Below are 72089 nucleotides of genomic sequence, written 5' to 3'. Positions count from 1 at the left end.
TTGCGGGTTTTGCGTTTAAATAGGTATAAGGGGGAGGTAATTTAAATATACTAACATTAATAATTCTTTTTAAATACATTTCAGTTTTACATTTATAGTGTTCTTTTTGGGTATTAAGCTATAATTAATTTATCTATAATTGTTTAATTTGTATTTATTATTTAATTTAACTGTTAAATATGTTTTTTGTCTAATTTTAATAAGAGCGGGTTGTGTGTTTGCAGGGGAATATGGTGCTAATTAATTTAATTTTAAATAATTCAATACCAATTTTGAATTAGGATTGCTAATAGTGGTAATTTGTTTATTAACTTTTTTGTTATTTTGTTATTTTGTTTTTACTTATTATTATTTAATTAGCAATTATTATATTTGTGTCATTTTTTTTAAGAGCGGTTTGAGTGTTGATAGGGGAGTAGGGTGGAAAATAATGTATTTATTAAACCAATTATTAATATTTAAAAAGTAACATTAATTTCATTTTATTTTACTTTCTCTAATGTATAAATTAATGTATTAATAATTAGTTATATTTGAAATGCTAATTGTTATTTAATTATGCAAATTGTTCCATGTTTTACAAAATTGGTGGTAAAATTTTTTTTGGGCATATTGTGATAGTTTTATTATTAATCAATAATTATTTAATTATTTATATATTTATTAATTAGGGGGCCATTAGGATGGCGGGAGGACTTTTTCCGCCCATCATCCTATCATGAAATGGGTCCGCACGCCATAAGGGTGGGGGTCCCGTGTGAGCCATTCGGATACGCCCGCTCCACAGTGGTGGGCGCATCCTGCATTCCTGACATTGTGATGGGCGGTGCACTCAGCACCGTCCGCCACAATGCCAGGAAGGCATGTCGTGCACTTCCATGCACAACATGGCAGACACCGCGCGGTGCCTGCCATGTTGTGCATGGAACTGCAGTGGGGTACCATAGGTACCCCCATGTGCACCCCCCACCACCCAGAGTCCCTTGGGGCTCGCAACAGGCCCCTACAAGCAATTCCTGCATGCCTTTCCGTGGTGGCAATGCCGCCATGGAAAGGCATGTTTCCGCCCCATGGTAATATGGCTGGCGGTGTCTAACAGACACTGCCACCATATTAAACTCTGCCCGGTTGACTTGTTGACTGGGCGGAAAAGCAGCGGACGGTCTTTTCCTCTGCTGCAGTCCCCCCTGCTATAGTAATATGGCAGAGGGGGATATGGGTAGCAGGCGGGGATGGTTCTCGGGAGGATCGCCACCGCCATGCGGGTGGTGGCGATCCACCTGAGATCCTAATGGGCCCCTTTATGTTAAAAATATATTTAAAAAAATGAAGATGTCAATGCTTAAAAATTTGTGATGTGTGAGATGTGTGGCTAACAGTTGTAAATGGTGTGAAGAAAAATTGATTACATTATATAATGATTTGTTGCTAATTTATATTACTTCTTCAATGTAAAAGTATTTCTTAAAATTGTGAAAATATTTTATTGTGGTAGATGGGGGAAAGTAATTCAGTTTTCAAATATTCATTGTTTGTTCATAAATTGTCATTTAATTTTTGTTTCATATTTTTGTCAATTGTTTAATTATTATTTTGTTTGTGGATTTAGGTCATAAAGCCGAAACGTTTGGTTAGTACAGTAACTTAGTTCTTTTCAATTTTTAAAAAAAATATTATTATTTGTTTGATTGATATCTAATTATGTGAATTATGGAGGTTTACTTTTTGTATTTAATTTAAATCTGTGTTGCAAATTGGCTGGTAAATGCCAGGCTGGTGTGATTAACCTGATGCAGATCCATGTTGATTTTCAGGTCCCATTGCTGACCCTAAATCTGCCATTTGGCATGATCCACAAGATGGGTGCAGGAGGCCGAACTGCTTCAGATTCATTATCTCCGAAATCCTGTATAGAGGTTCAAACATCAGTATTGTAGACTTAATATCATTGAATTGCTGCTATGGATGACAAACCTTAAACTTCAGTGTTCAGAACTGATACAATGAAAGTAAGCGTTGAGTGTGAACCAGGTGTGACTTCATGCAAGTTTAAAATGTACCCTTGCAAATGCAGGTGGTTTGCTGTAGTCTGGGCGGTTGAAGACTGATATGGATGAGAACACATTCAACTATCAATCATCAAGTTGAGGCAAGAATTGAATACTTGTCTACACAATTGTGCTGTGATCACCACTATCTCCATAGTGCATTTTGTTAAACAAACTTCCATTTCTCTATGGGAGTTTGTGAGACAGACTGTTTCATGCCTTAGCTTAAGCTCAGATACATAATTGGGAGTTGGCAAACGCAGCATGTGTGGTCACATCCTAAATCAGTGTGTGGAATCACAGGCCTATGGAAGGCCGATTCACAAACTCACACGGTTTTGGTTGTAGGCAATTCAGACCAACAGTGAAATCCGGGCTCTAAGTTTGTTTTGCTGTAAGAGAATCTTGTGGGAAGGTATTTATTTGTGTAATAAGAAATTATCACAATTTTTAATGTTATATTTATTAAGTAATGTTTTTTTATTTGTATGTTTTTGCTTAAAAATTCATCTTAATATAGTGTTGGATTAATTTGGGATATTAATAAAACAAACATGATTATTAAACATATTCAATACGAAGTATAATTGTTTACATTACTTCTCAAAGATCTCCACTCAATTTTTAAATGAAGAATCTTACATTGTTGCCAATTAAATTGAGTTTCTAAGATGTGTCAGTTTCTTTTTATTTACTCTATCAGCAATGTTGCACAGAGAAAGGATGAGAATATTATTCATTATACCCCAGTGATTCAATGTTGTTCCTACTCAATACATCCTAGTTTTTGTAGTATCTGTCATATTCACAGATATCACTACATTTTTCTAAATATTAAGATATGTTTAAAAATTATTTTTGTATATTTAAAAATGTTGTTGTCTAAATAATATTAGTTTTAGTTCGTATTTTAGTTGCCTTAATTTTTTTTTGTCTGTATTTTTCAATGTTAATGTTATTATGCTTGAAGGTTTATTTGTTCACATAAAGTTATACTTCATTCATTTTTAATTTTTTTCTTTTTGTATTTGTTTATAAACCATCTTAAAGTATCTAAATATGTGTGATCGTAATATTATGTCACTTATCCAAAATAATTTAAACATGTAGATCTTTGACAAAGTGATCAACGACATTCAAGATAAGTTTAGCAATAACTTAACTCACCCCCCCATCCATTACAAGGCTCTAGCCCCATTGTGATCACCATACAACAACCACTACTTCCCTCACCTACCTTCACCACCCTTCTGTGCAATGTAGTCTTGCTATCACCCGTGGCAGCACTACAACCCTGTCTGCTTTAGCCACCACCCCAAATGAATATTGGCAATATTCCAATGAGCCGCATTTACACAGTACAGAATATAAAATCTCCTACACAAGCTAACATCTCCTTGACTACTCCGATCCAAAATTAGAAATGGAAAATATTTTTCAAATCTGCATGAAAATTAACAACTCAAACGATTTTCTGACATCATGAATCAGTTTGCCATGCCAACCGATGATAAACTTCCCACAACTTCATTTAGTACACTTTGCTTCCACGACAATTCTCACGCCAGTCAGAATTAAATCCAGACCACCCTCATTTCACATGGTGCAGAGATTTACACAAACTTCTATTCCTATATATGAGGTAGTGCTGCGGTCTGGTCCCAACTGCAGCACAAGCTCCCATATGGGAAATGGTCGTTTGCAATCACACCATGTGCACTCGCATCCATATAACAGTGTTGTGACCAACAAATGCCGATCAGTCCATATTGCGCTCAGGTCCACCCGACATTGTAATATTCACCTGAGTAAGAAACAAAGACTAATAGTAATCACCTATTGTTTAAATATGGGTAACATATTATTATTCAAACATACCATTTTTTGAAATAGTAAATAGAAGACATTATAATCACAAAATCAAAATAATGTTATTAAACTTAGTAGTGACAAAGAAGTTAAAAAAAATCACCTCACAAAAGTATGTCTTTTTTAATATAATTTTTTTTCACTTTAAGTCAAAAAATGTAATAATAAAAAATGTAGTATTGACGATAATAAACATAAAATACTGTACCTTGGTTTCTTATTTGAAAAAAAAATATTTTTTAATATAATATTTGAACAACCTGTCATATATAAAATCTGAATGTCAACTATTCAGACCTATTAATGTAACAACTATCTCCAAAACGTAACTATGTACATTTTTTAATATTAGTATTTTGCAACAACATAAAATAAAAAAAATTCTATTACATTTTAATAAAAATCTAAAAGCAAAAACATCTTTAGCACAACAACTCAAACATTTTTTTTCCCAAAAATATATAAAAAAATGAATAAATGTACCAACAAATTTTAATTGTGCGCAACAAATATCACTGCTTCAATATAATGAAACAACATCCCACTCTGTTATTTCAACAAAATCTATATACTTGTAAAAATGTTCAATGAAATGTGTGTTCATCTTTACACAAATTTTACACCATGCAAAGTGACCTTATAGGAGCCCCGTAAGTCAGTTTCCATCAGCCTTTTTATGTGTTGGACAGAGTAAGAAAGACTGTCAGAATACAAAATCGGAATGGGTCAGTTGGAAAACGTATCTGCAGAACTGCATAGATCCCCTCCGACCAACTTGGTGTCTTCGATTGCCATTTGTGACTAACTACACATGACCAAACAGTTACCCTTCAGACCGCGATCATTGTAATTGGTCTGTCTGATTTGATCACAACTGACTCCGGCAGATGGGTTAGGACTCAGGTGATGGGAACCCGACTAGGCCAGAGGCTTTCGGACCTACATAGTAATGAGGCACTTAATTTTGATTATTTTTACATTCATATTTTATACCACAATATTTGAACATTGCGATATATCACACAATATTTTTTCAGTAAAGTTTGTTAACATACCAATTTCAGGCTCAACTCGTATGAAAAGACTGATTCACATTGACTTGCACTGTGAAGCTAATTTTGTTTGGAAAAATTGCATCCGTGCGGCCTATTGCCACTGGAAGTAAACTGATGTTGCTGCCATGGAACTAGCCCATATTAAACTTAAAGAAAGCGGATTCTGTTGTAAGTTACATCAAAGCCCTTATATGCCATATCTGTTTCTCCTCCCATAGGACAACTTTGCAGAATATGTAAACCGCATTCTCGACATTGTAAACGTAAAAATGGTTATCTTGCAAACCATACTTAACTGATCCTATTGATTCTTGGGCAAAAATATATATAAAGGTACATGTCTTTGTATACATTCGTATAGATCTCCTTGAGTCTTGTAAATCAATTATTGAATAGTGTGTGTGTTTGCAGTTGTCTAACACTCCTTGGTCATAAGCATTAGGATACTCAACAACACTACCATGTAAAAGAAACCTTTGCATTGGTAAAGCAACCCATGCCTTTTAATAAGGGAATACTAGGACTCTTTGTTCAGGATATCTTTTCTAAAAGGAAGGCGCAAGGCAATCCGTCGCCTAAGCCAAGAGCAAGGCAAGAAGCACACCAAGTACCCTTCTGCTGAGAGTGGCCTGGACACGGGCCAGCATGTAATTCCCAACATCTGTTTGGCAAACTATTTTATAAAGAGCCTTAGTAGACATTTAGACAGGCCACCCTTAACCATGTCGATAAAAAATGTTTAAAGCATTTGTGAGTACCTTGAAACGTGAAGGCCTCTTCTTGGGGGCACCAGCTATTGTATCCAAACAGCATGTTGAGCGCCTAGGGGCTCTGAGGACAGTTGTAGACCGCAGCTGGAGCCGCTTGGCTTGTTAACTGGCAATCCCCCTCTGAAACAACATGTAAGGGAACTGCAGGAATAAGGTTTACCCCTCTTCAGCCACCACACGTTGCATTGCCCTAAAGGTCTTGCAGATTTGATAAGAGATAAAAAAATAATAAAACATAATAAAAGATTAAAATAATAATACAAAAAAATAAGTATTAATATTTAAAAAAATATAAATCCCATATTTTTTACAACTCTAAAATCAATGGGGCGAATTATAATATCGGTAGGAGCGGTGGTGTCTTTAGTACTGAGATCTGAACAAGCGGTTAGCCAGATGCATATTAGGCTGCAGTAGGTTTGCTGGAATTGCAAAAAGGATAAACCGAGCAACATCTTCCAATATCCTCAAGGAGCACGATGTTCGGTCCGATTCGGCATCTGCACGAATAGTGCAGATGCCGTATGACCCGACAAATACAAATCCGGACCGGGGTAGGAGGACGCAATTCGTACGGTCCACGTCAGGTAAGGGCGAATCGTACAGACAAACACACAATCATACACACACGGTACAGTGCGTACACCCTGCGATCATGGGGTATGGTGCGTACACCATATGATCGCAGGGATACGGAGCGTACCCCTACGATCATGGGGTGTAGGTATCGTACCCCTGCGATCATGGGGTGTACGCACCGTACCCAGAGGGGGGGCGTTCCGTACCTGTTTCGAGGGGAACTCTGCATCTCCGGATGGTTTTGGCTCCCGTAGGAAAAGCGTTGTACGGTGCGTACCCGACTCGAATCGTACTTGCTGGGTCGGGAATCCCTGCTTTGAACCGAACGGATGCCGCGTACAGCGGGTCCCAATGGTGAATTGTGTGGAGATCGTGTTGTACGGTCTTTGTACGATTCGTACGGAGTCCGGCTCTTGGTACGAATCGTATTTGATCGTACATACTGGGATTTTGAAGGTGTACGGGAAAAACGCTCGGTACAGCTAGTCGGAGTGGTTTTTCCCGAATCGAAATCGACCCCTTTATACCCAATAAAATACGATAACATATTTAAAAAGAAAGAACCAATTTAACTAGAATATTCTTAACTGTGATATTTCTGTAAAATATATTAATACATTCATTATTACTAACAACTGTATTACTTACATCAAAATCGATATTCTTGATTCGGATAATGTTGCACACTTTATATCTGTGTGAGAATATTTCATACACAATATGTATGGATGGCAGTATTTAATATAACAATTTTTTTTCTGAAAAAAAAGATCTACTGACTGCCCCGTTTGTCCTGTAGCATACATCTGACAAAGTCAGCGTGTTGCTATACCTTGACCTCTGTCTCCTGCAACACCACCAGGAGCCCTGGCTTATGAACAGAACACAGTACAAGGTCCCTGAGGAGAAGCATCGGTTGTGCCACTAACTGTAATGCAATTTGTATGAGAATGCTGTATCAGTTTCCTCTGAACAGGTACTCTGGACAGACCAATGAGAGGAACGTGTCTGAGAAAATCAGTAGCCTTTAAGCACTGTTGGGTGAAACAATGCAAGTGGTTAAAGGGCATGATCATTTGCCTGACTCATGCACATAACACTTCACCAACACCCCGCACATATATATTACTTTTCCTCACCATGATCAATATAATCCCTTATTACAAGGAGAAATATAGCAAAGACAGTTAAAGAATAGATAAAGGCTGGGTGCTGATTTGATGCGCAGTTGCGTTAGGCACAGTCACATGCAATAATAACGACAATCAAATCCGCATGTGATGTGCCACTCACTGGCCAGCACAACATATTGCAGGATAATGGACATTTTAACAAGGCACTTGCCTGCTTAACCCCTTGGCGGCTGGGGTAATTCCCCCATGGCATGGGGCGGAAGAGGGGACCGCGGTGCTCGTGAGCTGTTGTCATGATGAGCTGGGCTCGTCACGACTCCGCCCACTAATTGATTCTCCCGCACAGGCGGGGAATCAATTACCATGGGAGTGCCACAGCTGTTATGACGAGCCCAGCTCGTAGTGAGCACAGCTCCACTGTGCCTCATGACAAGCTGGGCTCGTCATAAGCAGGCAATGGGTTAAATATGCCGGAACATTATTCCACAAAACAGGTGATTCAATAAATTGCACAGGTCATTTACAAGATGACAACTGTGCAGTTTTTCAATTGAATTCAACAAAATCACTTAACATGATAATGGCTTTATTTAATCTAACTGATATGTGCATATCCAGCATCATAGCTCCTCTCGTGTTATTCAGTAGGGGGCTTATTTTCATTATTTTGACGACTGTCAAAATATTGATTTAAAAAATACATATGGAAATAATATAGTTATAAAAATGTTGAATGCAAAAATTATAATTACCAATACTTTAACTGGTCAGTACCAAAAAATTGAGAATAAAAGTAATCAAAGTTAAAAAGAGAGTTATACAAAATATATATAATAAAATATATATATGTGTGTGTGTATAAAATAAATTGTTAAAATAAATATACCAAATTAACTCAATGAAAAAGTTAAACAAACATACATAATAAATAAATATATAGGTCTATACTTAAAAAAAAAAGATTGCTTTTATACTTTTAAAATTATTAAAAAAATATAAACACACACATATATGTGTATATCTATTTATATATATATGTATATATATGTATATATATATGTATATATATATATAGCATTAACCTAAAAGATAATAAAATGAAACATTTTATTAAAAATCAAAAAAGTAGGTAAAATGTTGAATAGCGATGGAGTTAAAATTACTTTTCCCACTCCTGTGAATGCAAAAATAGTGAAAGTGTTCTAAAGCCTAGGTATAAAAATTACTGTTCCCACTCCAGTAGGTGTAACAGTAGGGAAATCATTGGATAGCGTACAGGTAAAAAAAAACAATTCACAATTCAATGAGTGCAAAATTTGGCAAAGTGATGGATATTGGAATTGAACAAATTACTTTCCCCACTACAGTTAGTGCAACAGTGGTGGAAGTGTTGGAAAGTGGTGGAGTACAATTTACAATTTAACACTAGAATGAGTGCAACCGTAGTTTAAATGTTGTATAGGCTAGGGATAAAATGCACTATTCCGACTCCAGTAATTGTAACGGTAGGGAAGGTGTTGTATAGCGGAGGGCTAAAAATTAATATTACAAATCCAAAGAGTGAAACAGATGGGAAAGTGTTGGATAGTGGACAGGTAAAAATGAATATTCCTACTGCAAAAGATCTAAAAGTGTTTGTTAGCAGACGAGAAAAATGATTGTTCCAACTACAGTGAGTGCAACAGTAGGGAAAGTGTTGGATAGTAGAGGGGTAAAACATACTATTCCAACTTAAATCAATTATTAGAATTAAGATTCTCGCTACAGTCAGTACAAAAATAAAAAATTACAAAATATTAACAACATAAAACTAAATTTAAAAAAGAGGGTATGTAAAAAAAAATGATACAAATTAAATTAAAAATATATTTAATATAATATATTGAACAATAAAGATCCTAATGATAAATGCATATGACCCATAACTACAAATATTATATTAAATGTTGTTTGTTAATTTTGCTTTCCAATTGTTTAAAAAAAAATGCATTAATTATGACATATATTTACTTATTTTTATTTCCTACATTACAACACCACGAAATTCAAAACCTACATCTAAATTAAAGAAAAGATGTACTTACCAAATGACATAGGTAATTAACAATTAAAGAAATATTATGAATTACAAAATTATTAAAGAATTATAAAAATTATGAAAATTCCCACACTTTACACACTTATAAACGCGAAAAATCTAAGCTAAAATTAAAATGTAAAAAAAAGTAACAGAATTAAAAATTATTGTAAATACTAAAGCGAATAGAATTCAAATAGTGATTGTGAGGTAAGTAAAAGTCATATACTTCAAAGCCCATATAAACACCACAACCAACGCCTAAAAAAACCTACACAATTTACAAATGTAATTTGAAATTAATTAGTGAATATTCATTAAGAACTTATTATTAATGAATTAAAAATAAATTGCTTCACACACTGTCCCCCTAGAAACCACACAATCATGCATCTAAAAAATTTAGACATTTACAACAAGCACTCTGAAAATCAAAATTAAGTAATAATACGAAATAATACATAATCATGAATTTATAAACATTAAATTAATTCCAAAACTACTCAACTAGAAACCCACTAGGCACTAAGGAAAATAAAATTGCAAAATGTATTTAAAAAACAATTCATATCTACTAAACATGTAACACATATGTTAGAAAACGTAAAAAATTATTATAGAAATGGCAAAAAGATACTTTTAAAACAAGTTCATTTAAGAAAAAAAACTAATATTTAAAATGCTATTTCTTGTTTTATAACCGATATTCTTAAACACAATATTCTTAACATCATGATTTCCTAGTCACGATATTTAGAAATAAATATTTCGGTGGGGCGACATTTAAAAACACATATGTCTGTCTGAAAACACCTTAATTTAACAAACCTGGCTGTGACCCGCGTCAATTAGCAAAATACGAACCAATATTGATCATAAATGCAGATATAAAGATCATGGTGAAGGTTTTACACAATAAACTTATGGTCTATATTACATAATTATTTAACCACCAAAGGTAGGGTTAATACATGATCACACTTCAGCGAATCATGTTAGGACAAACTCCCATCTACAGTTAGAGACGCAGAACGATGAGGATAAGAAGGTGGTTGTCTCTCTTGAAAGCAAGAAGGGGTTCAAACGTATAAAGCGGACATACCTTTATGGATGATAGAGATCATGGACCTAAGGGACGTGTGCTTTGATTAAAGAACAGTGAATATAAAGTGCAACTACGGCCTGAGTGACCAGTGGGTGCTTCTCATCCACCTTTTTTGCTCTCCTTTGTACCACAAGGCAGGGGTTCCCAAAGTTTCCGCTGTTTTATTTTGTAATCTGCAAAAAGAAAAGGGTAAATACATCTGAGAAAAATTTAAAGCTAAATATCTAATCATCCATAGCGTGTAAAGAAAAAAAATATTACAAATAGATCAACTGAAAGAAAAGCTTCAGGATAGCAAAAAATACAAGAAAATGTAAAATATTTAGTAATTTATAAAAAAAACACATTTAATTAAAAAAATGGTAACCACATTGTCCCTGGAACTGAAGATCAGGAAGAATTACACCAGTTGAAAATAAAATACCTCCCCCACATAAATATATTAATAACATTAGAGGGCTTGTTATGGTGTACGGCACCATAGCGGAAACATGACCAGCCAACCCCCAAACGGCGGTCCCGAACAACTGATTAAAATAAGACCACGCATGGTGTGGTGCAGTCGCATTCTCAAATTCCAATATAGGAACATCTTCTACAGCCGTAAACTGGCCTTAGCTCAAACTCACATAGGGAAATAGGAGGTGGAGTTTATCCATGCACCGTGTGCCAGGGAATTCAGGGTGTTGCCACACGGTGCAGGGATCAACAAGTGGGCATGCTAGGTATCACATTAGGCACCAACCGTAGGCCGCAGGGTGAAGTATGTTTTAAACATGCTTTCCGTGTGTGAAAGCAGGATATTAAAAAACACTACCATAAATAGTGCATCGTAATCCAGACAGCGTAAATTGCCATACATATAAATTACATGTCAATTGAGACTGGACAGCAGTATCCTGGAGCCCGTTGGAAGCCAGCGTGAATAACCGACCAGTTTCACTTCAGACAGGCAGTATAATGATCAGCCAGTCGTAAGTGAAAATGACGGTTTGAGTGAGAAAGCCTCCAACCTAAGGTCGGAGACTTTCATAAAAAGATCATAATGAAGGCCTATATATTAGACTTAAAACAAATGAAATAATTCTACATATACTAATGTGAACATAACTTAGGTGGCTGATTACGATGATGGGTGGACTTTGTCCGCCCACCACTGTAGCAGTGATTGGTACCGGCCGCCAGACATTCAGGGGTCCCATCACTGCCATCTGGATGCGCCCGCCAAACTGGCACGCGCATCCTGGGCCTTTAACATAGGCAGTGCTGGGGGCTAAAGCGCCGTACCCAATGTTAAAGGTGCTTGCACCGCATTACCCTGCACCACATGGCAGGCACCACAAAATGCCTGACAGTCGGTGCATGGAAATGCAGGGGGGTACCATGGGTAGCCCCACTAAAGCTACCCCCCCCCCACAAGAGGGGCCCGCAACTAGCCACCAAGTTCAATTCCCGACAGCCTTTCCATGGCGGCACCGCCACCATGGAAAGGCTTCTTACAGGACACAAACTAATATGGCGGACGCTGCCTGCTAGGCACCGCCAACATATTAGTGGACTTTTGCCGTCCACCAGGCAATAGGTGCGATTGCCACCAGTGGAAAAGTGGAGGACGAACTTTGCATCCGCCACAATACCCTCTGCCATGCTAATAAGGCGGTGGGTAAATCTGTATGCGATGGATATCATAATGAGCACCTAATATACTACATATTGCTAAGCCTTAAAGGTTATCATGGTAGTAAATATATAGCTGTACCTATCTATTACACAACATATCAAAATCATCAAAAAGACAATACAAATGATATACAAAACTTAACTAACTCCCCTCTAATGTTAAAGCAACTGAAATTAATTTTGTCAAATAAACTTACCTTAACCGATAACCGTAGCTAACAAATTCAAGCTTCTCTCCCCAAAAGCTTCCAAACAATAACAGGGCTAGATGAAAAAATCGACTTGGACACCAAATGAAAATTGGAAAAAATAATGTGTACCTTTTGAAGTCAATATAACACAATATTATTGTAAAAATATGTGTCAAAAATATATTCAATTCTAAAAAAAATTATGAAATAGTCTAACGAAATTATACAATATATAGTAATTAATATTATAATATACACACATTTTTAACTATATATTCAAACTAGTTTGGTTAATTTGTTGTTGATTATTTGTAACAAAAGAAATACACAACAGTTCAAAAATGTAGGAAAAATAATTGAAAATATAAAAAGATAATGTATAAAAAAAATATTATGTATAAAACTTGATTTCAGGTTGAAGTTGTAAATTAAATAATAATATTTTAAAATATAAGATTATTAAGGGGATTATTAAGATGCAGCTGTACAAGTCTCCGACCCTTCATCAGAGCATTTACAGCGGCATCATAATATGCCTGCAAGATTACTTTACGAGTGTCTCATTTTCATGATACCAGTCGTAAAGGAATTCAAACGGTCATTCCGTCTGGCTTTGAGGCGGCAAAAAAAAATTTGAGCCAAATATGTATTGGGCGCTAAACAAAGTGAAGGATCATTCTCTTCCGGAGACTTAGGAGGATGGTGTGCGGTAGGATCACAAACAAAATATATGGAAAAAGTGATTTATAAAACTAAAAATGAAGTTTGCACAGAATTCTGGGTAGGAAAGTTTTTGGGGGATAGACGCAAGCCAGACCTCCATGTACTGTTTACAGAAATGTGTAGGTTTGGTAGGTTTCCATAGATGGCCCCTGAGCAAGGGGCCAAAAACCCTGGTGACACTCTTTAAAAAGCAGGCCATTTTGTGATAGGTCATTTTGATGTTTCCTCTATACAATTTTGGGCCTTTGCATGACACGGTTAATTGGCACACCCACATGAGTGAGGTAGCACTTTTAATATGAGAGTTTGGAGAATGAGGGGTGGGTGGAAGTTTGTGGAACAACACAGATTGCAGAACTTTCCATCACAGGAATGTGATGGAAATAGTTTTTTGTTTTTTTAAGCTTGAGGTTAAAAGGGGATTCTGGGTAACAGAACATGGTAAATGACATACAAGTCACCCCATCATGGAATTGCCTGGGTGTCGTGTTGTCAAAAATGTATATGTTTGCTAGGTTACGCTAGGTGCCAGCAGAGCTAGGATTCTACATACAAAGATATGTACTTTGAAAAACAAGGGTCAGTTTTCACTGTAAAAATTTGCTGGGTCCTCGTTAAATTTTGGGACTTTTCCTGGTGCAGGCACTTGGCCTACCCACACAAGTGAGCTACCGATTTTATCAGGAGACTTGTGTAATACGGGGTGGGTAGAATTTTGTAGATACTGGCAGATTTCCATCACAGAAATTAGAGGAAAATGTGTAGATTTTTTTTGAAGTTTGAGGTTTGCAAGGAATTCTGGAACACAAAACCTGAAGAGAGCCACACAAGTGACCCAATACTGGAGTTCACGTGGAGGCTCATTAGGATGTCGTGACGTTCACCACACCACATCGTAACGATTGAAACCCCCCTTCATATTACAATGGCGAGGGGTTTCACAGCGGACGCAAATTGCGTTTGCCACTTTTCAGACGGCAATCATTCCGATTGCCATCCGGACAGAACTAGTATGGTGGCGGTGCCAGGCACCACCCTCCATATTAGGAAGGTGTGATGTGAAGGCCTTTCCATGGCGGCTTCGCTGCCATGGAAATGATGGCAGGAATTGCTTTGGTGGACTGTTGCGAGCCCCCAAGTGGGTTGGAGGAGTGGAGGGCTGCACCCATTGCCATCCAGAAGGTGGCAGGCACTGCGCCGTGCCTGCCACTTGTTCCATGGCAATGCACGACATGCCTCTTAGGCTTTGCGGCGGGTGCTGCTAACAGAAGCGCTCAAAGCAAAGTCAAAGATGCAGGATACGACCGCCACGGTAGTGGTCACTACTAATTGGCAGTGTGGGACCTCCCCTAGCTGGCAGATGGTAACAACACTGCTAGGGTTGTCCGCCCACCATCCTCATGGGTCCCTTAGTGTATAATTTTCAAAAATGTATAGGTTGGCAAGGTTGCTTGGGGGCCGGAAGAGCGAGGATTCAAAATCCATAGCGAGGCAAAAAAAAAGGGGCAGTTTTCATTTTAGAAATGTGGTGGGTCCACGTTGCGCTTTGGGCCAATTCCTGTCGCGGGCACTAAGCCTACACACATAAGTAAGGTAGCATTTTTATAGAGAGAATTAGGGGAAAACAGATTAGTAGAAGAACTGTTATTAACAATTAACTTTCCTTGCAGTTAAGCCTTCCTAATGTAAAAAATGGGAAATAATAAGTAATTTAAGAAAATTGCATCTAAATTACATGCTTGCATGGGTAGCCACAATTTTGGAGATATGCAAAACACACTGCTTATAATCTCTATATTTTGTTTAAGAAATATATTGCTTTCCTTTGTACCTATTTTACTCTGTTTATATTTACCAAAAGAATTGCGAGAAACACAGTACACAATGAAAACCCAGTGCAAGACGCAGCTCAGTTTTTGGATCTGGGTTGCTCGGGTTCTTGGTGAACCTATGAGTCCTATATATTCCAAAAAAAGAAGGATCATGCTGATTCAATGTTATATTGTTAGGCAAAATTACAAAAATTACAGGTGAAAACGTTAACACAAACTGCTATTTTTTTATACTTTACTGCAATATTTACTATAGTCAAATGTACATTTGTATAGGAACTCGTTAAAGGATAGAGACAAATGCCTCTATTACTGAATTCTAATTTTTGTCTAGTTTTTAAAAATGTATAGTTTTATTGGATCCATTTTTGTTTTGAAACCAATTCCTAAAACTAACTGGAAGGAGGTTGAAAGAAAAAAAAATGCAACAATAGACTATGTCACAGTAAAAAATAAAAACTGCATAGAAAATGTTGGTTTACTGTCAAAAGTCTACTTTCCCCAGAAATCTGAGATGATGGTAATTTCATCACCACAAGCCATTTACGAGAAACAAACCAGACACTTTCTACTGCAGCAATTTAGAACAAGTGTTTTTAGAAAAAGGCACATTTTTTAAAGTATTTTTGAAAATTTCTGGGTCTTTTCCAGGGGATTACACAAACCCTGAGTACCTTTAAAATCATCAGGGTGTTGGGAATAAGGGCACACATTTAACATTAAAACCTTAAGTGGAGAATCGAGGGGGCGTGGCCTGAGGTGTCAAGATGGCAAACGCACTCTAGGAGTGCCCAGGAAACCCCATCCATCATCTGCCTTGCATCCACCACCAACAGCCTCTACTCACCTCTTCTATTTTCCCAGGGTGCATTCTGAGTTCACTGGCTCAGCTCCTGTCCCTTTCCCGGGAGGTTTGGTGCTTCGGCAGCCTGGGGAGGCTCTTCGAAAGCCGGCAGACTCAGCTCCACAAAATGGCAAACCCAGAGTTGCCCCGATCCCGGGCCTGACAATATCCCTGTGCGGACCGGTCCTCCGCCTACGTGTGGGGCTCCGTAGATCGGGGCTAGACTGGTCTGCTAAATTGATCTGCTGGCCCCCCTGGAGTTGCTGCGGAGCACCTCAGACCTCGGCTGCCGTTGTCGAGCGGCCTCCCCAGGTGTGTTTCCCCCCCTCTCTGCAAGCCAGTGGCGGACGCCCTCTGGACCCGGGGAGGGGTGCCGCTTATAGGCCTTCTTGGGGCCGCTTGGGGAGCGGTAGGCCCCGCGACGCTGTGACCTCTGGCGGCGCCTCTCCTGGTCCGGATGCGTGGACCGCCCTGGGCCTGGTCATCCTGGGTCCCGCCCTACCCGCTAGCTTGTGCCGATATGGGATCGGTGGCAGCCTGACTTGGGGGAGCCTGAGACTTTCAAGCAGAGTGGCTGTACTGGTGAGTGGGGCCTGGGATGGGTGTCCAGCCATCTTGTCGGGTGGCAGGGTGGAGGGGTGGCTAGGTGCCCTGCCCCACCAAACTCCATCATTCTCCTTACTCCCCCCACGATTTGGGCCTATTCCTCCAGGTTCCCTTCACTGTCGGCCACTGGCCTGTAGTTACTGGACCGCTTGGAGTTAGGCGTTGCATTGGGCTGTAGCCTCCCCATCTTTGCGGCCTCTGGCGGACTCCCCCTGGTAGCCGATGCTTGGGCTGCTTTGGGCATGAACCATCACACCTCCTAACCCCACGATTACACAACGGCTTCACTATTGCTGTCGGGCGACTGGGCCCTGGGACGGGTGAGAGCCACCAGTGGGTGGGGTTGGGGAGTGGGAACCGGCCACCAAGTCGGGTGGCGGTGCAGGGGGCTACAGTTGGTGCCTCCGCCACCTCTACTGCTCCCTCGTTGCCTACTCTCCCTCCTTCATACGCCATGCTCCTCGTCAGAGAGTGCCTCCCTGAGAACAGCTGGGGCCCTTCTGTTCCGGCTGACCGGTGTCGGCGGCGGACCCACCACAGAACTTGGCTCCTCCCTAACCCCTATTCATTTCAAGCTACCCTCTCTGGAGAGAGGCCATCTCTGCCGGACAGGGGGTCCGAGCGTGGGATTTGTCTTTGTAGATACAAATTGACCCGGCCCAGCAGCCTTCCACTGGTGTGCTCCATGCGGACCCGGCCCTGGGGCACTAAATGCATCTCGCTGCTCATAGTGGACTCGGGGGTGGACCTGGGTGCCTGGACCTGACCCCCTCCTCATCTGCAGGACCGCTGTTCTCTCCCCCTGCCCAGGCCGAGGTCAGATCCCATCCTTGGAGGCGATGGGAAGGACTCGCACCTTACAGAACACTGCCCCTACTGCCCACACCACAATGGATCAATTTACCACGTCGGACCAGGATCCTGAAGGTGGGGCATCCAAGGCCCCTGCCCCCTATGTGGATGATCTCTCCACCATCCTTCAGGTGATAAGCGCCTCGCAGGCCTCCGCCGAGAATAAGATTGGCGAGGTGAGGGTGGATGTGGCTCTTATCCACCAAGACCTGCGCAATGCCATGGCACGAATCATGGAGGCAGAATCCCGCATTTCCACGGCGGAGGATGACATTGGCCAACTTAAGACACAGGTGGCCCGCCTCCAGACCCAGACCTCAGAGCTCCACCGACGGGTGGATGATGCCGAAAACAGGTCGAGAAGGAACAATCTGAGACTCATAGGCTTTCCCGAAGGAACGGAGCATGGTCACGCGGACACGTTCGTTGAAGAATGGGTGCGTTCAGGAATGCCAAGGAGTCCTCTTCACCCTGGTTCGCCGTTCAGTGGGCACATTTCTCCCTGGCCCCTAAGCCTCAACCGGGGGCTCCTGCCAGACCCATCATCCTGAGGTACAAGCACAGCGTCAAACCTATGACGAGGTGAAGCAGAAGCTCCGCAACCTGGGTCATCAATATGGTCTTCTCTTCCCGGCTCAGGGTGGTCTTTGAAGACAAGGCATTCTTGTTTGACAACCCCCAGGCGGCATGGACCCGGCTCACCAAAGACCAGCCCCTCCTGAATCGGCCGACCCCCTCTCCAACCCGGCTGGCCCCCGCGCAGCCCCACCCAACCTTGCCTAAGCCCCAAAGACGCCGGACTAGGTCACGTAAGAAAAACGATCATCGGGGGAGGCATCCCGCTAACCAGGTGCACCGTCTCAGCGCCCTCCCTCACACGCTTCAACTCAGAGGTCCACCACTCCTAGCCCTACTAACTCTGTGATTAACTTGAGCCGTGTCCTGGACCCCTCCAAGGCCTTGCGCTCCTCCCTATCTGACTCAGACCTGTCTAGGAGCCCTGCGCTTCATGGATCCGGGGATGATCGGAGAGCTTGAACTGCTGACTAAACAGGAACTCTTGCTTTGTTTCCAATATGGCACCTACACTTATGACTGTTTGCCAACCTCTATAGTAGGTGCGATCCATCTTCACCGTAACCACGGCTTGGTGAACTGTTTCCTATTCCAGTTCCTGAACTTATGTGTACTTCTCGATGCATATTAGTTTAAAAGTAATTACAGCTGTTGATGAATCTCTTATCCAGCTATATGGATAGGGGTACATCTCTGCCACGTTCATGTTCAGTTAACCATTTTAACTTAGCATTTAAGATACACTAGTGGGTTGTTGCTTTGAATGTTTTCCTTTTCAGGGCAACAGATGCCTTGTCTTCAGAAGTGTAGGGTGGGGGGAGTTGGGGGGCAAGGGAGAGTGGGTAGACCGTTGTCTCTCGATTGTTTGTTGTTTTTAGCCGCCTATGGGCCGCTGTTCCTTGTTTTCCTTGGTAGCTACCCACGCATGTATGCTACTGACGATGACATGAGACTTACCAGAACGCACAACTTTTACCCAAAGACCCCAGCCATGACACGTTTCTTCCCTTGGGAACCGGGCCGTTCTGAGCTTGCATTACCTCTTCCAAGCACTTTACACCCCGATGACGTCCACCTTACATAGACCCCTCCACATCCTCTCGTGGAATGTCAACGGCCTCCTAGAAAGCTTAAAAGGCAATGCTGTCCTTTGTAGCGACCAGCAACATACACCAGATGTCTTGTTCCTACAAGAAACAAACCTGCTGGGCACCCAATGCAATTTTCTCGACCGGTATGGGTTCGACAGGGTCTATTATTCACGCGGGGTTCCCGGGGGGTTGTCATGCTGCTCCAGAAGGGCCTTCCCTGGCGCAGGCCGAGACAGACTCACAAGGCCATCACGTGGCCCTGACGGGCAAGATCGAGGGAAACCCAGTTAATCTCCTGTGTACTTACATTCCCCCACCACCATGGCCTCTGCCCTTCACCGTCTCACACTCATGGTCTCCTCCTTTACTCAGGGTCTGACGGTCATCAGAGGGGATTTCAATGCTGTTCTGCAACCCTCCAAACCTCGCACAACACAACAGGTGCCCCTTCGGCATCCCGCCTTGCCTTCGCTAAGCGCTTGTATGACTGGTCCTCTTCTTTGGGTCTTTGCAAAGCTTGAAGGGTGTGGAACCCTCGCAGAAAACAATATATTCAGAGATCAACGGCCCACCACTCTCACTCTTGCATCAATCTGTTTCTACTACCTGCCCCAGACTGTCAACTGATGTCCGGGCCTCTGTTTTGCCGAGAGGCATCTCGGATCACTCCCCATCTCCCTGCGTCTCGGGAACCCCCTAATGGTACCCGTACAGCATGGCAGATGAACGCCTGGTTTCTGCAGGACGCAGAATTCGTTGAGTCACTCTGTCAGGAACTGAGGCATTACTTTAAGACTAATACAGGCTCGGTCTCTTCGCCGGGGACGTTATGGAAGGCCAGCAAGGCCACCATGCGAGGGGTGGCTAGAGGTTTGGTCCACACGAAGTGCACGGAGCAGACCGCCTGACTCATACAGCTGGCGCCCCAGGCAGCACAGTTGGAGAGGGGCCCTGATGGGTGTGGACAGCGATAACTCCGATTGTCGGCTAACATTGATCTGGGAAGAGATCTGCCAGATCTCACTGGAGTCCGCTAAAATGCTCTGGCGCTCCTCTGTGGCACGCGTGTATGGGTGGGGCGATAAAAACGGCAAACTAGTTCACAAATTAGGGGCATATTTACAAGCCCCTTGCGCCACTTTTGCTTCACTTTTAACATGTAAAAAGTGGCGTAAGGGGCTTGTAAATCTGTCTTTTAGTGTCCTACCCTAAAGCCAACCGCATTATCCCTGAGATCTGTGACGAAACCGGGACTTGCCACGCCACCTCCCAAGCTATCGCCTGAACTTTCGCGGTCTATTATGCTGCCCTTTATGCGGCCCGACCTCCCAGGACCACCTTGGCTGACTTGCTATTTGAGACTGGGACTCACCTGCCCTGTCTTTCCCAAACGGTCTCGGAGAAGCTTGATCTCCCCCTCACCCCAGAAGAGATCCACGGGGCCATTACACTGTTGCACTCCGGCAAAACGCCCGGGCCCGATGGTTACCCGCAAGAATAGTATGCAACTTTCTGTGAAACACTGGTCCCACATTTAGTGGAGCTGTTCAAACATATAGTAGACAAGGGGTGCTTCCCACCAGAGACCAACATGGCCCTCCTAGCCTTTGAACGTGTCTCCGGCATCCGGCTCAAACCGACGAAGTCCACATTGGTTCCCCTACATCCATCCGGGCGTGCTTCGACTGGCAAACGACCATCCCCCTGCGTAGGCAGTCGTTTAAGTACTTGGGGGTGTGGGCCGCACTCCTCCCAGACCTCGAATGGGCCCTGAACATCAAGCCCCTGGTCATTAAAGCCAAGGCGGACCTGAAGAAGTGGCAATCCCTCCCCTTGGCAGGAGCGCCCTTTTTAAAATGATGTTCCTACCCCGTTTGTTATACATTCTACAGAATATCACCCTTCATCTCCCAGGGAGTTGGTTCTGAGAAATAGACAGTGCCCTTACCCGGTCTCTGTGGGGTGGCGGGAGGTCACGATTGTCTCTGGTGCAATGCTGCATACCTCCCTAAGATGGGGGTAAACAATCTTCACATTTACTACCTGGCCACGAAGCTCATTGTGATCCATGACTGGTTCGCGGGCGACGGGTTCGACCTGGCGTACTGGGTGGAACTCCAGTCAATGGATTTCCCACAGCTCCAAGCCTACCTTTTGGGACACCCGTGCCACAAGCCCTCCCCCCCCATCACCCGAACGGTACTTATGGCCTGGCGGACGGCCTTACGCCACACGAAATGGAACCGGAAGCTCATCAGGCAGACGCCTCTGTGGAGTGGTGTTTGGCTGGAGGAGGTCTTGTCACTCCGAGACTTCCACTGATGGGACCACATCGGGATTTTGTTGCTGGGAGATGTTTGGGTAGGGGACTACATTAGATTGTTTGCAGAATTACAACACCGCCACACCCTCCACTCCTCCCAATTTTACAAATATTTACAGCTAAGGCATGACCTCCAAACATGCATTCCATCTCCCACTTCCCTCCTGGAATGGCCCTGCATCCCTGGACCTGATGCGTGCCCGCTGGGATGGATGGCTGGGCCCGGTAGAGGAAGTGGACTGGAAGGATGCCCTTATGGCTCTTAAGACACTGAAGACCTCCTCCAAGCTGCGTCTAGTCCAACTTTACTACCTCCACACGGCATACCTCACCCCAGCGTGCCTATACAGCGCCCGTATTCGGCCATCCCCATCCTGCGCGCGATGCAACCACGCTCCTGCGGACTTCTACCACATGACATGGCAATGCCCCGCTCTTGCACCATTATGGGCGGCAGGGGTAGCACTAGAGCTTACACAGACCTTGGGATGGGAGGTTCTCCATGACCCCTACGCCTCATCCTGAGTTTGTTAGAGGGTCTCTATGGTGTTCGGACAGATAAGCGCATCCTCGGAACGGCAGTGGCGGTGGCAAAATGCGATATAGCGGCGCTTTGGTCTCAGCCAAGCCACCTACTATGCGGACATGGAGACAGGGAGTGGATTGGTGCGGAACTCAGCAGGAACCACTGTTTGAGGCCCGGGGCCGTCCCAAGCTTTTTGGTAAGATATGGGGCAAGTGGTTCAACTTGGTGCCCTGAGGGGCACAAATGCGTCTTGTATAAGATTGTTTCCATGCAAGTGCTTTATTCATTCCCAAAGTGTTGTACGAGTCTCAGTCATCCTTCTTCCCAATGTAATTTATCTCTACGTCGTGTCTGATTGTGCTGCCATTATTTTTTGTGATTTGTTCTCAAAAACACCAATAAACTTGAATATCCCAAAAAAACCTTATGTGGACAAAAAGTTACAGGGGCCTAAGTGCAAACTACCACAAATAAACAAAATAAAGCTGAGCAAGGGGTTGCCAGAAAGGCCCAAGCAGCAAAGGCGTTAAAATACAAATGCTACAATCTGTACATAGTGCTTCACGCTAGACTTATAAGTGCTTTAAAAAAAATTCAAATGATCAAATGAATGGCAGTCTAGTTTATTAAATTAGCACAGTTGATTAAAACTAATGCAATAAAATGTCATCATAGCGCTGTTACAACGTTAAAAAGCATAAACAAAGCAAACCATCAATATTTAAATTGATACACATATTAGTGACAAAGCAGTATTGTTGTTACTATTGTAATCTTGTAACTGGTTTCCAAAACCAAGGATAAAATAGTTTGGTACAGAGAAGCTATGGCAAAGTGCAAATAAAGTTGGTGATGAGTTTTTGGGGAGAGGAGGGGAAATCATAGGGTGCGGACAGAAGAGGGTGAAAGCAGACTGTGCAGGAGTCTCACATATTTTCCAGACCATGCAAGCACTTGAATATCTGGGGAAGTAAAGCAGAGAGCAGATGCCTCCCAAGATGTACTGATGCCCCTTTTTAAATATAAGGGTTTTGAAATAAGTCTTCTGGCAGCGTCAAGGGCGGGATAACAAAAAAGAAGATGCAACCATGATTCAGACATGTAGTTGCATAGTTTGAAAGCCCCCTCCTTAGGTTTTTGGAGCAAATAGGTTGAAGGCAGTGGAGCGCAAAAGTAGGAGTACACAATTTATCAACAAATAGCATATTAATTGTACTTTGCTGGATTCATCTTTCTCGTTGTTATAAGTATTGTGATATGTATGTAGGTATAAATATATGTATAAAACATTTTGGTATTCTAACAAAAAATACTACTTTGTCAAAATCTAAAAATTCTTTAGAAACCAAAGAATTGGTGAAAACCAAAATGTTTTTTTACCGTATGCATATGCTACATACGAAAATATATTCACAATTATTGTCTTCTAATTCCCTTGACCTTTCTGCAGCTTTTGACACTGTCAATCACAACACTCTCCTCATCACTCTTCAACAGAGAATGGGCTTGGAGGGCACTGTGCTTAAATGGTTTGCTTCCTTCCTCTCTGATAGATGCCAAATGATCAAAATAGCCAACAGTCTATCATCTCCTTTGGCAGTATGTCAAGGTGTTCCTCAAGGCTCTATACTTGCACCCACACTGTTCAATCTCTATTTAGAACCACTGGGAGATCTACTAAGCAAATCCGGGGTCCACTATCATTTCTACGCAGACGACACTAAAATCTACCACAAGGTTGCCTCCACTCACGATCTCTCCGTCCTAAGCTCTACTCTGGACTCCATTCAAAACTGGATGTGAACACATCAACTGATTCTGAATACCCCCAAAACTGAATTCCCCCTCCTCTCCTCCCCACTTTCTCCTCCCCCGGTTCAATCATGGATGGATCAGATGAATCTACTTAACAATACACCCATCATTGTCGACAGCGCAAATCCCTGGGTGTCATACTTGACAAAAACTCAATCTAATCTCCCACATCAACTCCATTGCAAAGTCTGCTCGATACCAACTGCGCTTTCTTTGGGGAATTTGTCGCTTATTCATGGAGCAAGACCTCAAAACCCTGGTCCAATTGCTGGTCCGCTCCAGACTGGACTACTGCAATTCTCTTCTCAATGGCCTCCCCAAATCCCACCTGTCCCCCCTTAAATCTGTTCTCCATTCAGCAGCTCGCTTCATTTATGGGGCCAAAAGTAGCGACCACATCACTCTCATACTATCCACCCTCTGCTGGCTTCCCATCGAGGCATGATCTATCTACAAGACCGCCTGTATCACACACAAAGCCTTGAACTCCTCCTCTCCTCGCTAGCTGGCGAATAAACTGAAACTCTCTGGAGGCTCTAGACCATCATGTAATGCGGAAAATGTACTGCTTGATCCTCCCATTTTCAAAGAAGGAAAGATCGATGGCCCAATCCTTTTCAGGCAACGCAATAAGAATCTGGAACTCACTTCCGCCGCAGCTTCGGACCACCACCTCCGCCCAGGCCTTCAAAACTGCCCTCAAAGTTCTCCTCCTTCAAAGACACTTCCAAATGTAATTCACACCCTCTATATTATCTGAAGGAAGACCCTCCATTATAGAGAATCCTTTTCTCCATGACTTTGGAAGTTTTTCCCAGTGTGTTCTTGTGGTTGGAGTGTCTGCCATTCATTGCAGTATTATCCTTCTACCTGTGTTTGGTACTCTTTTTTAACAAGCATACGTCACTTTTCTCTTGTAACACAGTTTGCTACCTCTTCCATTTTGTTTGCTTTAGATACTTGCACAAGTGCCACCATTGCCTACGTAACGTTTGTTCTTGTGCTTGAGTGTTTGCCATATATTGCAGTATTATACCAAAACTTGTACTTAGTACGCTTTTGACAATCAGCACACGTCACTTTTTCCTCATGTAATGCACCTTTTGCTTCCTCTTGTATTTTGTTTGCTCACAATTGTCACTTTTGCATCATGAAACTTAACGTCTGCTTTTGTAATTTGTTCACTCTAATGTTCTCCTCATGTATCAGATCTGTTCCTTTTGTGAAGCCCTCTGACACATTCGGGTATAGTCCGCGCTATAAAAAATAAACCACGCATAAAATAAATAAATTAATAAATATATGCCAACTTTACACATGCCATAAGAGGCATGGACATAGGACCAGGCAAAAAAAGCAGCTTATAGCTGTATTTGTGAGCCCCGTAGGGGGAGACCAAAACTACGGGAGCGGAGCTAGTTAGCTTAAGGCTGTAATTGTAATCTCCCCTCTGACAGGGGGAGATCAAACCGACGGGGAAGAGGAGACAGTTAGCTTCGAGCTGTATTTTTAATCTCCCCTCTGACGCAGGGGGAGATCAAACCGACGGGGGAGATCATCTAGTTAGAACACCGGCATTGTTTTGTTTTAAACAAGTGATGTTCTCTCACATATTTACATATAAATTGCTGTTATTCATGTTTGTAGGATATCACCCCCGATGAAGGGAAATAGATTTCCCGAAATGCATTTGGCTTTGGATTCCATGAAACATACAACCATATCTATATGAAGGCTTCAATGCAATCATGATTTTTTTGTAAATAGGATTTTTGTGATTAAATGATGTTTTATGTTTTGGATGTTAAAACACACAAATGCATGAGTAAAGATAGATATTAACATTCATAATTGGATGCACAAAAAATGTATTGTATATTCATAATGAATGAAATAATTGCTTTTTGAAAATTGTATTATGCTGAATTTTTGAAGTAAAAAAAGACAACACTCAGTAAAGATTCAATATTTGTGTTTAATTTGAGTGGAAAACAGATTTTTCCAGGGAACAGTGCACATTGCTTGCAGACTGGTGTCTGCATTCTTTTCCAGTTATTTACTGTGTTGGCCAACACAAGTATGTAATGTAGAACCCCAAACAGATAACTTAGCGAGTAGAGTATATATTTTTGAAGCACATGATAACTTAGTGCAGAGGTCTTCAATCTGTGGGGCGCGACCCCCAGGGGGGTCGCGGAGTCCTGGGAAGGGGGTCGCAGAGCAGATTCTGTTAGTTTGCCTTAGTGGCGTCGGGCTGATTAAGGGTGTTCACGGCGGAGGCCTAATTCACACCGAGGGGTGAAAAACATCAAAGCCTCATTAACAAGTAAAAGGTCTTTTAAATACCTGTGAAGTACTCGGTGTGGCTTTGTGTTTGTCCAGTGAAGCTGTTTCAGCCGGGCTCACATACATGAGGGGAGGGGAGGGGTGGGGTGGCTGGGGGGAGGAGGCTATAACCCTTTGAGTTCAATGGGCGTTGCACGCCTGGACTTGTGGGTCCCGCCAGTAAAGTACATGAAAAGTCCTCATTGGTTCAAGTCCCACGAGCCCTCGTACCTGGTGCCTGTGCGGGAGAAATGTGCCTGAGAGTCTGTTCTTCATGGTGAGATGTTGTTACAGCCTGTCTGCCACCCCCAGCCCCCAGCAGGGAGGCGCAGAGATGCCCTCCCATGAGAGAGGAAGAAGAAGGAATAAGACACAGAGAGATACTGACCCCACCCCACCCCCCCATGAGAGAGGCACAGAAAAGGTGGGTGAATGAATGGTGGATGGATGGATAAAAGGGTGGATGGATGAAGGATCAATGTATGGATGAAAGGGTGAATGGCTGTATGGATGGACGGTGGAAGGATGAAAGGGTGGACGGTGAAAGATGGATGGATGGATGTGTGAAAAGGTGGGTGGATGGATGAATGAGTGGATGGATGGATGAAAGGGTGGATGGATGGATGAAGGATGCATGTATGGATAGAAGGATGAAACAGTAGATGGATGAAGGATGGATGTATGGATGGATAAAAGGTTGCATGTATGAAGGATGGATGGATAGATGTGTGAAAAGGTGGGCGGATGAATGATGAGTGGATGGATGGATGAAAGGGTGGATGGATGAAGGATGGATGGATGAAAGAGTGGATGAATGAAGGATGTATGGATGGATGGATTGATGAAAGGGTAGATGGATGAAGGATGGATGTATGGATGGATAAAAGGTTGCATGGGTGAATGATGGATGGATGTGTGAAAAGGTGGGTGGATTAATGATTGGTGGATGGATGGATAGATGAAATGGTGGGTGAATGAAGGATGGCTGAATGGATGGAAGGATGAAAGGGTAGATGGATGAAGGATTGATATATGGATGGAAGGATGAAAGGGTGAACGGGTGAAGGATAGATGGATGGAAGGAAGAAAGGGTGGATGGATGAAGGATGGATGGATGGATGGAAGGATGAAAGGGTGGATGGATAAAGGATGGATGGATGTGTGAAAGTGTGGGTGGACGAATGATGCATGGATGGATGTGATGAGGTCTAACAGGCGCATTTATGGTTGTCGATAGTTGTTGATGATGAGGAGTACCAGTTTCAAGAAACTTTTGTCGGAAGGGGCTCCTTACGCCTAAAAAGATTTTACATGGGGGTCTCGGCATCAAAAAGTTTGAAGACCTCCGACTTAGTGAGTGCACCGAATTTTTCTTATATTTACCAAATTTAGCTACCAAGTAGGAGGCGGAGGCCTCACTCGGGGTAGACTCGGAACAATCCTTTGAGAAACTGTTTAATTATTCTCGAAGACCAGAGAGAACGTCTGTATTGAGAAATTGCCGCCAAGTGAACTTTTATGGATGAATGAGCTAGTCCTGTCTTAGCTAAAGACAAAAGATAAGGAAGCAGCTGATGAGGCTGAGTAGAGAAAGGGTCAACATCTTCCTTCTTTTACCAAATGCAAAATCTCTTCCATTTTAAACGGTAAGTTCTATTCGTGGAAGGAGCTCTAGCCTGGGAGAGAACATCTCTTATTTCATTTGAGATGGGAAGGTTCATGAATTCTCACTGCTCAGGAGCCAAGCCGTCAGGTGTAATGAACCTGGATCCGGATGCCAAATCTGTCCGTGGGACATTGTGAGAAGATCCGAAATCGTCGGCAAAGGAAGAGGAGGGACGAGAGAGAGAAGATGGAGTTCTGTGAACCAGAACTGTCTCGGCCAAGCAGGAGCTATCAAGATCATCTTGCACGGTTCCACCTTGATCTTCCTGATAAGCCTCAGGATGATTGGAATGGGGGAAAGGCGTACACAAATGCTCTTGACCAAGCTATCGAAAGCGCATTCCCCAATGACCCTCGATGGTGAAGCCTGCTTGCATAAGACCAGCATTTCTTGTTGGTCAGGGTGGCAAATAGATCTATTGAGGGTTTGCGCCACCGTAAGAAAACCTTGTCTAGAATGTTTTGATTCAGTTCCCATTCGTGACTGACCGAGGATAGCCTGCTGAGTCTGTCGGCATTTTTGTTTAGGACTCCGGGTAGATGCACCGCCTGCAGGGATATTCTGGTAAGAATAGCCCATTCCCAAATTTACTGAGCTTCCTGGGACAACTGAAGAGATCTGGTATCCCCTTCCTTGTTTATGTAATGCATTGCCGTGGTGTTGTCCGTTCGGATGAGAACTTCCGAACCTCGCAGCCGAGGAAGAAAGTCTTGAAGAGCCAGCCTGATAGCCCTGAGTTCTAGGAGGTTGATGTGAAGAAGACGGTGCTGAGGTGACCAATGTCCGCTGACATGAAGATCTTGAAGTACTGCACCCCAGCAGTCCAGTGACGCATCCGTTGTCACCACCTGTGGAGATGGATTGCTTACGAAGGATAGACCTTGGGAAAGGTTTTCCTGTTTTGTCCACCACAAGGCCGCTCCTTTCATTGCCAAGGTGATCGTCACCTTGTCGTCGAATGAACCGTGAATCTGCTTCCAATGTTTGTCTAGCTGCTCCTGAAGAGCTCGCACCCGCAACCTGCAGTGAGGAATCAGAGGGATGCATGAGGAGATCACTCCGAGAAGAGATTTGTAACGGCGTACTGAAAGATACCTTTTTTTTTCCTCAAGAGCAGAGCCATGGCTCGCAGTTTTTCCTGCCTTTCTAAGGATGGGAAAGCCTTGTTGAGATTTGAGTCCAAGATGGCCCTCAAGAAGCCCGTTGTCCTGGACGGAATGAGAGATGATTTCTCCTTGTTGAGAGTAAGACTCAGATTCTGGAATATGTTCGTACATGCGCTGACTGCTTCCTTTGCAGGCTCCCTGGACTGAGCCTTCAGCAACCAATCGTCCAGGTAAGGGAAGACCTGAAAGTGATTTTTCCTCAGAAAAGCTGCCACCGGTGCCAGCACCTTGGTGAAGATTATTGGGCTGAGCGAAGCCCGAAGGGTAAAACCCTGAATTGAAAGTGGCTCTTGGCTACTGTAAACCGTAAAAACCTTCTGTGTGCTGGGTGAATGGGTATGTGAAAATACGCATCTTCGAGATCGAGCGTGGCCATGAAATCCCCATGGTTGATGAGACGCAATATGTCTTGAAGGGAGACCAACCGAAAGGTTTGGGAATTGAGATAGGTGTTGAGCTCCCTGAGATCTAAAATAGGGCACCATTTCTCCAGTGTCTTCTTTACCAGGAAGAACCTGGAATAAAAACCTTCCCCTCTCTGTGATAAGGGGACTAGCTCTACAGCTCCTTTTAAGAGCATCTGATGAACCTCGAGCTGCAGGAGACACAGATGTTTGGACGGAATGGCTGCAGGGGACTTGGATGGTGAGATTTGTGTGAATTCTAAAGTATGGCCCTTTTGAATGATGTTTAGCACCCAACGGTCTGATGTTATCTTGGACCAGGTGTGACGGTATTGAGATACCCTGCCCCCTACAGATGTTCTTGTTGAGGTGGACGCAGCAGGAATAGCCAGGACGCCGCTATTGCCACTTGGACGTATTACGTCCCTGGCGATTTTGTTTCCCTCTAGTATTCGATCTGGAGAAAGTCGATGTTTGACCTTGTTTTTGATGATAGGATTGACGGTATTGTTGTGACGCTGACCCATATGACGAGTACCGCTGCTGCTGGTATGAGCCTCTGTATGTGGTACTCTTGCCTCTGGCACCCTTGAACGGAGGCTTCGGATACTGAAGTGTACCAAGAGACCTAGCCATCTTCGTATCTTTCTTAATATCTTGGAGAGTGTCATCTATATGCTTCCCAAACAACGCCTCTCCATTGAAAGGTAGGTCCAAGATTTTATTTTGGAACTCTGGTCTGAACCAAGTCGCTCTGAGCCATCCTTGGCAACGAAGGACTGCTGCACCAGCTAGTGAGCGAAAAGCCGTTGTGGCGATGCCCATGGCACAATCGAGGGTCTCCATTGATGTTGCTTCCCCCTCCTGTAGAATCTTTTTCGTGTCACCTTTCGCTTCCTGGGCAGTTGATCTAGATAAGGCGAAATGTCACACCATAACTGGCGATCATATCTGCCCAGTATCGCCAAGGCATTTGCAGCCCGCACCAGAAGACTAGCCATAGAAGACAATTTCCCAGAGATATCCAGTCTCCTGCCTTCCTTATCAGGGGGAGTAGTCAAAGGAGCAGACGGGTTGCAGGACTTCCTCTGTGCCGCCTGCGAAATCACCAGTCAAAGCCGCCGGACCATCCTCGGGCGCCTTATATTTCTTTTCCAGGCATGGTAGGACAGGGACCACCGTAGCCGGGTTTTTCATGGCCTATAGACCTTCATTCCATACCTGCTGTACAATAGGGATAGATCTAGTCACCTTCTTATATGGCTCCTTAAAGTCATAAAGAAAACACTCCCTGGTAACAGATGGCATAGGCAGCTTGAATCTGCTAGAAGCCCTTTCCATTAAATTATGGAACCCCCGGAGGGGAGTCCACAGGGTCTGGACATGGTGTTGCCGGGTTGGGGATTACGTACTCATCCCATTCCAAGCCCTGATTAGGCCTACCATCGAGATTCTGATTCTCATTCGAGGAATCATCTTGTATATCCAGTGGCATTGAAGGTAAATGTGGAGCCGGTCTTTGTGGCAGAGAGACTACCTGAGTCGGCAACTCTGGAGTACCCATTACTGGGGTCGCAGGGGGAGGCAAGGCTTGACTAGCCGTAGTAGCAGCAGGCTGAGAGCACCTTGATTTGTAATCCTGCAACATGTTATGGAGATCTTGCAAGAGAGAAGTTGGAACAGACACCATCTCTTGGCTTGAGAACCCCTGTGGTACAGAAGAATGTTGATCAGAACATTCCTGAAGATATTCTATCTCCGAATCTGTCTCCTGACATTTCACCAGTAGTTGGGATGGACTGTGTGCATATCCAAATGATTCCTGATCCTCATCATCTGAATCTTCATCATCTTCCTCTAACAACAAAGTGGGAAGCAAGGGGGCAACCCTCCTTGGAGACGTCATGTCTGGAGTAATTCTTTTCATAGATATAGTAATTCTCTCAGTCGACGACAATATCGTCGACGATCCCGTCGACGATGGAGCTGTTAAACGTAAACCTGTCGTCGTTGGCGTCGTCGACGGAACCGATACCGTCGACGAACGAACTGTTGACACCGTGATGGGCGTCGATGACGAGACTCCTGCCGTTGTTGTTGTTAATGTTATCGTCGTCGAAGCACTCGTCGACGACACCGTCGTTGTCACCACCGTTGACCAAATCTTCGTTCGTCGCTGTCGATGTTCCCGTTGACATCCTCGTCGGCGTCGTTGTCACCACCGTGGACGCCGACGGCACCACCTTAGACTTTGGCTTCAACACCTTCGTCGACGGAGCCTTCTGCTGCGTCGTCAACGACTTGGAACTCCATTCCGACTTCTCAGAAGACTGAGAAGATGGCTTTTTGAAGGCTGGAGCAGTCTTCATCCCAGTAGACAGTGTAGATGGTCCCTTCCTCTCCTTTACACCGTGGTGAGGAGATTCGACTGGTCTTTTTTGAGGCCTTAACTGGACGCTCCACAGAAGGTGAAGGGGAAGCCCCACCCCTTTTGACTGACCGTCTTGAAGTTGAAGTTGAAGAGGACTCCTCACTGTCACTGGAGACTGTGTCTTTCCTGGGCTTCTGTTTTTGGAACCAAGTGAGGAGCCAACCCTCATGGTCCCGGAGGTTCTTGGTAGAAAAGGTGCGGTAGATCTTGCAATCCTCAGCCTTATGATCTGGGTACAGGCAATATATACAATCTTTATGCCTGTCCTCAACAAATAACCTTTCTTGCCACAGGTGGAACATGGCTTGAAAAGGGCCTTCTTCTTCTCCTTAACAGACATCCTGGAAGGGACAGCCAACAATTCTGAAGAAAAACTGAAGAAAAAAACCTCAAAAGAATAGAGATTGAGCAGAGCTCAAAGGAGACTCCCTAAGCACAACGTGCAGTAGAAAATCTGAGGCTTTGAGGGTCCTTCAGGAGGGTTCTATGGGGTGAGGCTCTTCTGATTGGCTGATGCTCAGTTTGGTATCTTTTACAAAAAGAGGAGGATATACTACAAAAGAGAATGAGGCCTAGGCCTTTTTCTTTCTCTTTTGTACCTACTGCTATGCTATTTGTGTTACCGAGACTCTTGTTCCGACGACGGGGAATGATACAAAAGCATGGGAATCTATGAAAGTTCCAATACTGGGGCATCTAACATCTACAAACTCTTATCCCCAAAACCACACAAACCGCACTTGAAAAGCGAGTTGAAATTGGAATCTGAATCTAATTCTAGAAACATCCCCTTCGACTAGGACAGGATACATAAAGCTCCCTTCTCAAATAAAATCTCTCCAATACTATCCCAATGAAACTTATGCTAATAAACAGAACATATTGGAACCCTGAAAGGATCTTTAAGCTTAACCTTAGCCAGAGCCCTATATGCTGGAATTGTAATGCACATGTTGGTGATTTAGCTCACATGCTCTTCCAATGCCCCATCCTACTAACATACTGGGAAAAAATATACAAGTGTAAAAACAAAACATTCAGTCAGTCAAGAAAACTTTATTTCGGTAAAATACCATAAAAGTAGGCTAGAAACATGTACAAACAGTACATATAGATGACAATATGAATCAATTATAGCAAAAATAATTTCCAGAGCGTTTTTCAGGTAGACACATTTGGACCAAATTCATACATATAAAAACCCCATTAAAATAGTAAAGATAAATAAGTTTCTAAAAAGCAATACAAATTTATAAAAAACATTGGGTATGCGTTGGCTGCCATTCCAGGCTTAAGCTCAGTCGATAAAGGTTCTTTGCTTATGCCACATAGCTCCCAGAAATTGCGAAACGGCAAATACAATAGGTCGCTGTATACCCATTGGAGATTTAGAGAACAAGAGGGTGTCGTTGGCGAACATAATGGCAGGCACCCTGTTGCCAGCTAACTTGGGAGCATCGTTGTCCTGTACTCTATTGAGATGTGATATAACCCCATTTATGTAGAGGCAAAACATTGTCGGTGCGAGCACACAGACCTGCCTTAACCCCCTGCCAACAGGAAATCGAGATGACAAGGCGCCGCTTTTCCCGCATCTAACTTGAGCAAAGTTAGCCTCATGTAGCCTCATCAGGACAGACAGGAGATGGAAAGGAATGCCCAGCTCGAGAAGAACACTCCAGAGCTTCCCCCGGGGAACAAGATCGAAGGCAGAGCGGATGTCCACGAATACCGTATAGAGGCTGTCACCCTCTATTCTCACCGTTTTCCAGTACAAGAGTAGTAAACGGAAAATATGCTCCACGGTGGAGGTATTCTTCCTAAACCTTGCCTGATAGGGGCTAAGAATTGTATACTCCTCTATCCAGTCCTGTAAACAATCCAAAATGAGTCTCGCAAAGATCTTCTGGGGGACATCAATAAGGCTTATGGGTCTGTAGTTGGATGGGAGCAGAGGAGAGCCCTTTTTAAAGATGGGGACAATCTCTGTGCCCAGCCAAGTACAGGGGACCACCATGCCTTTCAGGACCGCATTAAAGAGGATCTGAAAATGTGGACTCCAGATTTTTGGCTCATGCTTAAAAAGGTCACCCGGGAGTTTGTCCAGGCCTGGTGCTTCGCTTGTGGCGAGTTTGGTAATTACATTGCAAACTTTCGCCACCATAAATTCAATCAACTCTGACAGCACGGTAAGTACAGATTGAATTGATATGTTTTCAGTTTTGTCAGAGAGGCCCTGAGTGGAGTATCGTTTTTCAATTTGCTCCGGGTGTTCCAATAGTTTATGCCATCTTACTCTGCGCCTGTCATTAGACAGGGTAAGATCACCATCGTTATCCCCGGGAGCTGAAGCACCGCTCTGATTGGTATTAGGCAAGCCCAGTTCTAAAATTAGGACATTGTGGTCGCTGTTCACTCTTGTGACAACATTAAAATCTCTTACCTTTGACCATAGCCTTGTTTCAGCCAAAATATAATCAAGATAGGACATTTATCCAGGTTTGTTAAAAGTTGGCTGGGGTATCAGAGGCAGTGCGGCCATTACATGCTCGTAGAGAGTGGGTTAGAGTTAGTGTCCACCCACTGTTGGGCACCCTACAGTATTCCAACCTTGTTCAATGCCTGGCCTAGTGCACAATGAGCCAGGAGGGTAAAAGTGCGACAAGGGAAGAGACTGGATAGCTGACGCCGGTCTGGACTGACTCCGCTCACAGATGTGAGACACCGTCCGTGTATCTCTAAAATTTATCAGGATACAGTCTTCCTTTGTATCCTTTACTCTGTGCCCACCCATGGCACCCTGTGGACAAACAAAATTTCACTAGTTACATGTGGGGGGAGTGGTCTATTTTTGTTAAGCCAGACCGTGACTTTGTTCTTTAGTGACAGGAATGATTCCTCGCTATCATTCCTCAACTCAGGTACCCCGGCTAGGACCACTACATATGGGCTGGATTTGGGTGGTAAATCTATTCTTATGGGCGGTGTTTTGCTGTCGCGCTGATAGTGTGAGGATGCACTGTGTTCATATCTGGATGTTAATTTGTTTTGGAATACTGTTCCCGGCCGCAATTAGCAACATTCGCTACTGGCCCTGTTTTAACCATTTCCAAACTCCCAGCCACCTGTACACTTTGATCGTCTGCCACAGACCTCACTTCACCCGCGTTGATTAAATCTGATGAAATTAAAGGTGTATATTTGTTGCTAGCATTACTTAGCCTAGCTAAAACCCCAGAATTTCGATCAGAAGCATTGATTATGGATAGTAAGTTCGCTTAAATAGCAGCCAATCTGTTGGTAAGAGGCAGTAGACAATCAGCAATTATAGCCCCCACTTTGTCCCAGAAAGCATTGTTCAGTGTGGGCACAGGAACCTCTGGTGTATTGGGAACAGTCGGAGCCGCTAGAAGTGTCTCTGGCTCTGTCTCCTCGTACTGTCCCAAGTTTTCCGTCCATCCTCACCCATCCCTGTTAGCTTTGTTTTACTGGGACAGTTTTTCTTCGAATGACAACCCTCCCTCTTCTTTTTAATAACTCCTTGCGTGTCCTTTGAGGGTTGCTTTCTTCTCGTGGAAGGGGCTGTCTCCGACCTGGTTATGGCACATGAAAGCTGGTCCTGTGCCCTGTTTACAAAATCTGCTGGGACGACCCTGTGTTTCCATGATGCATAAATACACCAATACTTTTTCTGGCCCAAGCACAACCCCTATCGAAAATGCATGCCACCAAACCTCAGATCAGCCAATGCTTATCACCCTGACATTTCCAGCCTCATTCGGACCATGATTTTGATATTCTCTGAATTAATAAATTCTGGGTTAACACACAGTTACAGTCATTACTGACTCCTCAAGGATACAAAACCATCAACATAACTTCATAAGCATATATTTAAAATGCGAAACATTTGAGAGGGTGTGGCGCCAAACCTACATACCTGAGGCAAAAAGTATATATAGGAAAGCAATAAAACAATTTCACAAATTAAAACGTAATACTATTAGGGACCACATAGCTAATCAAATCAAAGCATTGGACAATTCTACCAGGGAAGTTTTTAATATTGTCCAAGGGTTTACTTAACCAGAAACTATGAAAAGCACTATAGTCCCTTCTGCCACTCTCTGAGAGGATCTTTTGGTATTTTCCAGGAAAAGCTCCAAGACATTTATGCCACATTTTCTGAGACAGTACTATGAAACACTCCATCGTCTCTCCCCTCTTCAACAAATACATGGTCAGAATTTAGTCCTCTTGACCCGGATACATTTATTAAGCATCTGGAAATGATTAAATCCGGGTTTCCACTTCACACATGCCCGGGCAATTTTTTTAAAATGCTAGCACTCCTGGTCAATCCTGCTCTACACCAATTATGGAATACCTCGGTGGAAATGGGCATCTATCCAAGCATTTGGAAAACTGCTGTGGTTCAACCAATTCTCAAGAAGGAAAAGGCAGACCCTGCAATATTGAAAAATCTCAGATCGATCTCCCTCCTGCCAGCACCAGCTAAGATTTTTGAAAAAGAAGTGCAGAAACAACTATCGAAGTTTTTTTAATCTAATAAACTACTTCACGATACACAGTGTGGATTCAAAGAAGGATACAGCACTAAGACAGCACTACTCAAAGTAGCAGAAACTGTCCAGGAGACAATGGATAGGGGGAGCTACGCAATGCTGGTGCTATTAGACTTGTCGGCGGCATTCAACACTTTGTCTCACAAGATCCTCTTAGACAGGCTCAGACAGTTGGGAGTGACTGGGACCACCTTAGCTTGGTTTAGTTCCTTTCTTGAAGGACGCTCCCAGAGAATTCGGATTATAACATATACTTCCACTTCTCGCCCTCTGATTTGTGGAGTACCTCAGCGTTTGGCTCTTAGCCGGACCCTCTTTAATGTTTATCTGGCCCCCTCGCCCCTCTGGTAAAGCAATACAGTGTTGATGTTATCTCCTATGCTGATGACACGCAGCTTGTGTTTTCTCTCCAAGATCAATCTGAGGCCACTTTTTCAAACTTTAGGCAATGTCTTATGGACATCAGCATGGATGACCGCTAATTGCCTAAAGTTGAACACAGAAAAACAGAGGTACTGTTTTTTATTCAGCCCTCCCCCTTTATCTGCCCTCTGGTGGCCTGCAGTGCTCAATCACCCTCCCCTCGCATTGCCGTCGGCAAGAAATCTGGGTTTCGAAATGGATACCACTCTGTCATGTAAGAGCCAGATAGCCCATTTCTCCTCGTCCTATTTTTTGAAGAGGAGGGGCCTATGGAGATTCCTTCACTTCCTACCCATGGACAGCAGGAAAAAAAAAGTCCTTGCGCTGCTCACGTCACAACTTGACTACTCAAACAGTCTGTATGTGGGTCTGCCAGCATATTGTCGCGTTCTAATCTAGGACCCCGATCAATACTGTGACCTAATGCCCCTATACGGCTATAATCCATTCATACCCCTATAATGGCATAAACGATCAAGAGCGATATTTCAGAAACTCGTCTCTGGCCTAACACGATCAGAGCCACATTTCAGAATCTCTTCCTCTGCAGCTCATTACAGCAGATGACACAGCAGAAGCCACTATCTTAGATTCCTAGATTACACTCCGAGTTCTTCAACAAGATAAAACTCAGCAACCTGGGAAAGCCCCGCTTGCTATGTTTTGATTAGTAATAGAACTCTAATGAGCACTGAGAGACGATCACTTCCTAGTGACATCTTTATTGACGTCTTATGTCCAAAAACCTACGTCAAACAAGGCACCTTTCAGGTATAAATATTACCAACGTTGCCTTAAGCAAACGCTGCCTCAACGACATCGATGATAGCGATGGTGTGGTGAATACAGGAGCAGAACAGCTGTCCCCTGCAGAGCCCAGCATATGCAAGCTGCCCACGGACGCTGCCCCTCCTCCTCCTCGATGCGCTGAGAGAGACGCTGTCTTTTCTCCTACCGAGAAAATCCAGCTCCGGCGTTTCCAGCCTACTCTTGCGAGTGACTGGGATATCGAGTCCTGGAAGGAGATACAAGACCTCCAACATTCTATTCCAGAGGTATGGTGTTGACTAAACCCTTAGAGAGAATTCTTGAAGCAAACCTTGGCAAAAACCAACTTAACTAAAACTGCTACTTACTTACTCCCTCCCACGTATTAGGCTTAGGAAAGGTACACTGGGGTAGGCGTAGTTAATAGCACCAGTTGAGTACGTTAGCTAAATGTATATATGAATGTATATATTTTATTCATTTTAATCATTGTATGGCTAAGAAACCATATCAATGCTTTTACAGTATTATTTCGCAATCCTCATTTTAATGTATGCACTTTTTATAATAACTAGTCTTGCAATTGTGGCAATTCATTTCTCTTGCATGAGAAGAAAGACTGTTCAATAAATAATACCTTTTATTGAGAACGCCCGTCTCTCTTTCTCTGCATCTTGGTAAAAGTAATCTGCACAACTGACTGAGTAAAATAACTGTCTATTGTTTCACACGACTCTAGAGATTGACTCTTATTCTAAGGAGCAAAGTTGTCATATTTATGCGGTTGCTGGAAAACTGAATCCCTTCTTGTCTGTACCAGGGAAGCTGATCACTTCCTATTCAGTCAAGAAAGTTTCCAGTGACCTCTGAGCTAGTTGGTAACACACCCAATTAAGTTTAGCATAGTCAGTAGAGACCTGGAAGACCGCACTTCTACGTCGATACTACTGTTTATGTTATTCCAATGCGCAGGGCCTATTGGGAAAATAGGAACTACACTACAATATATGGTCAGGAAACGGCAGACTATTCAAAATGCGGAAGCCAGGCTTATCAGAAATGTTCCGATGAGGCATCACATTTCTCCTCATCTACGCAGCCTCCATTGGCTGCCTGTTAGAAGGAGAACTAAATTCAAGGCACTAACTCTGGCCTACAGTGCACTTAATGATATCAGCCCTCAATATCTGAGGAAGAGAGTTTGTAAATACCATCAATCAAGGACCCTAAGATTAAACTATCTTGAACGCCTTGTCATCCCTTGTTTTTCTAGGTCCAGAATAGGACGACGGTCCTTCTACGTTAAAACTGTGGCTGTGTGGAACTCTTGGCCTGAACTCATTAGAAAGGCGAAATCGGAATCCATTTTCCATAAGGCCTTGAAGATCTGGCTATTTAGTCTATCCTAGAATACAGTAGCTCGAAAACTCTATTGGCCCTCTTCTTCCCCTGTCTCTGCTAGCGCCAGGACACTTTCGTTGGGGGTAGCTGTGCGCTTTAGAAGTTCAAATTATATATATATCTTCAATCTATCTTTTGTATACCGACCCCACGGTGTTCGCAATACTCTCCAGCTGGGAATTTAACGGACAAAGCATGTAAGGCAGAGGGAACTTTTTAATTTGTGGGAAAGGGGATTTGAGGCAATCAACAAGGTACAATGTTTCCAAATACAGCACATCATGGAGGAGGAAGTGGATAGAAGAGCAGCAGCTCTTCCGCTATTTAGTAGAAAACCTGGAATCACTAATAGAACTGACAAAGCACACAAATCCAACCAGACTGTCAGTGGAGGAGAAAATGAGAAAACTTGAGAAACTGAAGAGAACAGAAACGTCAAAATGGTGTGAAGCATCTCCCTACAGAACTATGTAGACCAGTTTATGGCACCAAGAGGTCTCATGATATTCATAACTCCAACATATGAGGCACCGAATCCCCGGATGCTTGAAGAATGGTCCGAGAATTCGGCAATGAGCTCCAGAAATTGCTGCAAATACTCATCAAATATGCCTGGTCAGATAGGGAGGAGATTTCGAAACAGATCAAAGAAATCATGGCTGAATTACAACCAATGATGGACACAGAAACTCTCAACAAAACACTAGAGTCCATGAAAGAATGACTGAAAAACATGAAGATGAAATCATGGCGAGAAAACAAAGGAAATTAAACCGGGGCTATGCAGACTATGAATCTGGAAGGATACTAACTTTCAGTAAAAAATACGATCCTTTATATCTAAATCAAGACACTCAAACTGGGATACCTGTAGACACAACAACTCCTGAGGCCACAGCCAACTCAACGATAAGTGACACAGAATCTGACGTTTCTGGTGGCAACACCTCGGGTGAAGAACGCAACCCCAGGCAAGTGAATTTTTTAGACGAATTCCGGGTCCTACAGGAAGTCCGACAAATATTGAGGGACAATCCACTGCCGAGAGGAAGGGGACGAGGACGGGGACGGGGAAGAGGCCAAACAAACGCCCAAACAGAAAAAAGGGATTGCAACAACACTGGCAATACAGGCAGAGGAAGGGGCGCTATGGGAAATTGCAGAACATGCTCCAACAAGAACTATTGATGGATATGAACTTGTTAAACAAAACTATTGTCAATCTCTCGAACAAACCTATGAGTTATGTAGAGAAGCAGACTCTCTGTTTAGGGCTCTCCTTCTGTCCTTCCTCCCCTTTTAATTATACCAACATTCGCATTAATTTATTTAGGTTTGTGAGAAAGCTCAAACTTAGGAAATGGCACATACTTAAGAGACTGGGACACAGCCACCTCAGAAGTAATAATAACAGGGTGGCTGATAGTAATCTCTAGATCAGTGATGTAGATACACTGATCAACATGATTGAATTGAATGAAAACACAGAAGAGAGTAGCGACTCAGTGGGCATCACACAAATATTTACAGACATGAACTTGGAACATGATGCAGCCGCACGCACTAACTTCAAGTCCACATTTGTACAGTTACTCCCACACAATAACATCAACACGTTTCATGACTGCACTGTCAAGGCACTTAGAGACTTGAGGCACAAAACCACTACCAAACGAGGGCATATCAACCACAATTTGTCTCTCTCGCAGCCACTGGCATTGAAGGCTCTCACTGAGGATCCCGGCACTGTCATCCATCCAGTGGACAAGGGTGGCAATGTGGTTATCCTCAAAAGAGATGACTATATCACAGAGGCCTCACGACAACTCGAGAACAAGAGGTTTTACATGCATGTCAGCTATGAAACATACAATGACAGTATCACAGACATTTGGAACAAACTGATCACATGGAGGGACAAGGGCCTGTTAGAGTGGGAGGAGTTCTTTTATTTTAAGAATGACGATCCTAAACTGCCCATTTTATACCTTTCGCCCAAAATCCATAAAGACAGTCTGTCCTCCAGGGCGCCATATTGTATCCTCGATAGGGAGTGTTACTGAAAATATCTCCAAATATGTTGACCAATTTTTAAGAGATTTTGTCATGAAACTACCCAGTTACATAAGGGACACTAAGGATTTCTTGTGTAAAATAGAAAATCTGACTTGAAATACAGACTATTACATCATTGTCCTTGATGTACTGTCCCTTTACACCATAATTAATCTTCAGCAGGGTCTATTGGCGTGCAAGCATTTTTTACAACAGAGGCCACTCAGATATAGGGAACACAGCCGTATTATTATTGAAATGACTGAATTCTGTCTCAAAAGTAAAATATTTGCATTCAATGGCGCCTTCTACAGACAGACAACAGGCACAGCAATGGGATCCTGTTTCGAACACAGTTTACCCAATCTCTTCATGGGCTACTGGGAGGAAGAGATCTTTGCCAGCCTCACCCTCAGGGAGAACCTCCAGAAAGTCATCATGTGGCTACGCTACATTGGCGGGGCACTAAGGGTGAGGCTGAGGATTTCATTGAGAAACTGAACATGAACAAGTATAACATCTTTCTGGCAGGTGACATTAGTGCCACTAAAGCAGAATACCTTGATGTGTGCCTTACTATCAAAGAAGGGAAAGTCGGTACATCTCTATTTCGGAAGGCAACGGCAGGGAACAGCATCCTGCATGCCCTCAGCAGTCACCCTGAGGCACTCAAATGGAGTATACCATATGGAGGACTGCTGAGGGCAAAATGGAACTGCAGTACTGTTGAAGCCTATGTTGAGGAGAGTCAGATCATCATTATCAGGTTCAAAACTAGAGGCTATCCCAATTGGGTCCTGAAGAAAGCTAGGGACAGAGCTGACGAGGTAGAAAGAACACAGACCTTATTAGACAAACCTCCCATTAACGTTGAGCCAGAGACGGACCCTATACGGATGATTCTCACCTGCAATTCTTACTCTCAGCAAATCAAACATATCTTAGCCAGACACTGGGATATTCACAAAAATGAGGGAGTTATAGGGAATACCTTGACTAGGAGACCCAATGTAACTTACAGACGGGATAGAAATATCCGTGACTTGGTAGTCAAGAATGACATCACCAACTACCCCAGTGCCGCTAACATTGGCCTCAAAGGGTTCGTTCCCTGTGGCCATTGCAAAGCGTGCAGACACAGTAAATTCAGGGATACAGTAGAATATGGGGCTGTCACCAGGAGGATCACACAATTCCTTACCTGCAGCACTAGCTTCGTCACTTCCACTGCAAAGAAAAGGGTCCTCGAACACCTAAGGGCCATCACCAACAATGACCCCAAATATCCAGTGGCACGTCACTTTTACGACAAACATTTCTCAAACACTTCTGAGTTAATGTATTTAGCCTTGAACAAATCCCCAAAAATCCCAGAGGAGGGGACAGGGTGCTCACATTGAGATAACAGGATTCGAAATACATTATTGATTTCCAAACCAAATATCCTGGAGGGTTGAATATGGACGAAGAATTAGCAATACATCTAAAGGGTAACTGTTGAGTGCCTATTTGATGTAGATCTGCCATGTTATTACAGTGCATCCATTGTCTCTTCTAGTGGTTCTGGACAAGAGAAACTGTATTTACTTATCCGCTTCCTCTGAAGTACGGGTGTGCATTGGATGATTGTTTTTAATGTTGCAAATATATTCTATGATAATGTTTGTTTAACACTGTAGTCACTTGGTTTTAACATGTTCTTTTTTTTTTGTTTACTTTGCAGGCGAAAAGGAAGGGGCCCATTCACTGGTACAGACCCTCACGGGCAACCTACCCTTTTCACTGTCTGTGTTCCCATCACTTCACCCCTCACTTTGGAATCTTCACTGAGTAGATGTCAAGGTAGCAGTCTAGTGTCTAGTGCACGAGACACAGACAGATATGTCCTTATCCCACATCACTGGGTTTTTGAGCACTATGAGTTCGTCACAGTGACTCTAACAAGACCCATGGCCTAACTGATCACGGTGCTATGTCAGTGAGGGCACTTGCACGTCATAGCATGTTAGTATGGATACTTGCCTAAAACCCCGGACATTTACCGTTTAGGTGGCCATACATTGAACTTAGGTTTGGCACTTGCCCGCGACTTGCACTTTAGTTATTATACAGATATATATTTCTTGACAGTTATCAGAACTGCCATTGCGATAGAGTATCCTATTAGGCCCCATTGACTTCCAGAACCGCTGTACTACGAGCTGCGGTTCACCATTATGGGAGGCACTCACTGCAGGTTCCCAGGATGGAACCCTAGTCAGCGCATTTATCGAACAAGGGCTTCATGTTCAATAACTGTTGGACACTGTTTTTAGCCTCTAGCGATATGTGCCGATAGTTGGCCCACGGTTTCACTGGACATAGTATTACCTTGCTAGAACAGGCTAACGCATGAAGCAATGACACTAAACAACTGTATGAGCGGAGTACGCGTAACTTCAGTATTATTTTGTTTCAGTCCAGCACTGTGCTTCTTTTCTTTTACGTGTACCAGTGCAAGAATTTCTAATGTATTGGTATGTATTTGTAAATGTATTGACTTAGCCTCTTTACCATTACATCATGGCTGCCATCAATGTGGACTTGTCCTATCTTTATTTTGACTGTCTGTATTTGTGTAAAACTTTATTAGCTACCGCTTCTCATGTGCTACAGCTTCTCATGTGCTATGGTTACGTGATCAAGACTGTTTACAGTCGAAACACGTTGTGAATTAAACTTGGATTAACTAAAAAAAAAAAATGTAAGTTGGATTAACTAGACTGGTGTCCTGCCTCGTATCCTGAGAGCGTACTTAATTGAACTTTGTTGTTGTTTGGAATTGATATTGCCTGTACGCTCTGCCGGCGTGTTTGTCACCCTTCTCGGGTCCCTGTACTTCAGAAGGAGCTACTCGTGTTTGGATATATATATATACATATATATATATATACACACACACGCAACACAGTGTCAGCAGGTTGGAACATTTCCACGTGAGTCCCCGTATCTGCTAGGGCCACGTGACCTCTCAAATATGGGTAGATCCCCTTAAGTCTTTCCTCCCTTAATTTCCCACCAGGACTACAGGTTGCTATCTTCCAGCATCTTGTATACATGAACCCACCGTGCCTGTCCCAGTAACCAAACTTAGCCTGTATCTATTTGTAAATAACTTCCTTTTTTCTTCTTTTTTGTAAATAACCCTTCCACCTCCACCCACCCTACCTGACGGGCACTTGCCATCACTCACCCTTCCGCCCCGCCCTCCCCAAGTACGAGCACTGTTTTGTCTCATTGGGTACAGAACACGTTGAGAACCTTTCCCTCCGTTCTGATTTTATTAATTTTTTATACTTCCTTTTTGTAAATAGTACGTAATTATGAACCATTCCTGCTCTAATCCAGAGTAATTTGAAAGTCACTATGAAATGGCCACTTGGCCCCTACTGTACACACAAAATATATGGGAAACAATGTTTTACCCCACTGGGCAATGTAATTAAATTGTCTAAAATGCTTTAAATTACCCATGAAATTATGTACAGAATGTATAAACGTTATTTATGTTTTCATTTAAATATGTACCATAACAGCACCTCTTTACTCTGCTCTTTCACATAATGGCAGTGATTCTGTCTTCTACAAATGAACTTTTCGAGTCTTTTGTTCACCGCCATCTCTGCTGATCAGGGAGCTTTGCTGCACATTCCCTGCAACGTACCTTCTGCTGCTATCACCGTGGCCGCCGCTTCTGAACCTCGCGGTACCCGCTGCGCGGGTCCCGCATCGCCCGTCTTGCTGGGCGCTGTGTTGAGGAAGAGAAGCTTTGCCTGGGACCTTGGCCACACCGCTGGGCAGGAGGAGAATATCCAAGCAGGGCTGCGAGCGCCAGGTGAGGGACAGGGACTCCATTTCCCAGGAGTCCCTGGGCTGACATCACCTGCACCTGGACGCTCTCCCTGGTTGCCTCGCCCCGACCACCGAGCTAAAGGTGCTGCCTGTCCTGGACAATTTGGGAGACGCCTACACCGCCATCTCTGCTGATCAGGGAGCTTTGCTGCACATTCCCTGCAACGTACCTTCTGCTGCTATCACCGCCGCCGCCGCTTCTGAACCTTGCGGTACCCGCTGCGCGGGTCCCGCATCGCCCGTCTTGCTGGGCGCTGTGTTGAGGAAGGGGAGCTTTGCCTGGGACCTTGGCCACACCGCTGGGCAGGAGGAGAATATCCAAGCAGGGCTGCGAGCGCCAGGTGAGGGACAGGGACTCCATTTCCCAGGAGTCCCTGGGCTGACATCACCTGCACCTGGACGCTCTCCCTGGTTGCCCCGCCCACCGAGCTAAAGGTGCTGCCTGTCCTGGACAATTTGGGAGACGCCTACACCGCCATCTCTGCTGATCAGGGAACTTTGCTGCACATTCCCTGCAACGTACCTTCTGCTGCTATCACCGTCGCCGCCGCTTCTGAACCTCGCGGTACGCGCTGCGCGGGTCCCGCATCGCCCGTCTTGCTGGGCGCTGTGTTGAGGAAGAGGAGCTTTGCTTGGGACCTTGGCCACACCGCTGGGCAGGAGGAGAATATCCAAGCAGGGCTGCGAGCGCCAGGTGAGGGACAGGGACTCCATTTCCCAGGAGTCCCTGGGCTGACATCACCTGGACCTGGACGCTCTCCCTGGTTGCCCCGCCTCGGACCACCGAGCTAAAGGTGCTGCCTGTCCTGGACAATTTGGGAGACGCCTACACCGCCATCTCTGCTGATCAGGGAGCTTTGCTGCACATTCCCTGCAACGTACCTTCTGCTGCTATCACCGTCGCCGCCGCTTCTGAACCTCGCGGTACCCGCTGCGCGGGTCCCGCATCGCCCGTCTTGCTGGGCGCTGTGTTGAGGAAGAGGAGCTTTGCCTGGGACCTTGGCCACACCGCTGGGCAGGAGGAGAATATCCAAGCAGGGCTGCAAGCGCCAGGTGAGGGACAGGGACTCCATTTCCCAGGAGTCCCTGGGCTGACATCACCTGCACCTGGACGCTCTCCCTGGTTGCCCCGCCCCGACCACCGAGCTAAAGGTGCTGCCTGTCCTGGACAATTTGGGAGACGCCTACACCGCCATCTCTGCTGATCAGGGAGCTTTGCTGCACATTCCCTGCAACATACCTTCTGCTGCTATCACCGTCGCCGCCGCTTCTGAACCTCACGGTACCCGCTGCGCGGGTCCCGCATCGCCCGTCTTGCTGGGCGCTGTGTTGAGGAAGAGGAGCTTTGCCTGGGACCTTGGCCACACCGCTGGGCAGGAGGAGAATATCCAAGCAGGGCTGCGAGCGCCAGGTGAGGGGCAGGGACTCCATTTCCCAGGAGTCCCTGGGCTGACATCACCTGCACCTGGACGCTCTCCCTGGTTGCCTCGCCCCGACCACCGAGCTAAAGGTGCTGCCTGTCCTGGACAATTTGGGAGACACCTACACCGCCATCTCTGCTGATCAGGGAGCTTTGCTGCACATTCCCTGCAACGTACCTTCTGCTGCTATCACCGCCGCCGCCGCTTCTGAACCTTGCGGTACCCGCTGCGCGGGTCCCGCATCGCCCGTCTTGCTGGGCGCTGTGTTGAGGAAGGGGAGCTTTGCCTGGGACCTTGGCCACACCGCTGGGCAGGAGGAGAATATCCAAGCAGGGCTGCGAGCGCCAGGTGAGGGACAGGGACTCCATTTCCCAGGAGTCCCTGGGCTGACATCACCTGCACCTGGACGCTCTCCCTGGTTGCCCCGCCCCCGACCACCGAGCTAAAGGTGCTGCCTGTCCTGGACAATTTGGGAGACGCCTACACCGCCATCTCTGCTGATCAGGGAGCTTTGCTGCACATTCCCTGCAACGTACCTTCTGCTGCTATCACCGTCGCCGCCGCTTCTGAACCTCGCGGTACGCGCTGCGCGGGTCCCGCATCGCCCGTCTTGCTGGGCGCTGTGTTGAGGAAGAGGAGCTTTGCCTGGGACCTTGGCCACACCGCTGGGCAGGAGGAGAATATCCAAGCAGGGCTGCGAGCGCCAGGTGAGGGACAGGGACTCCATTTCCCAGGAGTCCCTGGGCTGACATCACCTGCACCTGGACGCTCTCCCTGGTTGCCCCGCCTCGGACCACCGAGCTAAAGGTGCTGCCTGTCCTGGACAATTTGGGAGACGCCTACACCGCCATCTCTGCTGATCAGGGAGCTTTGCTGCACATTCCCTGCAACGTACCTTCTGCTGCTATCACCGTCGCCGCCGCTTCTGAACCTCGCGGTACCCGCTGCGCGGGTCCCGCATCGCCCGTCTTGCTGGGCGCTGTGTTGAGGAAGAGGAGCTTTGCCTGGGACCTTGGCCACACCGCTGGGCAGGAGGAGAATATCTAAGCAGGGCTGCAAGCGCCAGGTGAGGGACAGGGACTCCATTTCCCAGGAGTCCCTGGGCTGACATCACCTGCACCTGGACGCTCTCCCTGGTTGCCCCGCCCCGACCACCGAGCTAAAGGTGCTGCCTGTCCTGGACAATTTGGGAGACGCCTACACCGCCATCTCTGCTGATCAGGGAGCTTTGCTGCACATTCCCTGCAACATACCTTCTGCTGCTATCACCGTCGCCGCCGCTTCTGAACCTCACGGTACCCGCTGCGCGGGTCCCGCATCGCCCGTCTTGCTGGGCGCTGTGTTGAGGAAGAGGAGCTTTGCCTGGGACCTTGGCCACACCGCTGGGCAGGAGGAGAATATCCAAGCAGGGCTGCGAGCGCCAGGTGAGGGACAGGGACTCCATTTCCCAGGAGTCCCTGGGCTGACATCACCTGCACCTGGACGCTCTCCCTGGTTGCCCCGCCCCCAACCACCTCATCCCCTTATTAGGGTTAGCTGATCCCCGCTGCGCGGGAGCGTCCCTGGAGAAGCCCGGGACAAGGGCGGGACCATCTGTGGCCGTCCGGGGCCTAAGGAGGCCGGGCTGGGCCACCTCTCTGACATTTCCACTGTGTACCAGCTAAGGTATTGTGCTATATGAGGAAAACTTCGTGGTCTACTGACTTTTATTTGTTACTGAACTGTGTTCGATTGGTCCTATCATTTATTCGTATCCTCCATCCTTCTTCCGGTTACCAGACGGGGGTCAGTCTGAAGAGGGTCTCTCCGAGCCCTCACTGAATCCCCCAGGAACACGGACTAGGAGGTGGGGTTATTGTTACTGAATAGGACTAGATCTTGCCTATATGAACTCAATTAGGACCTTGCTGATCAATTTTGTCTTATAGGAGAACCACTTGAGGTTAATACGTGTGAGAAGTTGGCCCGATATGCAACGTTCGCTATTCTAGCGACCGCTATGTATCGTTCCAACGACCCTTATGGTGTTTGGTTGTAAGTCAACCTATAGACCAGCTATCCTAGTAGCGTGGATACGAGCAGTCTAAGGCTAAAGACTCGAGAGGGCGCGTTAAGCCAGCTGTTTACCACACATGTACCCCTTGAACACCCAGTGAAAGGACACCACACAAGTGTTATGAAAATAAACAATATATTTATTAAGAATCACAACAGCCCTGCACTCTTTATGAGGACAGGGTACTAAGCACAAACCAAATCCCTTTAGCAAATACTTCAAGTGCACAATTAAAACAAGTGTCCGAGGACACGGAAAGGTTAAGGTCTCGGGCGGACCCGATAAGGCAAGTCGGAAGCGAGGGACTCGGGACCCTAGAGTAAGGAGGCTATGCAGGCACCGAAATGCCGAGTTACCTAGCCACGAGGGCTGCGGCTGCACAAGTCTTACAGGCGTCGGGGTCTTCGCTGACGAGCCAGGAGCCGGAAGAAAAGGAGTTGCTGGCCGGCGACCAGTGCTGAATAGTTCGTAGAGATCCAAGCCTGGATCGGAGATTGATGAAACCTGAAAGCAGAGGGGACCAAGTTCGTACTACTAGCCAGTAGTCAGAAGGTACCAGGAAGGCACCGGTTGGCCGTCACCTCGACCAGGTGAGTGGGCGACGCTAGGCTCTGCAGTCTCACGGACCAGGTGGCGTTGTCGGCGACCACGGTGGAGGTGCGAGCTGTCCCACGAAGGATGATGCTGTCGGCGTCGCTGGGCCCAGGATGGGGCAACAAGCCTTGGCAGGTCTCAGGGCCACGTGGTGGGCCTAAGATGGCGTCTTGAGTGGACCAGGAGGGTCCGGGGTGCTTCTCGCAAAGATGGAAGCAAGGGCCAGTCTGGAGCAACCAGACTAGCAGTGATGATTCTCGGATGTCGTCACAGAAGGGCACCAGCCAGCGGCTAGTGACCAGACAACGGGCTGAGTAGCGAGCAGAAGGGCCCCACGCAGATCGTGGAGATGCTGGGAGACTGCACTTCGGTGCTGGAGCGGCTCAGGGTCGGGGCTTCTCGGACCCCAGAGCACTCACCAGAGAGTTACCTCGATGGTCGTGCTGGTTTTAAGAGCGTGCAGGTTCTGATGATGGCCGGTCCCTCAAGGTCTCGTCGCACCCACAGATCACAGCTGAGCTGATGATGTGGGTAGAGGTCAGAGGTGCCAGGGAAGCCGGTTCTCGTCGAGCTGGGCCGTCGGATTCCTTGAGGAAGGACTTACAGCAAACCGCAGAGTTCTTAGTTGGTGCCCGCTGATGCAGGGTGACTACTCCTTAGTCACAAGGGAGAAATCTTGAGAAGAGTCTTGAATGTCCTTTCGTAGAAAGTAGTTCTTGAGTCAAAGATGATCTAATTTGGAAGGGTCCCCGCTCCGGTCTTTATTCTAAAGAAAGGAGTGGGTACATGACTAGGTCCTGCCCTAAGGGTGGGACCAGGAAGGGGGGTAGTTACACCCCTCTCCCCTGCCGGACTTTCCCCAGGCCAGGGCTGTCGCCCCTGGAACTGGTTCTAACCGGCAGATGCGTAGTGAGCACCGGGGTGCCACTCCGCAGTCACCTTCTCGCCAAAGCCCTACCTACCCAGAATACACAAACCCTGTCTGCGACGGTGCGAACAGCGCCCACGACAGGAAACCCTTTGTCTAAGTGCTCCTCGCTGGAAGGACTCCCAGCAGCAGGAGGTCAGACTCGTGTCTGTGGTGGCAGCATCCATTTTGTGGAGCTGAGGCTTCAGTTAACTTTAACCGGGGTTCACAGTTACGTACATGTCGTGTCCCTCTAGAAGGGTGGAATGCTAACCTCATCGCCAGAATTGGTGAGAGGGCAGCACCCCGATTCGTATGACACCTTACTCGACATGCCTTGATAACGCGACACCGAAGTTACCGATGTGGTACGCGTTATCATGGAACAGCCATTGGGTCTTGAGTCCGCAAGCTGCAACCGGGCTCGGCTCGGGCCTGAACCTAGCTCACACGAGCCCACGCACTCTGCCTTCAGGATTGTTAAGGCCTGCCATAGGAGTGACTGATAGGAACTCGGGTGTCCATTGTATGGTTAGATATAGAGCTACTATACCTAAAGCGAAGGGTGGTTACACGTCTTCGCCCCAGCTGTCGTGCAGCCAGTTGTGTCAAATTTAGGAGGCCAGCCAGGGGTGGCATAATACATGCTTCAGCCCCTGGCGGCCCTGGGTACACCTATGCCCTGCGTTACGGGGTCTGATAAGGTGGCCCAGTACCAATTGGAAATGCACCTAGGGTACATGGAATCCATTTTAAAGAGAGAGCAGTAGGCCTGGGGTCCTGATTGGCAGGGTCCCAGGTCGACTATGTCCAAAACCAGCTAAAACACAGGGCAAAAAGTTGGGGGCAACCATAGTCAGGATGTACCTTCCTACACAACCCCCCCCAAACGAAAGGAGATAAGGCTATCCTTGTCCAGGTAAGCCTCTATTACCTAAGTGGCCATATAAGGAAGGGCCAGCTCTGGCTTGGTTTCCCCCTGTGTCATGGTCCACTAGGCAACCCCTCACCCTAAGGGTGTCTGAGGGTCTCCACCATAGGGAATCTCTGTCTCTGGTGTGTCTTGGGAAAGAAAAAGGCTGATGCTGGGATGGAGTACTGAAGTGAGGCTCCTCTACCTTTGGGCTCAACTTCCTCCAATCACCCTCCATCATATGTGCCCTTCTTTCTTTAGCTGAGATGCACTGAGCTCTCAGGGTCAGCCTCTGGCTACCTAAAGCTGGAGGCTGAGTCCCTCTGTTTGGCTTACTGGAGGGACAGGTCAGGTCTGGGGTTTTTAGGCCCCATGTTTGGCTGTGCCCAACAGTGTCCAGCTGTGGGAGTTCCCTAACTACTTTTAAGGGGGATCCCTCAGGAGTCTGTTCTATTTTCACTTGGCTAGGTTTACGAGCTTCAGTGATCCTAATCTGCTGATTAAGGGGTTCTTTTGGACAGGGGGCCCTTGGGGGTCCACCACTGGCCTCCCTAATCTCTTCGGCCCTGGGCTGACTGAGACAGGGTAGAGAGGTGCAGGTTACCTGCTCCAGACTGGGTCCCACCTGGGAAGGGTCCACTGTCATCAGGGGCTCTGCCAGGCTAGGCCTGACTACCTCTGGGGCAGTTCCTTCAACAGGGGTAGAGTCAGTTCCCTGAGGAGGCTGGCTCTCACCTAGTGTCTGGGAGGGGGAAGACTCTTCTTCCTCCTCAAGGCTCTCTGTTTGAGTGGAGTGATCCATTGTTTCAGGCTTCACAACCTCACTATCGGTCTGAGTAGAGGCTGAGACCATTTCAACCTTGCCAACCTTTTCAGGAGGGCACTCAGTCTGTGTTTGGGCTGTGACTGTCACAGCCCTCCTATCCTGTTCTGGAAAGTCTGTCTGAGCCTGGGCAGTGGCTACCACTGCCCTTCCAACCTTTTCAGGGAGGAATGGTGCTTGGACTGGGGCTGTAGCTATTACTGCCCCACTAACCTGTCTGGATAGGCCTATCATTCGGGAGTGAGTTTCTTGCTCCACCTCAGCCCATGCTGAGAGTTCCAGGTCATTCCCCAGTAAGCAATCTACAGGTAGGTTATCTGTCACTGCCACTCTCATGGGCCCTGTGACATTACCCCAACTGAGCTTGACCACTGCCATGGGATGCCTTCTCTTCACTCCATGAATGTCTGTCACCTGATAAGTAAAACCAGGGGTCAGTTGAGCAGAGGGGACCAGATGGTCACTCACCATGGTGAGGCTGGCCCCGGTGTCTCTGAATGCCTCAACTTTCTGACCATTCACTAAAACTTCTTGTCTATACTTGCCCAAAATGTGGGGTCCAGTAGTGAAGTTGGCAAACCCCATGCCGGTCTCACAGACAAGAGTGTGGTCAGGGAACCTGGCTAAGCCATAGTCCTCCTGATTGCCCAAAGTAATGCCCACCACATTCTTGGGGGCACTCCCACCACCTGGGGGATTACCACTAGTGGTAACAGGAGGTCTGGGAGTGTTACTTGGGGGTATGTTTTCCTTATTGCTATTTTTAGGGCACTTGGCATCACTTTTGTAATGGCCCACCTGTTTACAGGTATGGCAATAAGGTTTCTTCTGTTCTGAAGGAGTGTTCTGGGACCCACCACCCTTGTTGGAGTTTTGGGGCCCTTGGGAAGTCTTCTCTGTGGATTTTTCCCCACCCTTCTCTTGAGGCTTGGTTGATTCCTTTTTCTGGTCACCACCCTGGTTTTTAGGCCTAACCCTGGTTCTGACCCATTTGTCTGCCCTCTTACCCAATTCCTGTGGAGAGGTCAGATCAGAGTCTACCAGGTGCTGATGTAATAACTGGTTCTGACAATTATTTAAGATTTGCTCCCTCATAATTAGATTATACAATCCTTTATAATCAGTAACCTTACTGCCCAGCAACCAGCCCTCAAAAGCCTTAGTGGCACAATCGACAAAATCAGACCAATCTTGAGACTGCGTTTTCTGGGTATCCCTGAACAGCACCCTGTACTGCTCAGTGGTTAGGCCGAACCCTTCAACGAGTGTATTTTTCAAGATTTGGTAATTGTTAGCATCCTCCACCCTTGTGGTGAGGAGCTTGTCTCTTCCTTTTCCTTCAAAGGAGAGCCACAAGATAGCTGCCCACTGACTCTGGGGAACACCCTGCACAGTGCAGGCCCTCTCCAAAGCAGTAATCCATTTGTGGATGTCGTCCCCTTGTTTAAAGGGGGGCACTATTTTACCAAGGTGTTTCGTATCGAAACTCTTTTCCCTATTACTAGGTACATTGCTGCCACCAGTGGGGACTACCCCACTTAACTGTTGCTCTCTAGCAAAGGCAAGCCTTTCTTTGGCCAGGGCAAGTTCTTCCCTTTCAATCCTTAGATTGGCTGCCCTTTCCTTAGCTTCGTACACTCTCCTCTGAGGGGACGTCATCCCTCTCTGAGAAGAGTTGTGAGAGCCATTGGTTTGAAGGGATCTGCCAGAGTCTCTTGACAGAGATCGGGCTCGTCCATTCCCAATGTTAAGCTGACCTGATAGTGGCCCCAGGGGTCCCCCAGTACCGCTATCATGTTTGCTTAAGTTGGACCTGCTTAGTCTGACGACTTCTACCTGTCCCTTATCTGCCTCATCCCCAGAGAGATCCTCATCCTCATCCTCCTCCACATCTTCGTTCTCAGTTGCGAGGTGGATGAGGTCAGGATCGTCTCGGGTTCCCTCGAGGGGAGGCATGTCTCCTTCTGGATTAGAAGAGCTACGAAGTTTCTCAGCTCTTCTGGCATCATAAGTCTCCAAGAGACCAATCAGAAAGGACGTTGTGGGGTTAGACCCCTGCTGAATCTTCCTGGAGTGACACAGTCGTCTTAACTCCTTGAAGCTCAGCACAGTATATCCTGAAGGGATGACCTGTGGAGGGTCAACTGACACAAGGGGAGACTCAGAGTTTCCTCCTTTGTCCGACATACTGTTTCTAGTGTGGTGTAAGTGATGCACCTACCTACACTACGTGTTTACCTACTGTACCCTTGCTAAGAGTTGTAGCCAAGGTGTGCTAAGCCTTGAGGAGCTACAACAGCTGGTTCAGTAGAACTCAGAGTATTCTAAGCTTTTAGTTATATGTACTAACAGTACTTGTGCGATCTTTCAACAAGATATTCTTAGGATACGTGTGGTAAAACAACAGCAAGCTCAAATCCCAACCGCTGCTCACCAATGTGAGAAGTTGGCCCGATATGCAACGTTCGCTATTCTAGCGACCGCTATGTATCGTTCCAACGACCCTTATGGTGTTTGGTTGTAAGTCAACCTATAGACCAGCTATCCTAGTAGCGTGGATACGAGCAGTCTAAGGCTAAAGACTCGAGAGGGCGCGTTAAGCCAGCTGTTTACCACACATGTACCCCTTGAACACCCAGTGAAAGGACACCACACAAGTGTTATGAAAATAAACAATATATTTATTAAGAATCACAACAGCCCTGCACTCTTTATGAGGACAGGGTACTAAGCACAAACCAAATCCCTTTAGCAAATACTTCAAGTGCACAATTAAAACAAGTGTCCGAGGACACGGAAAGGTTAAGGTCTCGGGCGGACCCGATAAGGCAAGTCGGAAGCGAGGGACTCGGGACCCTAGAGTAAGGAGGCTATGCAGGCACCGAAATGCCGAGTTACCTAGCCACGAGGGCTGCGGCTGCACAAGTCTTACAGGTGTCGGGGTCTTCGCTGACGAGCCAGGAGCCGGAAGAAAAGGAGTTGCTGGCCGGCGACCAGTGCTGAATAGTTCGTAGAGATCCAAGCCTGGATCGGAGATTGATGAAACCTGAAAGCAGAGGGGACCAAGTTCGTACTACTAGCCAGTAGTCAGAAGGTACCAGGAAGGCACCGGTTGGCCGTCACCTCGACCAGGTGAGTGGGCGACGCTAGGCTCTGCAGTCTCACGGACCAGGTGGCGTTGTCGGCGACCACGGTGGAGGTGCGAGCTGTCCCACGAAGGATGATGCTGTCGGCGTCGCTGGGCCCAGGATGGGGCAACAAGCCTTGGCAGGTCTCAGGGCCACGTGGTGGGCCTAAGATGGCGTCTTGAGTGGACCAGGAGGGTCCGGGGTGCTTCTCGCAAAGATGGAAGCAAGGGCCAGTCTGGAGCAACCAGACTAGCAGTGATGATTCTCGGATGTCGTCACAGAAGGGCACCAGCCAGCGGCTAGTGACCAGACAACGGGCTGAGCAGCGAGCAGAAGGGCCCACGCAGATCGTGGAGATGCTGGGAGACTGCACTTCGGTGCTGGAGCGGCTCAGGGTCGGGGCTTCTCGGACCCCAGAGCACTCACCAGAGAGTTACCTCGATGGTCGTGCTGGTTTTAAGAGCGTGCAGGTTCTGATGATGGCCGGTCCCTCGAGGTCTCGTCGCACCCACAGATCACAGCTGAGCTGATGATGTGGGTAGAGGTCAGAGGTGCCAGGGAAGCCGGTTCTCGTCGAGCTGGGCCGTCGGATTCCTTGAGGAAGGACTTACAGCAAACCGCAGAGTTCTTAGTTGGTGCCCGCTGATGCAGGGTGACTACTCCTTAGTCACAAGGGAGAAATCTTGAGAAGAGTCTTGAATGTCCTTTCGTAGAAAGTAGTTCTTGAGTCAAAGATGATCTAATTTGGAAGGGTCCCCGCTCCGGTCTTTATTCTAAAGAAAGGGGTGGGTACATGACTAGGTCCTGCCCTAAGGGTGGGACCAGGAAGGGGGGTAGTTACACCCCTCTCCCCTGCCGGACTTTCCCCAGGCCAGGGCTGTCGCCCCTGGAACTGGTTCTAACCGGCAGATGCGTAGTGAGCACCGGGGTGCCACTCCGCAGTCACCTTCTCGCCAAAGCCCTACCTACCCAGAATACACAAACCCTGTCTGGGATGGTGCGAACAGCGCCCACGACAGGAAACCCTTTGTCTAAGTGCTCCTCGCTGGAAGGACTCCCAGCAGCAGGAGGTCAGACTCGTGTCTGTGGTGGCAGCATCCATTTTGTGGAGCTGAGGCTTCAGTTAACTTTAACCGGGGTTCACAGTTACGTACATGTCGTGTCCCTCTAGAAGGGTGGAATGCTAACCTCATCGCCAGAATTGGTGAGAGGGCAGCACCCCGATTCGTATGACACCTTACTCGACATGCCTTGATAACGCGACACCGAAGTTACCGATGTGGTACGCGTTATCATGGAACAGCCATTGGGTCTTGATTCCGCAAGCTGCAACCGGGCTCGGCTCGGGCCTGAACCTAGCTCACACGAGCCCACGCACTCTGCCTTCAGGATTGTTAAGGCCTGCCATAGGAGTGACTGATAGGAACTCGGGTGTCCATTGTATGGTTAGATATAGAGCTACTATACCTAAAGCGAAGGGTGGTTACACGTCTTCGCCCCAGCTGTCGTGCAGCCAGTTGTGTCAAATTTAGGAGGCCAGCCAGGGGTGGCATAATACATGCTTCAGCCCCTGGCGGCCCTGGGTACACCTATGCCCTGCGTTACGGGGTCTGATAAGGTGGCCCAGTACCAATTGGAAATGCACCTAGGGTACATGGAATCCATTTTAAAGAGAGAGCAGTAGGCCTGGGGTCCTGATTGGCAGGGTCCCAGGTCGACTATGTCCAAAACCAGCTAAAACACAGGGCAAAAAGTTGGGGGCAACCATAGTCAGGATGTACCTTCCTACAATACGGACCCAATATAGGCAGTTTTGAGAGGTTATTTTTTATCTGGACCCCAGCACTTATTTGTAATTATATTAGGGCCCTGAATTGATTGGAGCAAGAAACTGTTTATCACTTTATGGTATTGTTCTTCTCCTGTTTTGTTAGTACTGTGGCCTGTCCTCAATATTTTATCCATTTGAGCGCCGTCCTTGACCCCTGATAGCATCTTTACTTTACTGTAAACATGCCTAGAAAACTGGCCTCTGTAACCTCTGAACCACTTAATACCTTAGACTCCTTTCTAGTCCAAGTGGTTAAAAAAATAAATAATGAAAGAAGGGAATCCCTAGGTTTGAGCCAATCACCAATTTTGCTCCCACCCAGCCCTGACCCTAATGCACAAATGTCTGGCACATCACCACTTGATCCCACAACTTACATATCCGACACTAATTCTCAAGACATTGGCAACGATGATGAAAACTCTGACCCTTTAGTTGACTTGTCAACAAATGCAGTGCCTGACTCCGAGCAACAGCAAAATATCACAGTGGAAGTTCCCTCACCCTCGTTGCCTGTTACACGTCCTGTGAGAACTTGTAGAAAATCACAAGCTAAACGCGGGGGGAAACAGTCAGGGAGGAAAAAGCTTACCTCACCACCTAGACACAAAGGGAAATACGTGGAGCGCGAAGATGCTGACGAGCTTAGACAAATCATTGACGATGACCTATTTAATAGGATCTCAGATATGATAGATATCAAAATTAAGACCATCATCAAGCCACTTATTGGGAAGATAGACAAATTAACAGCAGAAGTAAAAAAGATGGGCGGGTCGCAAAGTAAGCTGGTTAATGATTTGGAGAATCTAGCCACTCATGTTATCAAACCAGTAGTCATAGTGGAGGAGGACACAGGCGCTGACACAGGCCCCTTGGAAGGCCAATTACAGCCCACCCTGGTAGGGCAGTTACCACCACCTGCGCCCAGCCAGGATGTAACAAGAGAGTCCCCCGCTTTACCACCAGTTGAGCCAGCACCATTGAATCTAGGGGATGATTCATCACAATTTATCATGGAAGCCTCACCATTAGTTCTGGTATTGGCGAACGTCCCTGTCCTAACTCACGGACAAAAAGAATCCACTCAAGGACTAAAAGATAAAGCTCTATATTGGCTCACCAATAACATGCACATGGCACACCAGGGAGTTGACCAGCTAGCAGGGGAAATTGTCATGACAAGGAGGGTACCATGGATTGGGAATAAGCCAAAGAAGTTTAAAGGGGACTGCGTAGTTCTAAATTTTGCTAGCGCAGAATTACTCCCAAACATTCTTGCTAACATCTTCCCACCTCAACGTAGAAGCGGTTCCATAATCCCTCTTACCCTGAAATTTTTTTATAACGAGAATCAGATTGCGACTTCTTCTAATATCTCCAGGCCTAGAAGGAACGTAAGGGTTACTCATTGGGGTGGGGAAACTAGACCCAGATTTAACAATGACCGCTTTCATCCTATGATTAGTCTTGGGACAGGGCAATACAACTTTCCGACTGGGCCAATGGCCAGAACACCGGGGCTAAATTGGGCCAATATAAATAGGTGGGGACCAAGTACCCCAGGATATGATAATAGAGGTCAGGGAAACGGGTTCATGGCCAGGCCGGGAAATGAACAGTTCTCGTTGCGCCCTAACACTCTACAGCCTATGTGGAATACAGCAGTAAACGGATGGGGTCAGGTGGCCACTCCTTTTGACTGGGGATTTGGAACAGGGAACAGGTATGGAGTCTTGTCCAACTTAAATGACTGTGACTGACATATAGAGGTCACTAACCTGGGAAAAGATGCTATAGATCAACAACTAGATCAGAACAGCCTACGCATTAATGGTTTAGATCCCAGTGAGCCCATCCCTCAGATAGGGCAGGAAGACCAAACTACATTTAGACATGAACATCCCCACATGCCATATCTGTCTGAGCACTGTGCAATCCAGGGTCTCGACAGTGATAACCTACAGAGCCTATCGAAAGTGGGTCCTAATGAAGCAACCCAATCACCACGAGAGACTGAAGGGGTATTGGTGCGGCACTCAGAACCTAAGACACCCATAGACTCTTGTAAGCTGATAAGCTGGAACATAGCAGGGCTAAATGGCAAGCGACAGGATAAGGCATGGTCAAGCTTTGTTTTAGGCCACCACATTATTGCCCTTCAGGAAACCTGGGATATCTCTGCCAATCTTTGGTGGGATGGGTTTACTAGTTTCACCAAAGCAGCTGTTCCCAGTCGTATGGGGGGGGCCAAGGGAGGCATTTTAATCTTGTTCTCCTTAGATCTAAAGGGAAGCTGTAGGCAGATTAGCACCGACTCTCCCAATATTTTGATGGTAGAAAGAGTGACAAATAACACCAGCAGGACCATTTATATAAATTTTTACAACTCAGGGAATAGTGATAATAGAGGTTGTAACATTACTGACTTAGATAGTATTTTAAATTTGGTCAGTCAGAATACCAAGTTTGACATAGAATATATTTTATTAGGTGATTTTAACATTCATCCGTGTAACTTAATCTGTAGGAGAAGTAGCAATGAAGGGGATGATGGACTAGAGGGACCTCATTTCGAACATACTACAGAGGGAGAGGAGCTGGAAGATTTTCTTGCCAACTTTGACTTGTATGAACCAGATGGTGGCACCAGATTGCCAACTTTCACTGGCATCCCTCAAGGCACAATTATAGATTACATATTCATATCCCTAGGTATTTTAAATCGGGTTATTGCTTACCGTACGGTACAATCACATTTTAGCGATCATAATCCGGTAGAACTGGAAGTGGCGTGGGGAGGTCACATGGGACCATCCCCGTCGATAGTAATCGCCCATCCCCTGAGGACTTCCGACCAAGGTAGACGTATGAAATGGGCAAAGGTGATACCGGAAAAATTTTATGCTGAAAATTTCTTGAAGATTAACACCTTGGCTGCTATGGGTTTTCCCCCTGGGTGCTGCCATTCCATAAATCCCACTTTACATGACAAAGCTAGCTCGTCAGAAGCACAGGGCAGGTAAAGCCCATGACGAGCTGGCTTTGTCATCAGCACTGAAGGGGTTAAGGACCAGGTTGAGATTTGTAAGAATCCTTGTGCCCAGGGTCAAGAAGTTGTAGAGGCATTTGAGGCAATATGTGGGCAGGTGTCACAGGATCTTATAGTAAAGACAAAAAAAGGAACCCCAGGAAACAAGCGCTGGTTTGATTCAGCATGCTCAAAAGCACATAGATCATTGCTGGCAGCCCTAAAAAACACTCCTAGGGTAAAAGAGGAGATCCCCAGACTCAGGAAGATCTACAAGTTAGCCGTAAAAAAACGAAAGGACATTATCAAACAAGAAGCATGGGATAGTCTCCTTTCGGTTGCAGTCCTGAAGGATAGTAAACAATTTTGGAAGATTATCAAACAGCCCTTTTTTTCAGACGACAAAAACGAATCTATGGACTGCGTTATCTCTGATGAAAAATGGCTGTCTCATTTTAAAAACGTATACGGGGATACTGTCGATGCGACTAAGGATGCTTTATTGACAATCTCATCCACCCGCCCCATCCTCTTTAACCGACATGAGGTGGAAAAAGCCATTTTGGCCACTACAAAGCATAAGGCACCTGGCCCTGACGGTGTTCCCGCCGACTTTTTCATGTATTCACCAAAATTGTGGGCTGAGGTTTTGGCAAACGTGTTCAACGCAGTCAATGGTAACTCTGCACCTGCCTCATGGGACACTTCTACTATTGTCCCTATTTTTAAAAAAGGCCAGCGAGATGACCCAGGTTGTTATAGGCCTATATCGCTTCTGGACTCATCTGTAAAAATTCTAGGTAGAGTTCTCTTATCCAGGTTGAGGGAGAATGTTGAGAGCTGTGGTGGGTTGTCCGAAATTCAATATGGCTTTAGGGAAAGAAAAGGGACTATCGAACAGTGCACCAACCTACATTTGCTCATCTCCAAATACACTGTGGCCCAGGAGGGGTCCGTCTATCTTGCATTCATGGACCTCTCCTCGGCTTTTGACCTGGTCAATAGGACAAAGTTGTGGTCCATCTTGTTGGAGATGGGTATTGATGAGGCATTGGTTACCTTTATAGCCACCCTGCACCAAGAACTCTTTTTAAGTGTACGCGTAACAAACGAGGGTAGGCGTACCCCTCTCTTCACCATCTATATCAATGGCCTGGGCGCACATCTAGGTGGGCAGGAAGCCGACGTCCCGCGTGTAGGAGCGATTAAGATCCCGGCGCTCCTGTATGCGGATGACGCCGTGCTGATCGCTCGCACGGGTGTCGGCCTCCAGCGCCTTTTGAATGCCTTTGGTTCGTTTATGGAGCAACTGGATCTTAAGATAAACGTAACCAAGTCACACACAATGGTGGTAGGCCAAGAGTGTCGCAAAAAGAGAAATAAAACATTCACATGCAGGGGGGACACGGTCTCCAGGGTATCTACATTTCCCAATTTAGGCGTATTGTTCGATCGGAAAGGGTCTTGGGTTCCGCAGGTAAGAGCCAAGAGGTTGGCTGTTATTAGATCATCATCAGCACTCCTGGGTTTTGCTGGTAGGTTAGGGCCTAGGCCTATGGAAGCTATATAAAAATCTATAATAGTAAATCTGTGGCTATTGCGCTATATGGTTCCGCATTGTGGGGATATGTAAATGTGGAAGCTATTCAGAGAGCGGAGAATAGATTTATCAGAACTCTACTTTCTGTACCCCAGTCGACCCCAACCTATTCCATTCATAAAGAAGTGGGCCTACAGTTTCGCTCTGATAAGCTGAGTATGGCCCCCTTGATTTTTTGGCTAAAAATGTGGATGAATGACGAACTCCCATTAAATCACAAGATTATGTCTGACGTTCTGTCCCTGGATAAATCCAACAAGATTCCTTGGCTGGCTTATTTGGCCAGGGCCTTTTCAGACCTAGGCCGCCCGGAGCTTTTTACTTCCCCTGAGAATATTAGGATCCAAGACATTGATTTTGTGAAAAAGTCCTTCATGGGAAGGAAGGAAGCATGCCGCGAAGAATGCGAATTGGTAAAACCGGCAGTGAGGGATCATTGTTTATTGGTTAACTCGTTATCACTTGCACCCTATCTTGGCTTTGTCACAATCCCCTTTCATAGGTTCCTTTTAACCAAATTCAGATTCAATTTGTTACATTTTTATTTAGGCTCTTTTAATAATTGGCAGAAGCCAGAACAAGCCCTGCCCTGTAGCTGCGACCAGTTTTCAGTGCAAGATACAATGCATTTTGTCATGTTTTGTGGGTTGTACTCAGAGCCAAGGAAAAAATATTTGTTGCCTATTCTTAAAGAGGCCGGCTTCACTCAAGTGAGACCGGCTCTGCTCTTTTTACAATTACTGCCCAATCCCCTTTTTGCATTGCTAATTTTCTGGTAGCCGCTTCAAGGGTGAAAGCTGTCTGTCAAGATTAGTCTCAGAGTAAATGTTTTTATCATTTATGTCTATGTTCAAACGCAACACTTTTAATTGTTTGTTATATTTTTTTAAATTTGTTGTCTACATTTAATGTTTCTTTGTGTAAATAGGAAAAATTTTGTATGAAATGTATTTTATCTTTTTTTCTCTCTTTGTATGGCTTTTAAATAAGCCGAATAAAGATATTCTGACTGACTGAGTCTTTTGTTCATGTTAATGATAAGTAATGGTCGAAACTCTATGTTTTGTAAATACTTTTTTTAAAATGGTGATCACTGGGGGTGAATCTTTGGCTTGTGATAAAAGAGCTATTGCTCGAAACGCATCAGCCTAAATAAACAACCTTTAAATCTCAGCAGCGTGGAGTGCGAGTCTCGTCTTTCCTGTGAATAAAGCTGAACGGGGAATCCTTCGCTCATTTACAGCCGGGATCCGGCACCCGGAACTTGCATCGACCTCGAGTGGCAGAAGAGCCGTCTTTGCTGTCAGAACCTTTCCTTCCACACACACATGCATGCATATATATATACACACACCACATTCTATAATACATTTAAGCTGCTGCCCCATTAATTCATATGCAACACCTTGTACCAATACCACACCTATCACAGCCCAAACTAAAATCCGATTTCACTGACCAGTTCTCAGAATGTTTACCTTAATCAAATGACGTCCATCAAAAGTCTCTTTCAAGGGATGTTCAGTCTCAACTGATGTAACTTGGATCCAAATCTTAAATTGCACTAGATGACTTAGCATTGATCCAGCTGGTGAACCAGCTTTGGTCCCAGTTTGTACACTTCAAAGGCAAACTTCTCAATCCCATCTTCACTGATCCCGATTTTCTCATTTGCCTATCTCTTATTGCAGCTGGCTGGACAGACTGCTTTCATATTCTTTTCCATATTCTTGTCCTAAACACCCAGCTAGAAAAATGATATCCTTGTCATGAAAATGTGTATTTCCCAACTCCAAGACCTCATCGCTCCTAAAGTAAAGCCACTTGCATCAATTATATTTGAGTAACCACAATAATATAATCCATCACTCGGTCAACTCAATGGACCCTCTCCAACTAAAACTAATCTCAAAAAAAGAACCCTCCATGGTTGGCCTGGTTGGAAATACAACTAGGCTGATCACAAATGTGGAAAATTAAGGGAAAATATTAGAATTTCTTAAACTTGACATCAAAACGACAAAGATGAGCAAGGATTACAAATGAAACATTTGTTTATCTTAAGCACACTTTATACAGCAAGAAAATATCACCTCACAAAACCCTTCGCATTCCCTTTTCTGGCCCATTTGATCTAGTGATACCCTTCACTGACATATCCATATTCTCACACATACTCGCAATACCTGAGGAATTACAACACTATAGCACTGAAGATATGTTCTATTAGACCCTTAACAAGGAGTAAACAGATGGATCTCCTTCCTTTCCATCAACAATGAGTATCTGACCTTCACTATTAGTTCACAAAACCATAAAGAAATTATCTCCATCCTTTGCTTTAAGGTTCTTCCTGAAGTGCAGGTCAGAACTGAGTACGGACCTTGGCTGGCAGATGGTTCCACGCTTGTGAAACCAGATAAGAAAAGGAGCAGCCCCACTTCTTGTCTTTGGGGACCATCGCAAGTAGTTTTTACTGGCAGCCAGAACATAAGCGTCCTACAGGGGAGGCTAAGGATCAGATGTGCGCTGCATGACAACAACCGGCAGCCTTCCTATTAAATAGTCAGGGAGACCAAGGTACAGAGCTTGGGCGCAGTCCGGTCTTTAAGTGATGAGCATAGTAACTACAGTTTTGCAGTAATGGCCAGGGAGAAGGAAGAGGAACTTGTTCAAAGCTTGAAGCAGTCCAAAGCATCTGCTAACCATCAAAGACACATGGGATTGAAAGGAAAGCTGGGCTCCAAACTTAACCCCCAGGTTCGTAACAACAGCAGAAGCTGTGGTGGGGAGCCATGTTTGGGGCCAGCAGCTCTCCCACCAATGGGACTGGAAAGCTCCAAACTGTAACACCTCAGTTTTAGCCGTGTTGCACTTCAAGTAACTAGAGCGCAGCTGATAAAAGATCAATTGAAGACAGGCTCTCAAGGATCCTGCCACGGCGGCAGACCCCTTTTTTAAATCCATGTGATTCAACCAAAGGTTCATGCAGGGCCATATAAATGTTAAAAATTGTAGGGCTGAAGCGGGAGCCCTTTGGCACCCCAACTGAGAGGGGCTTGCAGCCTGAGGAGAAAGGAGGAAGATGAAATTATTGTCCTCTATTCTCCAGAAAAAAATTAATTAATTTGAGGGCTTGGCCCGAACCTCAGTGGAAGCAACGCACTTCAGGAAGATCACATCAGATACGTTATTAAAGCTGCACAAAGATCGATTAACACCAATGCTGCCTTGCCTCCTTGAGTGTCAGTTTGATGTATTCAGACACTTCTACTAACAATGTCCCTCTGCTGTGTTTAGGGAGGAAGCCTAAGTACCTACGATTAAAACAAACCTTCACATTTTTAATACATGTGGTGCAACACTCTCACCCAATGCTTTTTCCCATGCTGTTTAAAGAATGGACAATTAACCCATCCTCAAAAATGCCAATCTTGATCCAGACCTATTGTTCAACTTTCATACAGTCTCCTCCATCCCTAAGGTAAGGGAAGACATTGAGAAATGCATGCAGATCACTGGCAATATTGCCAAGGAACACCTGCTAACAGCATGGCATGAGTCCTGGGTTTAGCAACCCCCCAGGTGATATTCTAATCTGGGCTACACGCTGTTGCCAAGGACTATCGAGGTTGATCACGAGGTCCAGAAGCTGTCTTTACTGACATGGGACTCCTGTTCATGTCCTGTGTTGCTGACATGTTGCGGTGGTAACACCTGCTGATATTTTTGTGGATTTTTAGTACTGATCAGAATGTTTTTCTGTTTCAGGAAGAGTGAGTCTCACCGGCCGCACTGATATCAATTCCCACTTTGATGTAACAGCCAAACCCTCCAACTGACATCCCGTGTACTTGTTGATTGCGTGTATGTACGCTATGGATAGTTGCAAGACTCAGTGTTATTCAAAATGTTCTTCCCTCGTATGTGCACTGGGATGAATTGCGTTATCTAATAAGCATCCTGGAACAATTTTGAGCAAGTGAGCAATATATAATTGTAACCTAAATACATTTATTTGATTCATTTTGTTTACTTGAGACAGATTTTGGAGGTATGCCAGCCTCACACCTGCACATATCACATATTGTCCTCAGAACAGTCAGAGACTTGTTTTATATCTATTATTGCTTCGGTATCCTTTCATTTATTTTATTGTATTGATTTAGAGTTTCATTAAGCACAAACATGACTCATTGGTATCATAGTGCCATATGTAAACACCAGGTTTTGTGTCATGACATTCAGCATCAGGTTTTGCAAGAGAATCCGTTCCAAAACACTCAAAATTACTGTACATAAGAAATCAGTAGTTAGGAGAAGATATTCAAACTCCCTTCACCCCTTGTGGTGGCCTGTAAATGCAGGACTGCTGGAGTAGCATGGCTTTCTTGGCATGGTGCCCTCTGGGTTGAAAGCATGAGGCCCGGAACCTAGGAATTTGTCAAGAAAAAAAGTTTTAACTTCCTTCTGGTAGACCTGGGTCAAATGCTTAGACGTAATCTCTTAAATGGACCACATTGGCATGGATCGACCCCAAACATTTCCAAGATGTGGACACAATGCTGTTGCGCAAGGAGGCGTATCTAATCCTAAAGTTTGACAGCGTAAATAAGGGTCTGAACAGCCTCAGTGAAATAAACAGGGCGTAAAACACTCCGTGTCCGTTGGCTGACACTACATGTCCCATAATGCACCTTAATGGCTCTCAAAAAACCTTGATTGGTTCTTTGACACTACAGGTCCCATCATGCATCATTATCTGGCCGTTTGTCTGATTGGCCCTTTACCAACTACATGGTTTGGGTTTCAAGACCGGCGACGCCCAGGGACACTCACATCCCTTGGTTTGTCGTTGTGGAGCCAGTACACTGATCGGAGGCTTTGTAGACATATTGCGGTAAGCACGGAAGCAGCCACTTTTCAAACTGCTAACATAGTAATTTTCATGCACAGAAACAACAACGCGGAACGTGTCCCCCCCTCTCCTTACCCTCACAGATAATTACTCAACTGCTCTCTGTTCGGAGAAATGCGGTCTTAAAATCAGAACCCCCACTGAAGTCACCGCGAATCGGTGTCCAAGTAAGTTGATTATTCTAAAGAGTGTAAAATTCACACGCGACTAGCGCGGATGCGGATACATTTTAAATTGCAACTTTTGATCAACTTAGCATTGAAACAGTAGCGCGGTAACACGGTGCCCCTCTCCTTACCCTCACAGATAATTAACAAACTGCTCTCTGCGTGGAGAAACGTGGTCTCAAAATCAGAACCCCCACTGAGGTCACCGCGGATCGGTGTCCAAGTAAGTGTATTATTTTAAGCACTAAAATCTACACGCGACTAGCATGTTAGCGAGTAAGCAGTGTACTAAGTCGCACTCTGTCACCTTGTTTCAGAAAATAAAAGAACTTCACCCCATGCGGCGAAGACGTGGCTTAGCTTCCAGTAATAACGCAGGTAACTGAGCGATATCGGCTCTTAAGCATTTCCTTCCCGTGTACCTGGCAAGTACTTATTTACCCCATTACTCTGTTGCAGCGTAGGCCACCAAGCCTAGACGACATTTTCCCCTAACCCAGAACTGACTGTGGGCAGGATTTACACAAGGTACGAACTGTATGGTAATCACACTGTCCTGTGAGTAGTGGCTAGAGGACCCGCTAGATAGTAAATACTTTGTTTTGTTTCTTATTTTAAACAGTGCCCATGGACTAGATTCAGGCTGCCCTGATGAGAATTCTGCAAGTCGCTAATCAGGATTCGAAACGCGTCGGCACTCCCCTTTTCTTGTTTGGCTAGTTGGCCATTGTTATTTGTTGCAGAAATGGGCAATGCTCCTGAAATTTAATTGATTAGCTCCTGTTCAGGTCGTGGGAGTTTAACTGTTGAAAACGTTGTGTTCTATTCTCTCCCCGTGTTCCTAAATGTTTGTAAGAGTCCCTGTTTCACAAATGTATAAAGTTTTGTGGTCCATGTATTTAATGTGATGTTTTTATATGTCAAAAAGTCATTGTTTCTAATTGTTCACCACATGTTTGGTTTATTGCATATTTGTATTAATGGTTTTGAATTTTTGTATGGCTAAGACATGAGGTTGATAGTGGTCTTAGTTCTGTTTTTTGTGAATTTTTCTTCTGTAAACTGAGTACCAAATTGAAAACATAAATTGTTTTTTGTAAACTAACAAGTTGTGGTTTACTTGTACATGAACTAGTGTGTACTTGAAGTGGTTTGGAGGCATAGGCAAACATTTCTATTTCATATTGTGAGGCCCTGCCTACCCTCCTTCCCCTTGGGCCCAGCCACCCTTGTGTTTCTAGACGTAATCTCTGGCAGGAGTTAATTCTATATTCTCATTGCAGATCCTCTGACCCTGCACAGCTTTGCCTGCATTGTTTTTGCCTAATCTTGTATTTTTCCCCTGTACCTAACTTGTTTTCTTGCCCAGAGTTGTTTTTATTCCCCTGTACCTGTACTTGCTTCTTGCCCAGACTTGTATTTATTCCCCAGTGCCTGTATTTGCTTTCTAGGCCAGACTTGTTTTTATTCCCCTGTGCCTGTACTTGCTTTCTTGCCCAGACTTGTTTTTATTGCCCTGTGCCTGTACTTGCTTTCTTGCCCAGACTTGTTTTTATTCACCTCTGCCTGTACTTGCTTTCTTGCCGAGACTTGTTTTTATTCCCCTGTGCCTAACTTGCTTTCTTGCCCAGACTTGTTGTTATTCTCCTGTGCCTGTACTTGCTTTCTTGCCCAGACTTGTTTTTACTCCCGTGTGCCTGTACTTGCTTCTTTGTCCAGTTTTTTTTTATTCCCCTGTGCCTAACTTGTTTTCTTTCCCAGACTTGTTTTTCCTTTCTGTGCACAGTTCTCCCTCAGCCCGCCTGTTTTTCTCGCCCCTGCGGCCTGCCCCCCTGCAATCCCATTCACCGCTCCCACCTCCCAGCTGCTCCTACCTCCCACATTCCCTTATATGGAGGCCACGCAGCAGCCTCGCGCAGCGGGCGCGGCTAAGGCAAGCCCGTCTGCGCCCATACGCGCCTGGACTGCGCCCAGCACCAGGACCCAGCGAACGCAACAACACCCTACAACGCTACGATGCCAGAACCCTGCATGCACTCAACACCGGACGATTACATACCTGCTTCCTGGCCGCCCCAAAGCGCACCCACGGACCTTTCACCTGCTGGAACTGCAGCATCCCCAGCATCCGCCCCACCATGCTGCCGACCAGGAAAGAACCCAACCACTTCAGATGCATCCTTCTCAACACCATCTCTGCCCACAAACACGCCGTTGAACTCTGGGACCTACTCCACTCAACCTCCCCAGACATCGCCTTCCAGACGGAGACCTGGCTGAACCGCGACATAGCCATAGCCATCCCAGAAGGCTACAAAATCAACCGCAGGGACCGCACCAACGGAGCAGGAGGAGGAATCACCATTGTCCACCGGAACACCCTCAGAGTATCGACCAATACCGATGACACCCTCAGCACCACCAAACACCTGCACTTCCAGATCCACACCGACCCCAATACCACCCTCAGAGGAACCCTCATCTACAGACCCCCAGGACCCCGACCAAATTTCAGCAACTCCATCGCCGACTTTGTCAGCACACACGCCCTCGCCTCCACAGACTACATCCTCCGCAGGGACCTGAACTTCCACCTCGAGAACAACAACAACATATACTCCACCACCCTGATCGACAACCTAGCCAACCTCAGACTCAGACAACTCATCACAACACCCACCCACTCCGCCTGTCACATGCTTGACCCCATCTTCTCCACAAGCCCCCACGTCTCCTTCAATCACACCACCGAACTCAACTAGACCGACCATCGCTGCATCCACTTCACCTCCAAGAAACCCACCACGCACCACCGCACCCAACAGATGCCTTGCCGCTGCTGGAGAAAAGTCACTGAAGACCAGCTAACCACCACCCTCGCCCAGAAACTACCCGCAGACCCCAACGACCCCGACACCCCCGGCTGCAACCTCAGACAGTGGCTCAATGATTGCACCAATTCCTTCGCCCCGATCAGGAAACTCTCAAACAGTCATACCAACAAGAAAGCCAGATGGTTCACTGTAGCAAACCTGCCGAAAGCTTGAGAATATCTGGCTCCGTGAACGAACACCGGACAGCATACAGCCCACAATAATGCCACCCGCAGACACCATCACCTCATCAGATCCGCCAAAAGGGCCTCCTTCAAAGACCGCCTAGACAACAACGCACACAACAGCAAAGAGCTCTTCAACATCGTGAAGGATCTCTCCAACCCCAGCTCCAATACCAACGACGTCCCACCCTTGCAAGACCTGTGCGACTCGCTGGCCACTTTCTTCCAGCACAAGATCGCAGACATCCACAACAGCTTCAACGCCACGACTGCCCGACAACCACTGAGACCTCCTCCGCCCCCACGACCACCATCCGCACCAACCGTCTGCTCTCCTAGACCAACATCATGAACACCATCCACTCTGGATCTCCGTCAGACCCATGCCCACACCACATCTTCAACAAAGCCAGCAGATCCATTGCACCCCTTATCTCCGGAAAGTCATCAACACCTCCTTCGAGACAGCAACCTTCCCGGAGAGCTGGAAGCACCCCGAGATCAACGCCTTACTCGAGAAACCCAAGGCGGACCCCAAGGACCTCAAGAACTTCCAGCCCATCTCCCTGCTCCCGTTCCCGGCAAAGGTCATTGAGAAGACAGTCAACGAACAACTGACCCGCTACCTCGAGGAGAACAACATCCTGGACCCTTCCCAGTCTGGGTTCCGCAGCAACCACAGCACCGAGACTGCCCTCAACGCCGCCACCAATGACATCAAATTTGTGCTGGACAACGGAGAAATGGCGGCCCTCATCCTCTTGGACCTGTCAGCCGCCTTCAACACAGTCTGCCACCACACACTACGAACACGCCTCCACAAGGACGGGATCCAAGAGAAGGCCCTGGACTGGACCACCTCCTTCCTCTCTGGCAGAACACAGAGCATCCGGCTTCCTCCTTCTGTTCCGAAGCCACCGAGATCATCTGCGGCATACCCCAGGGATAATCCCTCAGACCAACTCTGTTTAACAGCTACATGGCACCGCTTGCCGACGTCGCCCGTCGGCACGACCTCAACATCATCTCCTACGCCAATGACACCCAGCTGATTCTCTCCTTCACCAAGGACGCCCCATCGCCAAAACCAAACTTCAAGAATGAATGAAGGCCGTCGCTGAATGCATGAGGAACAGCCGACTGTATCTGGACTCGGATAAGATGGAAGTCCTCATCCTCGGATCCATCCTTCGGTCTGGGACGACTCCTGGTGGTCTTCCGCACTGGGAACCGATCCAACACCCACCGACCACACACGCAACCTAGGGGTCATCCTCGACTCCACCCTCTCCATGACTAAACAGGTCAACACCATCTGGATCTACAATTGGATCCCCACTGAAACGAGAAGAACTGTCACCCAGGCCCTCGTCAGCAGCAGGTTGGACTACGGAAACGCCCTCTACGCAGGATCCTCAGCCAAACTCCTGAGACGACTCCAACGCATCGAGAACGCCTCTGCACAACTGATCCTCGCCACCCCTCGCCGCAGCCACATCACACCCCACCTGAGAAACCTGCGCTGGCTCCCGGGGTCAACAAGAGGATAACCTTCAAGCTCCTCACCCATGCACACAAGGCACTCCAAAACACCGGACCAACTTACCTCAACAGACGACTCAGCTTCTACACCCCCACACACCAGCTCCGCTCCGCCGACCTCGCCCTCGCAACAGTGTCCCGCCTCGGAAGAGCGACCTCCGGCGGCAGATTGTTCTCCCACCTCGCCGTCAAGACCTGGAACACCCTCCCCATCCACCTACGGCAGACCCGAAACCTGCTGACCTTCAGAAAACTCCTCAAGACCTGGCTTTTCGAGGAGTAGCAGCATTCCCCTCCCCAGCACCTTGAGACTCTCATGGGTTAGTAGTGCCCTTTACAAATTATATGCTTGATTGATTGATCCAGAGAAGGTGCATGCGTAGTTTGGAAGGCTCTAGAAAGCGGGAGTTGAGCTCCGTAATGAGCCGCTAGCTCCTGAGAACTTGAGCCTATTTGTTGCATACCTGGGTATCTTATGGTGCAGGACTCTGCAACATGCACACTTGCTTTAATTGGATCCTGGCATCTAGTGGGATACACTGTGGAAGCTCCGGAGATACTGTAATATGATCAAAAATCCTCATTCCGGTTATGAACCTCGCTGCAGCATTTAGGGCATGTTTTGGTTGGATTGTTACGGTTGCACTCCCATAGTCTAATCTGGACACAACCAAGACTGATTAACAAGTAGGAAGTCTTATGGTGGCACAAAAGATTTTACATTCCTAAGCAGGCTGAGTTTGTGAAACTCACTGCGAGTATTTGTGTTGATGTGTGCTTGCCTATTAAAGTATTTATCCAGTGTGATCCCAAGAGATGTTGTTGCTTCGACGGCTGCATGCATGCAATTGAAGGTGTCCAAGTATGTCAGCCATGCATGTCCTGAGCGGGGGCAGTGGGGCTGCGAAAAGAGCAAGAATTATGTTTTCATAGAGATCAATATCTGGTTCCGTGACAGCCAAGTTTGGTTTCGTCATTGAGCCAGGTGATATCGTCCAGAGGGAAGTGTTAAACCGCTTCCGTGCTCATGACAGCTCCACGCCGTCATCAGCCACAGGCGGCGTTGTGCTCATGACGGCCTAGAGTCGTCATCCAGCTGCCACTCCGCCCATGGGGCACTAATTCCCTGCGGGTGAATTAGTGAGTGAGCGGGTCATGACGGCTCCAGGCCATCATAAGCACACACCGCCCGTGACTCATGATGGCGTGGGTCCGTCACGAGTAAGGGAGCGACGCGCTCGCACCCGCCCCCCCGCGCTGCGGCCAAATTCGTGCCGCGTCGAAGGCGT

The sequence above is a fragment of the Lissotriton vulgaris genome, chromosome 7 (assembly GCF_964263255.1).
Source record: "Lissotriton vulgaris chromosome 7, aLisVul1.2, whole genome shotgun sequence".
Taxonomy (NCBI): domain Eukaryota; kingdom Metazoa; phylum Chordata; class Amphibia; order Caudata; family Salamandridae; genus Lissotriton; species Lissotriton vulgaris.
The sequence above is the reverse complement of the archived record's forward strand: the minus strand, read 5'-3'. Positions refer to the sequence as shown.